Here is a 72,089-nt window from a genome sequence, read left to right as displayed (position 1 = left end):
AAGTCTTTGAGAGTTTAATTTTTGATTTAACAAATGTTTTCAGTCAAATTACCAGTGTAAAATTATATAACTGAGTCTGTAATTTACGTCATTTCTAGCTTGAATTCTAAAAAATTCAAAGAGAAAACCAACGGTCCAAGTTATTCTAAACAATAAACGAAAATTAAATAACTAAGTCTGTAATTTACGTCATTTCTAGCTTGAATTCGTCGGTTCTAGTTTTTTGGCAATTTTTGCCCAAAAACCTTATTGGTTATATTTCAATTTCAAATCTTTGGTTTTAGGCATTCCTACTAAAATAAAATTTTATATTCCTGAGAAGAAATGTACTATTGTGTTCATGTATGTCGGTTGAAACAACATGTCTACGCATTTTCCTCATCATGGTGATTTCAATAACAAAGAAATATCCTTTTTAGCTAATATCCTACATAAATTCCAATATGGTTATGGAGAATAACGACTAAAATCATTATCTAATATGATCGCCATTATGAATGTTTTGAAAAAGAAGATGCTGTATGATTGCAAGCAAGAGAACTATCCATGACATAAAGGATCAAAGGACGAGAATGTAAGCAACTATAGGGCACCATACAGTCTTCAACAGTGGGCAAAACCCGTACAGTATTGGAAGTAATATAGAAGGCCCCTGGATGACACAAGAGAAAACCAATGGTCCAAGTTATTCTAAACAATAAACGAAAAATGACTATCGCAGATAGTAACCAACGACACAAACAAAATGACTGGTTTCTGACTTTGGACAGATGCAAAAAGAATATGGCCGGTTTTAATGCGTTTACGTAAATACGCTTACTAAGGTCCATAACCTAGGACAGTGGTGTTTGAAAAAAATAGGATATGAAATGATTTGTCATTAGTAAAAAGGTTTTTACAAGTACAGCCAAACTCCATCACCAAATTATGTTCGTATCTATTCAATATTTACATTTAAAGTGCAACACGACAGGTTCCACATGTGGACCATGAACTGCTGACCCTTCCGAAGCACCTGGGTTCAACCCCAGTTTTTGGTTGGGTTCGTGTTGCCAGTCTTTAGATTACTATGTTGTGTTTTGCATACTGTTGTTACTTTTTGGTCTTTTTTTTTTTTGCCATGGCGTTGTCAGTTTATATTCGACTTATGAGTTTGAATGTCCTTTTGGTGTCTTTCGCCCCTCTTTTAGTTGAGGGTTAAGTGTTTTCTGGTAACGAAACCCCGGAATCTATCAGTTTTACACAGTTAATGACCACTGTCTTCTACAAAGTCATTTCAGACACGAAAAACGTGAACGAACTAGGATATTTAGACATCGTTAAAAAGCACAAGAAAAACATCGTCGTCCAAAAAGGAAAATTAACAATAGGGAACAAAAATAATTCTCATTTTTTTATAGGGTTTCTCGTGTGAAACTAAATATCAATATCAGCAAAAGGACAACTGTTGGTGACTATATTAGATATATTCAAAATCAGGTGTCTTGGAGAATTTTATGAAGTTTTTAATATAAAATCAGAGAATTCCAACCGTTTTTCCAAATTTTTACATCTTTACTTATTATATTAGTTTGTTTTGCTCACACATTGTTGTCAATATAATGACATTCTATGCAACTGTCATACAAGTTAGATTTTAAGTTACCTATGAAACCAGGTTTCATCTACCATTTCTTCATAAGGAAATGTCTGTACCAAGTCAGGAATATGACAGTTGTTTGCCATTCGTCTAATGTATTTAAGGGACTTTCCTTTTTAAATTTTCCTTGGAGTTCGGTTTTTTGTTATTTTACTTTAGTAAATATTAATAATTTCTCATTTGTTTTAATTTTTTCAGATGGCACCGTTGCACTATCTTATATTGGATGTTTTCAATGGAAAACTTCTATGAATAATCTGATAATTATATCGTTAAGGATATCATAAAGTCACTTATTAGGCAACCATTGATATGATGGTTTATAACTGAATTTGCTTTATAAAAAAAAGATGTTGTATGATTGCCTATGAGACAACTATCCACCAAAGTTCAAATTAAGTGGATATAAGGAATTATAGGCAACTGTACGGCCTTCAACAATGAGAAAAACCCATACCGTATAGTCAGCTATAAGAAGCCCCGACATGAAAAATATAAAACAATTAAATTGAGAAAAATAACGGCCTAATTTTTAACAAAAAAACAATTTACGAAAAACAAATATGACAGATATGAGACAACGGCAACCACTGAACTACAGGCTTCTGATTTGGGACAGGCACGTATAGAATGTGGCGGGCTTTATATAGTTTGCTGGAGCCAAACACTCCCCCTAACCTGCATATACATCCCACAACAAAAAGACACTTAGTAAAGATCTGAGAGTACTTGCAGTTACTGACAGCACGTTCAAAGCCAATGACAACTAATAAAAAAACTCATGTATCTAAGACTACGCTTACTAGTATCATATGTGTGTAGAGATTTTTAGTCATGAATTTATTACACCATATCTTTCTTTTTTTATTCTATTATAAATGCGGATACAAACTCATAATTCCACGTATGATGTAACAGAAAGTGATTTCAGACAAAATTATGTTTGGCAAATAAAAAAAAATTCAAAGAGATCAGAAACATTAATAATGTCCCCTTCTTTTTTTCCATTTGAGCATTGCAGTATCGAATTCATTTTTGTTCTTATCAAGTAACTCTTGAAGGAATAATATAGACAGGTCAACAATTCATCTAATAAGGAAATCATGCACCTGAGACAGACGATTACAATAATGAGACATTTTCACGGTAAATTATTGATTTTCATCTCTTTATAATAGTGTTAATATGTCATGTTATTGATATTAATCCCCATTGTGAAATTGGTTATCTTATGTTCTGTCAAGCATTCAGCTAAATACTTCCCTAACAATACCGTTTTTATGTGCAAATCAGAAATTTCAAACCACAATCCAGATTTAGAGTTCCTGTGATCCTGCCTACTAAGAGGCCCATGGGAACCAGATGTGGGTACTATAAATTCCGCAGATCTGTTTGACTACACCAATTCTCAAAGGTTCTTTATTATCAACTTAAATTTGATTAATAGAATAAATTTAACATTGTCTCATGAAAAAGAATGATCATCGTGGATACAAATACCTTAATACAGTAACAGTAGTTTACAGATATTTAAATCTCAACAAGGTTGCAAACAACCACTTACGACATCTCATTAGGCCATAAACAAGCGAGAAGTGATCGTCGACAGTTTAAGGATCTCTTGCTATGTTATATCCTACTGACAAATAGAACTGGTACACCATTTGACTTACATCTAGAATTCACAATGAGGGTCGGTAGAGAACAAAACTTTACAACAAAAGGAATGATTTAAGCTTCCCAATTGTGAACTTTCCATTTTTATGTAGCAAAATTTTAGCAGCGCCTGAATATGAAGTATATATCTTCCAGTTGATCGATATTTCAGAGCTTGCATTTCCTATCATGATTTTCTTGATAGAAGGTTGCTGATCACAAATCATCCCTTCGCAATTTTTATAGACGCCATTACGTATTGGTTGACCGTTATGGAATAACTGTTAAAAGAGGACGACGGATATGTTCCAATTGTCGTAACCACAATCCAGTCCTCTCTTCCTCGAATGTGACCTCCCAAATAAGACTTATCACCGGGTATGCACTTACATGAGCAACACGACAGGTGCCACTAGTGCAACAGGTTTCACCCCTGGCTTTTGTGGGGTTTGTGTTGCTCAGTTTTTAGGTTTTTATGTTGTGTAATGTGTACTGTTGTTTGTTTTTTTGTAGTTCTACTTTTGCCTAAATAAAACATTAAATCAATATTCTTCACATGAAAAGTCCGTTTCTATGTATGTTGGCGTTTGCTTTTGCTGTAGTTCGTTCAGTGATTTTGTTGTTCCGTTGTTTTCCTCTTATAATTGATGTGTTTCCTTCGGTTTTAGTTTGTTACCCGTATTTGTTTTTGATTAATAGAATTATGACTATTGAACAGCGGTATACTACTGTTGCCTTTATTTATCAAAATGGTCCTAGTATAGATTATATCGGTAAAGTATATATAAAGATTGCAAGCCTTTATAAAAATAGTTCTAGAATAAAATATATTCGGGAAAAACACTCTTTCACAAAATTTAAAAATGACAACGTTATTTTTGGGTACCTTAACAATGCACCATTTTCAAGAAAATTTGCTATCTTTGTGTATAAAATTGAGAATGGAAATGGGGAATATGTCAAAGAGACAACAACCCGACTAAAGAGCAGACAACAGCCGAAGGCCACCAATGGGTCTTCAATGCAGCGAGATCATCCCGCACTCGGAGGTGGTCCTCAGCTGGCCCCTAAATAAAATTGTGTGCTAGTTCAGTGAAAATGGACGTCACACTAAACTCCAAAACATATAAATGAACTAAAATTAAAAAACATACTAGACTAACAAAGGCCAGAGTCTCCTGACTCGGGACAGGCGCAAAAATGCGGCGGGGTTAAACATGTTTTGTGAGATCTCAGCCCTCCCCCTATACCTCTAGCCAATGTATGATAAAGAAACACATAGCAATACGCACAGTAAAGCTCAGTTTAAAAGAAGTCCGATTCCGATGTCAGAATAGGTAACAAAAGAAACTAAGCAAAATGACAATGATACATAAATTAACAAAGGACTACTAGCAGTTACTGACATGCCAGCTCCAGACCTCAATTAAACTGATTGAAAGATTATGTCTTCATCATATGAAAATCAAGTACAATCCCTCCCGTTAGGGGTTTAGTATTATACCATCATAAAATATATGAGAAGAACATAACCCGTATCATGCCAACAACTGGTTTTAGAATAAATGTGTTTATTTCCGATGCAAAGACCCTATGAGTGAATCAATATTAATACCAAAATATGCAATCCTTAATGACTTGACAACAGTATCGTAACTATATCCTTTCCGAATAAGTCTGTTTAAAGGTTTGGTTAGCTTTTGATGTGAATGCCGACATTTTTGTGCTTTGTAAAGGATATTACAATAAAATATTGGATGTATATCTGTATTATCTCTTTTCTTTTTTTTCTGTCTTGCTTTGTTAGATGATTTTCACGAGATTATTATCTGAAAATTGCAAAATGTTTTTAGACCACTAAAGACCTCAAACTACATTTGGCAGCTAGTCTGTAATTCGCATGTGTAATTTTTCTTAGATAAAGTTCTTTATGCATATTTTTTTAATACACATGTAGTTTTTTTTAAAGTAAATAGTGAACTGTCCTTGCTTTTCTTATTTTATTAAAATGAATGATAATTATGAATTTAATTAAAAAAGAGACAAGAAAAAAACAGTTACATGTCCAACATTTATTCGCAATCTTGTTTAAAAATCATGTTTAACTGTTCCTTTTCAATTTTATGTAGTGATGTATATCTTTCAGTGAATTAAGCACGGTATGAATAGTTCGTTCCCTAATTATTTTGCTTTTAATCTCTCAATCACAGACAGTTCTGATTGACGTGCATTGTACACGTTGCTGTGATTAAGACAAACATGACAGTAATACGAAGAGGTGATAATTGCAAAGATCAATTAAACGATACTGAATCATGGGTATTTTTTGACATCCGGCCGACCAAATCTATCAACACACAACGATCTTCCAATATCCAGATCATACTGACATGTTCTGTAACCAAGGTTAAAGTTCATTGTACAAACATGCCCCATTTTACACGCTGAGTTAAGGAAACACATTTTGTGTGGCATACATAATCCATTTTCACAGGAGCCATCTGGGCATCCTTGTTTACAGTTAAGCCTGGGATAGCAAATAGCTTTAAAGGCACAAAATTGATGTTCACAGCATCCGTCTGAACAATACTGATACTGAAAATAGAAAGATAATTGAATGTTATCATGAGGGAGGTTTGTCCTTTTAAGTTCTATTACATTCCAAAATAAATCATAAAGAAAATTTTTCACAAAGTAGTAGCTTATTTGCTCTTCAATATTTGTATTATGTCTTGGAATTTCATATAACTGCATCGTGCATCATTGAAGATGCATTAATGGTCGTAATACCCATCTGCTGCAGTAAAATCAGTACCGTTAATGTCATTGCACCCCAACTTTTTTTTAATTATACGAGCTCCGACAATTGGTTCCAGAATATTTTGTGAACTGTAAAAAAACAACTTTTTCGCAATCCAATCGGTAGAGCTGGAATTAAATTTTATGGTCAAAACATACATTCAATTGTTAAAGGTAAAATAACAAAACTACGGAACTCCAAGGAAAAATTCAAAACGGAAAGTTCTTTATTAAATGGCAAAATCAAAAGCTCAAACACACCAAACGAATGGAAAACAACTTTAACTGATTATACCTTTCACTTAAATACAAATTTTATGTCCTGGACCAAGATGAATGCTTTATGTCTTATCGTTTGCGGTTCAAATTCTGTATTTTTGGTACATTTCACATATGTCTTATTTGTCAGTATAGTCGAGTTACTCGTGGTTCGTCTACAGTGTTTTTGTTTCCTGTTGTTTGTTTCAAGTCTGTTTACTGTTTGTGTGGTCTTACATGATCTTGCCTTATATTACAGTTATTCTATTTTTATTTTCTATAATTATGTATGTAAAAGTTCAGATAATTCATTAGCTATTTCATTTATATGATTTTTAGTTTAAAGCAACTATATGCACAGGGTTTTTTTGCTTATACACAGTTTTGATTTAGAAGAAAAGCCGACATGGTTAGAAAATACAAATAATAACACCAATATTGGACAGCGGTATACTACTGTTGCCTTTATTTACCTATTCAAAATGCCATTATTATCACTTTATTTGCTTAGATTCCTTAAAAACACACCCGAACAGTTCCTTTCACTGTCCATTCATTTACCATTTCCCTACTATTAACCTTATTAATAATATTTCAGTATAAAATCTAACATACAATCTTTTCATTACCTGAGCTAAAATTCAGAAAGTAATTGACAGACAGAATGATATAATTCAAAATGAACAACTTGATTTTAAAATCAGACTTTTCACAATTAGTTTTATATTTTAGGCACCGTGTTCATTGAGGATAGGGTTAGAATCTCACTGTTAACAAGATTTGCTTACTAAATTCGATTTTTATCAGTTTTATGGCACCCAAACGGGCCATTAGGTTATAAGAATACAAGAATCTTTCATTGTAATGGTTCGTAACTATATTCTTTTCAATTAGTAATTATAAGTTTCTCATTTAAACACCCTATCAAAGTTATCTCGGAATCTTTTTGACATTTTCGTCTTCGAACATTAAACAATCACTCTCTACATATGATATAAGCAATACCGAAGTCCTAGTTTAGATACTTAAATTTGTATAGTAAAATGTCTGTATTCAGTTGTCCATCACGAAAGGTTTTAGCAATCTGTCACGTTTAAACTTTACAAGCAGTATCCGGATAATCCGATTTACTATGTATTTGTGTGCAAGGTTTTTGGTGGATATTTTTTGGGGGGACGGGGAGGATTCTTTGGTTTTTTTCATTATTTATTTATTTATTATTTCTTATTGTTATGATTTTAACTATCATTGTTTTCATTATAATTAAAAGTGTGCAAAGGTACTTGTCTCTTGAAATATATACATTTCTAGATGTAAACCACAAAATTGCTTGTACTTCAATTTTGCGATCTGTGTGCAGTCTAATAGTGTTTCTGTTTCAATTTAGTTATAATATTCATTTACACCTTTGTAGTAGTTTACATCAAGAATCAAGATGTGTCGTTTAAATCTACTTGTGTATTTTTTAAATTTAAGTTTTGTTTAAATACTTTTTATACGAGTTGACAGTAGTTTACCATTGTTTTAAATTTGAAATAAACCAAACCAAGAGATAAAAACCCTTAAGAAATAACATTAAGTCCAAACAAAAGCGTGACCGAATGCATCGGAAGGGTGAGCGTCTACTGCATGTATGCATTTAACGGCTATAAAATATAGTAGCCCACATTTTACATGAATTTGAAATTGAGAAATCATTATGGTTTGAATACAATCTTCATTCTATAGTATTTATGCAACCAGTTTTTAAAATTATATTAGATGAATTTTCAATTTGATGCAGTCAAAAGTTTATTCATGAATATTTTACAAGTGACATAAATATGATAGACGTTGATATCAACACAGTACATCGTAATGACGGTGAAACAAAAAAGATGAGCTAACTACAAAAATCCCTTTATAAGTTGTTTGTCACTTCCTTAAGATTTAAGATTAATTAAAAAAAAAGTTTGTACATTGTTATGATTCTTATAAGAATTCAATATCTTAGAAGAATTCAGAAGCCTTTGAAAGTCACCAATGTTGAATTTTTTTGTGCGGAGATATAATGCAATACACTAACATATTTCAAATCGGTTCTGTCTGGTAATGAGGGAAAAATAAGAAAAGAAATGATAAAATTTTGGAGAAAAATATACTCCAGTTACGTTTAAAAGGGAAACTATATATTAAAGAAGAGATGATAAGAAAAGTGCTCAATCGATGCAATTTAATTTTTATTTAGAGGGATTCTATTCATGGTATTAAGTGAACAGAATATACCTACTGTAAAACTATTCTTGGCCATGGTTGTACTTTCTCAAGAAACATGTATTTGACAAGAAGTAAGACATAAGGACATTGTTTTCTACATTGACAATTCATACGTTGGACCAAACATTAGAATTATAGCAGTGGGTATTTATTTTTTTTTTTTTTCGAGACTTAAATCAAATAATATGTTGTATTTACATAGATTAAGAATATAATTATAATAGTTTAGTATGAGTAGGAAACTCATCATAGACACACAGAATGTATGTAGATCAGTTTTATTAACAACGATCATAAGTGTATCAATAATTTCTAAACTTAATTTTCGTTTTAAACCCATGCATTTATTGGCAATATCAGACAATTCTGTGGAACACATTGTTTATTGTAAAAAATCTGAATCCAAAAATCATAAATTGTTAAATATAGATATTCACTAATGATCTCTCTATATCTGACATATTGATGTTTTATAAATGAAATCAATATTATCTACATTCTGTCATCATACATTTTCCTTGGAGATTATATATTCTGGAAAATACCCAACAGAATTAAAATTTGGCAACAAAATAAAAATTGTCTATTTCACTAAATTCTACCCTTTTATTCAAAATCCGATATGGAGATTATCTAAACATTCTCATTAGACTGTTATTCCTTAACAATATTAGTTCATGCGTTTAATACCAGTTTCTTTTTCTAAGTCGAAAAATCCTTACTAAGGAAACACGATGTTTTCAATTCAAAATACTTGATAGAAAAAAAATATGGATATTTCAATTGACAAAATATTGAACAGATATATCATGTTCAGGAGGGGTATTTGCGAAAAATACCAGTCGAGAGAATGTTAAATTTCGCGAGCCGTAAGGTGAGGGAAATTCATTCTCAAGACTGGTATTTTTCGCAAATACCCCTCAAGAACATGCTATATCTGTTTAATTACACCGAATGTTAACGTACAAAACGCATTGATGATCGTGACATTACAAGCGTCCAGTCGGATAGAGTATTTTTTGGCAAATACCACGGCAGAGAGGGTAAAAAAGGCATATCCTTTTTGCATATACCCCGGCGCTGTTTAAAAATGAACGATATTCATTTGATAAAAGTAAATTGGTGAAAAATACACTGGCTATCAACCAATCAAAACCCAGGATTCTTACATAAGGTGTAATTATGGTTAAAATGCTTTATGTGTGCTCCTTTCTTAGTCGACATGTTCTTGTACTTATATAAGCAGAACTGCATCATTCTTGTTCTCGTTTATTTCACTGAATTTGAAAATAAGGACACTGTATGCACACAGAGGTGTGGTTTATAACTCGTACAGTCTTGAGGAAGAACGACTGAAATCGTTACTACATCAGTTTGACGTTCACCATCACGAATTGGTTGACCGATACCATCTGTCTGCGTCCCAACTCACTAGCGACATAAAGTTGCAATGTTCTTACCAGAATAGTAGTCTAAACATTTAATTTGTTTTCTTAATCAATCAATATGATTTGAACAACAATAAAATACTTTTGTCTTAATTCATATTTTGAATTTTTCTATTGAATATTACCGTTATGGGTAATTCAATATCAGGATCAATGAAAAAGATGCAAAGATTTCCTATTGTAAACTTATCGACCACATTATTTAAATTGACGTAATTGCCTCGAAATAGAGTTTTCATTTGAGTCAATATTGCGCAATGTAGACGTTATGTAAGCTCTCTGACTACCCTTTTTATGTTATATATGTTCTTCTGTCTATCGTATTTACTACTGGTATATTGTGTTTCTCGAAATTATAACGAATTTAGATACGGCAATTTAAATGGCATGTTTTTACTTCTACTTTGCTTTAGCAGACCGCAAGAAGTAGTGTCAATCCCATCTTATCAAGAAAGCATTGAAGGAGATTTGAGACAATCAACAGATAATGACATAGACGATGCCTGTCATTCCGTATTCATTATACACGCTATGTCCGCACAGGATATTACAGAGCAATTTAAATCAAAACTAATGAAAGTAAAAGTAAGCACCGAACTTATTAGTCCTTCAGAAATTAAAACTGTATTATTGTCGAAATACGGATTTATATAAACTCACAGAGATTTTAATTTCAAAAATTCAGAAATGTCATTCTACAAGGAGTACACTGTATATAAATGAAATCATTATTCACTAAAGGCAACCAGACGTGATATCGAATATGTTCATTTTTTTTTACTACGGTATATTTTTAAAAGTTTTTCGTTATTCGTCATGTCATTATTAGTTTATTTTTCGAATCATGCGTTTAAATATCCCTTTGATCAGCTTAGATTTGTAAAGAAATACAACTTTTGACATATGTAATATAAATCAGTTGATTTATTTATACATTTTAAAATGAAATCACAAAATGAAACTTCAAAAATGCTGAAACCGCGCCTTTGTCTTTTCCTTTCTTTTCCGTGTTTTTTTTTTTTTTCTACTTGAACGTAAGGTATAGAGTTTACACTTGACAGTAAAAGGGTTAAATATCGTCGATGGATTATCATCTGAATGTGAACTACTTTCCTAAGTATATAAACTCAACATAGAGCAGTGAAAAGTACATCATATCAATTTCTCTTGGAAAATAAATTTGTAAATATTGCTATTATGAAATGATTACTAAAAAAACAACCATATTTTAAGGAAATAATGAAAAATTAATGTACAACCGTAAAAAAAATATCAAATTGTCCTAGTAGAATTATGGACATGGCTATTTTTACATAGGAAAATTTAAAACATGGACGTTTTCACGTAGTGAAATTAATCTGTTCACTCAAATATCCGACATCAGAATAAAAATACAAGTAAAACATGGCAACGCAACGGTACATAGATGTATAAATCCGTTAAATTGCGTCAAGAGTATTACTTTCTATACATGTGAGTAATTTCTGTAAGTCTTGCTAAGAATTTTATTTTGGACTCTATGTTTAATGTATTTAATTTGAATTATAAGGGATCAAAGTTATTTTACGGAGTTTACTGAGATTTTATTATATAATGAAAACACATTGCTTATTCTTATACATTTTCATTTAATAACTCAATGCAAAGATGGATGTTTCTAATTTCTTTCGAAGACAAATCATCAATCAATTTATAAGACGCTTAGAACGTTCAGTACATTTCCCGAATAGACAAATCCTGCCTTGAATATTGACGTGCTAATGAATATGAAATGTGCGTGACCGTTACATATTTATATTTATTCCTTGTAGCAAGATTTGGTAGAAAGATATTTGATAAAGATGTGCTAATAATTGAAAGTGTTCGTATGAATTGATTACTACACACTTGGGAATGGAAATCAAGTTTGTAGCGTCTCAAATTTTGTAACTTAAAGAGTTAACAACACTTAACGTGAGCTACGTTTTTATATTGGCATGATTTGAGTGATATTTCTATTGTAACTGCAATGTTTGAACTATATTTTTTAGATTAATAAATCTCCTTCAGGTAAAATTGACCTAAGACGGTTTTGACTATGCTTGTTTTTGGTTTCCCGTTTATATGATGGTTGCTATTACATAAAAAAAAGTTATGATAGTTTGCGTCATGAAATAAATATGTAAATGTTTAAACTTTTTATCTATAGAAATATTTTCATACATTTTTCTTTTCTCTATAGTTTCATCTTATTGATTTTTATAAACACAACGATTATTGCATACAGCTTATTGTCGTGAAATGCAAGTTACACGTAGTGTATAACAGCTGTTAAGGCCATGTTTGAATGGCAGACCTTTTGTGAATTTGACGTTAATAGATATAAGAAGATGTGGTATGAGTGCCAATGAGACAACTCTCCATCCAAGTCAGAATTTATAAAAGTAAACCATTATAGGTCAAAGTACGGTCTTCAACACGGAGCCTTGGCTCACACAGAACAGCAAGCTATAAAGGGCCCCAAAAATTACTAGTGTAAAACCATTCAAACGGGAAAACCAACGGCCTAATCCATATAAAAAACGAGAAACGAGAAACACTTATGAACCACATCAAAAAACGAACTACTGAACATCAGATTCATGACTTAGGAGAGGTGCAAACAAATGCAGTGGGTTTAAACGTTTTAGTGGTACCAAACCTTCACCCTTTTTCTGAAACAATAGTGTAACATCACAACATAGAAAGACACACTATAACATATCAACTGAAATAGCTTAACTCAATCAAAGGACATATTAACACCAGTGAACATACACTGAACAAATAAATTTGACCTATAAAACAATGTAAATACAAAATAAATAAACTAAGGGAAGAATTATAAAAGTAACATGTTATATCGGTATGAAATGTTAAACAATTTAAGAAAAACAATATGCTCGAACAAAAATATGAGCCATTTGCAATTACTTTAAACACAGGTAAATGAAAATAATTTTGTTGTTAGATTTTCCGAATAGATCATTCGGGAACAAAGAAACGGAAGATATCAAAGAAGGAATCAAAACTCATGAGCCGAAGAGAGACCACCAAAGAACAGTCTATAAAACACTGCACAAATAACTAAAGACTGAGCAACACAAATCCCACTAAAATCAGAGGTGATATCAGGTGCTCTGAAAGGATGTTATATCCTGATCTAGATGTTGCACCCGTCGTGTTGCTCATGGTTAATACAAATTTGGTGTTTAGTCTCATTCCATGAGTCCATACAGGAAGGAGAACTGCTACGACAATTTAAACAATTACGTGATCGACTGTAACACAGATATTCCATAACGGTCAACCGACTCATGTACAGACTCATGTTGGCACCCGTAAAGCATTTCGAAGAGAAATTAACCACTAAGAATCATTGGTTCAATAAATTCCTTGTATGCAACATCTCTATCAAGAAAATCACGATAATACCTACGTTGGCTTTCTTAAGAATTAAGAGAAGTTAGACTATTTCTTTCAATCTGTATTTAAGATTAGAATGAGGAATAAAAGTGCAAAGAGTAAATAAGTCAAATGTTTTATTTTGAAAGAGATAACATACGTTGTACTATTGCAAATGGAAAGAGACTTTGGTTGTAGGAATTCTAAAAGATTTTTGTTTTCTATGTGAATTCCAATTTTGAATGCCCTTTGTTTACCAAATATCCAGAAATCAAATAATTGTCAATTATATTTTATAAATAACAATTTGTCATTCGAAGATTAGTCTCATAAAAATCAAATACAAATATGTGTGAGAATATATATTCATTTTTGTTTTGATCATCTCTTCCAACGTTTTTATTAGGTTTTGGATTTTCAAATATTTCGACCTAGAGCATCACTAAAGAGACATTACTTGTCGAAATGCGCCTCGGGTGCATAAAAAAAATTAGTACCGTTGATTTAACTATTTTCTTATCTTGTGCCAAAGTTTTATAGATTTGTTATAACAAAAAATATTGAAAATAGCCAAAAGTCCTAAGGTTCAAATTCACAAACTAGAGTATCAAAAGCACATTAATTATCATATTGATATGTCATTTGATGGGAAATGAGTAGAGGAAGGTTTGAACTATATAGAACTTAACTTTGAAAAATCACTAGATATACGGCTTTCATGTATTATCCAACCACGGTTTTAAGCAAACAAAAATTATGATGTTGTATAAAATTCTCAACATGTTCATGTGCTACAGATAAAGAATGTGTTCTCATTTTTATCAATGTTTAGCTCAAGTTATACTACGTGCAAATGCTTACGAAAAAGGCTGAGAGCTTATAATATTTATCAGTTACCACGTTACTTTAATTAATATGACAATGCAATTGTATGGGAAAGTATGGCATAGTTAACAAACATGATGTTTTAAATGGCTATTAATGTAGTATGAACGGCTGCTAATTTTTAATGTAAAAGCCAAACAAATATGATGTAAAACCTTTATAAAAATAACACATATTGAAAGGCATCGAGTATATCATATATAAGTCGAAAAAAGGGTAAGTTTTAAAAAGACGATAACGCGAAGTGAAAGTCTTTTTCTTTAAGTATGCATGATCAACAGCTTCTCTCTTGTTTCTCTATAGTATCGCATTTACACATTTATCATTTAATGAATAAGAATGCTATGCAGATTTAAAATTAATGTATATTTTATCAATAATCTAATAATATTGATCAACACAATACAATCAATACACAATTTAACTTTAAAGAATATGTTTCTTAATTGCAATTAATTTACAAAAATGTGTAACTTATACCTTAGCCGAACATTTCTTTTAAGGTATATAGAAACATAATATCAGTGAATGCTGCAGTGTATAATGGTATAACTTACCCGTCCACCGTTCGTTGTTCTCAATATCAAAAATAGGCAAAAAGATAAAATAATATTTCTCATTTTAAAAACTTCCATCCCACTTGTAGCGAAGCCATTTCCGTCATTAATTCATCTCGGAGTAAAGTTACGGAAACCTTGCATGCGACAATACCTCGGCTTTTTATTGATGATCGAAGACGTCCAATTCCATAGAGTTTTACCGTATGCAACCTTCCGCTATCAGTTATTTATAAGCATATATAGATGCTTTATTAATATGTTTCACTGGGGGAGAAAATACGATATCAATAACATATAAATATGACAAAGAGCAAATTATCAAAGTTTTACGTCAACTCCAAACTTCATTAGAGACAATCTCTTCCTGGAAATTCAAATAAAAAAATGACATTACACGATGGTTGCTTTTCAATTGCTTTAATAAAATACCAACTTTATGTATCCTAGCAACACAAATTAAATTATGAAATATTTTACGTAAGTTTTATGGAATTTTAAAATTAAAAGACACATTATCTTTAAAATCACGACTGAATGCAGATCAATACAATTAATGATTTATAAAGGAAATTTAGATTGCCTTCTGTTAATATGCATACAAAATTCGATAACTCATTTAAGTTCAGTTAGAGACGTTTCTACTAGTTGACAGGCTTTACTGTTTTAAGGTAAAAACACATTATAAAACATTTAACGTGTTTGAAATATAATTCGTCAACAAAACGGCATTACCATCTTAATAAATATAACATCGCTGTAGATGTCGAAATATTCAGTGAACAAATTCGGAAAAATAAATCGAAGCGTAAAATGTACCTAAAAGTTAATAAATCTTGCTGTTTATACCTCATTTTGATTGATTCTTCAAAAAAATGTATGAGATTTTTGAGATACATTTGCTGTCACTAAAATATCATGAAAAAAATTAGTATAAATAGTACTTTGAGCAAATATGTGAGTCACATGCAAAGTTATATTTTGATTTCTTTTTGTTTTAATGAATACTATATTAATTATGTTATTTTGAAATAACATTCTAGAGGAGTTATGTCTTTCAGTTAAGTTTGATATAATTCACATCGGTACAAGTATTCTCATTAAAACTTATTTCACGTCTCTAAGAAAAAATAAGATCCTAATTATTTTTGCAATAACAATGATACTCCTATATCAACATCCGTTTAAATAGTATAACTCATAAAAAAATCAAAAATCATAGTTTAGTTTCAATCTTACAAACCGATCATTAAATCTCAGAGGACTTCTCGGCTTCAATTATACAATTCCTATTTGGAAAGCAATTAAATCCCGGTTGAGTACTTTTCGTGATTTTTTACCAAGCGGGAACATGTAGATGTCTGAAACCTTCAAGGATACCATTTAAAGATTACAATTCTCAGCACAATCCGCATTAATCAAGATTTCAAGACATCTGAATGATTTATCAAAACATTTGTGTTATTTTTGTACATAGCTGCAGTTTTATATGTCACTCTCATGACGAAGATATACCAAACATTACTTAAGCGATATAGTTATGATCAATCTAACAATATGGTACAAGTGAGATAGAATATTAAGACGAAGTTGTTTTTGAAATTATGATATTATAAATTCGCCCGATTAACAATTTTCCCATTTTTTTTTTTTTTTTTTTTTTTTTGCTGTTTTGGAAGATTAAGGCAATAGTACAATTAAAAAACATGATCTCATTATAAAATAATAATAATTTTTTATAATGCTTTTTGCTCGCTTTTATGGAATAACAAAGGACTACAGAGTACGGTCAGTTAGGTAAGAACGTTGTCAGGTATAATCAGAAACTAAGTCATATATATTTTTTTTCAATAGTATATTTTATAATTCATAAAATTGATAACAGGAATTACCTAAATATTGGATAAAATAAAAATGTATTAGTTACTATGCCTTTTGCGTTATTCATTCGATGTCATTCGATTCGACATTGAGGATCTCTTATATCTCCCACCGTTTTTACGTATTCATACCTCCCTGGATTTCAAATGTTAAAGTTTGAGCATTCCAGATGAAGGTAAATCCAGAAAAGTGCTTCGGACGCAACATTTAATAAAGAGTTATTTTGATTTAATAGCACGTGGAGCAGGAACTGATTACCGTTCTTGTGCACCACCGATCAACTCCGGGTTTCATGTTGCTCAGTAGAATGTAGTGTTTTGTTACTGTTGTTTGTCTTTTCATCATTCTTCGTTTTTGCCATGATTTTGTTGGTCACTCTTGGACATATGAGTCATGATTTCTCTTTTTGTCTTCCACCTCTTTTTATGACATAATGATGACAGACTTCATTTATTTTTTTTCTTCGTTGACCTTGAAAATATTTGAAAATATGAAACCTTCCTACGGATAGGCTATTTCATAACTCGATCAAGACTTTGAATGTCGAATTACTTATCTGAAATTTCAAGGTTTGATGTTGATTACAAATGTCGAATTTCAAACTCAAGATATTGAATCTCGAATCTCGAATTCTTGAATAACGACTGCACTTCTGGGTTTCATAACTTTATGAGTACAATGAACTTTTTGTACCTCTGTTGTAAAATGACAAACAACTGATAATATATGATTTTTTATTACTCTTAGAATTCGAAAATGCCTTTAATGTGATCCAATATTAGCATTTAGACTCGAAATAACAAATTTACCATGAGGAATATTTTTTCTTTTTATATCTTAGAGATCATACGAGTTAAAGGTCTTAATCGTTAACTATTTATCAATGACGTTTTTGTACATCAATCATAACATATACATACCATATTACTTACCGATCTGGAAAAAGCAAACACATTTTAATTAACGAAGACAAAGATTTATTTTTGAAATACTATTTTATCGATTTTGTCTTATCAATAACTCTGGATTCACAAAACTGTTGGATGCATGCAAAGAAGTTAACGTTACCCGGTCGTGATCCATATGGAGTTTACGCGATTCCAATTTCTGTTCTCTTTTTTGATGGATCAGATGATTTTTTTTATTACAAAATGATTCAATCGAACAGAAGAACAACCAAGTTTATGCAGATAAGGATGAATAACACTTCTCTGATTGTTTGATAAATTCTTTTGTATCTACAGTTAATAAATAATACTTCGAAATACTAAGGTTTTTCTACCACAGGAATGGATTACCTTCGCAATTTTTAACAAAACTTTTCAGAATTTTTGGTTCTCAATGCTCTTCAACTTTGAACTCTATTTGATTAGAGCGTCGCTGATGAGTCTTTTGTTAACGAAATACGCGTCTGAATACACAATTTTGATACTGATATCTATGATGAGTTTATTGACAACTACTGAGTCAATGACTCCACTGGTGGGGGAGTATCACCAGCTCAGTAGTCAGCGCTTTTGTCTTGACATTAGTTAAAACTTTTTAGAAATACTAAGGATTTACTACCTCCAGGAATAGATTACCTTAGTTGTTTATGTCAAAACCTTTTTGGAATTTTGGACCTCAATACTTTACTACTTCGTATACATAAACCTCATGATTGCACATGGGCTAGAGCCCTATTTATATTAAATCCTTCTGGCCATGTAATTACTGAAGACCTGAAAATTGTCAGCAACACTTTGCTTCGAAATGTGTTAACAAAAGAACCGCAATACCATGAGCCTTAATCCATAAATCGGAAACACCTACTTTGAAATAGTAATTGATTCAGTCAAGGACTTTGCTAGTGATAGGCTTAACGCGAAACACGTAGATACTCTTACGGAAAAGGTTATTAGCTTTTTCTATAAAAATGGGAATCGTAGATATAAATTTCTTGTTTCGGGTTATAATAATTCTTATTTTGTGAAGAACCACACTGATTCTACCACAATATATACTGAAGATGATATTATCAAAATGCTGGACTTTTTGGTCGACAATATATTTGTTGAGTTTGGAGGATTGATATTTCAACAGACAGTCGATATTCTAATGGGTACTAATTGTGCACCCCTACTGGCCGATTTGTTTTTGTACTCGTATGAAGCAGAATTCATTCAAAACTTTCTTAAAGACAAAAATAAGCACCTTGCGAAATTCTTTTATTTTACTTTCAGATATATTGACGATGTCCTATCACTGAATAACCCATATTTCAGCCAGTACTTACATCTCATATGTCCCAGTGAACTTGAAATTAAGGATACTACTGATACTAGAAGGACTGCTTCATACCTTGATCTTTTCCTCAATATTGACACAGATGGACGACTTCACACTAAAATCTATGACAAATGGGACGATTTCAACTTCCCAATTATCAATTTCCCATTGCTCAGCAGTAACATACCCTCTGCCCCATCGGATGGTGTTTACATATCTCAGTTGATACGTTATGCTCGTGCATGTTCACATTATGCAGATTTAATATACAGTGTACTCCTTACGCAAAAACTGCTCCAACAGAGTTATGAGGAGGAAAGATTAAAAATGACACTCCGTAAATTTTATGGACACCATCACGAATTGGTTGATCTATACGATGTTTCTGTGTCTAAACTAACTAACAACATCTTGTAATGGTTAAAAAATACATCAAATAACACCATTGCAAACTTAATCCCAATTTTATATTCTATTTTTAGAAATTTACATGTGACGTCACTTTTTGTGCCGTTGATACATTCGTGTGACGCACAGTTTATTATTCTATTGTGCTGTATTTGTGTTCTGTCGTAAATTAATTTTAGGTGTTCGTTGTTATTCTGTGGTTTTCATGTTGAATTGTACTATTATATTATTTATTTATGTATTTCTCTGTCCTGAATGTTCTCTCATTTATTTGTACTGTATTCCTGTTACGTAATGTTGTCATTGTAGAGATATTTTTAACATTTCCGTATAAGCGGGAGGTTTGGCTATCCATAAAACCAGGTTCAAAATAAAGGCAACAGTAGTATACCGCTGTTCGAAATTCATAAATCGATTGAGAAAAAAACAAATCCGGGTTACAAACTAAAACTGAGGGAAACACATCAAATATAAGAGGAGAACTACGACACAACAGAAACACAACATTAAAATGTAACACACACAGAAACGAACTATAACATAACAATGGCCATTTTCCTGACTTGGTATAGGACATGTTAAGAAAAACATGGTGGGTTGAACCTGGTTTTGTGGCAAGCCAAACCCACCATTTTTTCTTAAAATGTCCGGTACCAAGTCAGGATTATGGCAGTTGTTATCACATACTCCGTTTCTATGTATGTTGGCGTTTGTTTTTGTAGCAGTTCGGTGTTTCTCTTGTTCCGTTTTGTTTCCTCTTATAGTTGATGTGTTTCCCTCAGTTTTGGCTTGTGACCCGGATTTGTTTCAGTAAAATCGATTTGTCTATTGAACAGCGGTATACTACTATTGCCTTTATTTATGGCTGTGAGGTAGTATATATAATTAAGAAATAAAACAGTTGAATAACATTCATGCTACGTCTATCTCAAAGATCTGAATGTTGCAAAGCACATGCCCTACCTCCATTACAAATATAGTACTTTCAGAACAGATAAAAACACGAACAACATCGTTTTTGTGTATTAATAACATTACATACGCTACTTGATAATGAAATAATGTATTTACCATTCACTTGGAAACTTATCTGTTGTCTGTTCTATGGTCGGGTTGTTGTCTCTTTGACACATTCCCCATTTCCATTCTCAATTTTATTTTTATTATCATTAATATACAATGCAAAAGAGGAAATCCTGAACAACCATATGTTTGTTTTATGTTCCTTTGCACTTTCAATCAAAGATAAAGAGCTTTTGTTTGTTATCTATTTTAAACTTCTGGAGAAACAATATTTCCTTTTATATATTTAAAATGTATAGACTATCAAATTCATTTATAATCAAATAAAGATGCATTATATTCTAATAGTGTTTTCGGTAAATGCAGAAAATGTCTGCATTTGAAGACTGTTGTTTTTATCACTATCGCCTACATTTGAACGATCATTTGAATGCTGCTCTAGATTTATTTTATAAAGATAATTTCGAATTCCAAAACCTTTTACACCCAACAAATATTTTCCGTGCATACGTTTTTTTTTTTTTTTTTAAATTGACTCTAGGTCAGAGTTAACTGAGGTCGTTGTAGAGTTGGCATGGTGTAAAATGACGTATTTTTATTACTAACTGTTTTTTGCTAAATATTTAGGAACTTCTTATCATCTATACGTTCAAATATAATGCAAATTGCCTGCATTAGGTGATACTAAATTTATTTTTGCAGGATACTTAATCTTATTGTTATTTGGAAAGATTATTCTGTCTGATTTAAATTCTTCTCATTTTTGATAGATTTTCTTAACATAGAAAACTAATGATGGGGAGAAGCAGACAAATAATAGAGTACAATAGTTTTATATACGATACAATGTTAAAATTTTTAACCCGTGAAAATTACACGTTTGCAGTCTACAGAGAAGCCTTATAAATAAAGAACCAATTGGACGAGATAAATGTAATACTATCGGGAAGAGTGGAGTAATTCAAAACTGTTTGTTTTGTCTCGTTCAATAAGAAAACAATATTTGATATCAGTTTTCATTAATTATTTTACAAAAAGCCTTTTGGGAAATCAAAAGCCAGCTGACGAAAGCAGAATCAACCTTAAATACTTCAATCACAATGTTTTGTTGGTGCCATAGGAATACAATATCTAGTACAGTTCTTATGTAATCACTCTTAAGGCTCAAAATGTAGGCTGTATCTTAAACTTTCCCTTAAAATTAATGAATCAATCTCCAAAAATAACTTCACGAAGTTTTATTTTACCATTAATTTAGTTGAAAATGCTGACACATAATGATATTTTTTTTCATTTCAAATAGAGTTTTTGACAGTTATTCATTAGTGTGGGGTATGTGTGGTCATCAAATTACAAATTGAAGTTTGAAAATAAAATTCTTTAAAAGGTGTTTATATTGAAATAAAAGAAGATGTATACTATATGCAATAGAAACAGCAACACAATAACAGAAGTTGTCGCAAACCACGCGTAAATATTATTCAGTGTATATCATACCTGGACGCCTGTTGAAATCATATAGTCTGAGTGGTATGTTTCAAAATTTGTTTAAAAAAACATAAACAATTATCTGGAAATCTTTTAAAGGGCAATCAGTATCTAACTTGTCGCTGAAAGTTTTTTTGTGGGTTGAATAAGGACTATCCTTGGCATTACCCTAAGAAAGAAAATGATTAATACAATCTCTTTGGAGTCATCAGTTACTGTTCTTGTTTCAAGTGCGGTTGAATTCAATTTTGATTGTTTCCTTTGTCCGTAATATTCAAAACACATTTTTTTTTTGTTCCCTACAATTGTTTTTAGTTGCATTCACGTATATTCATTAAGAAGTGCTGTATTGATACTCCATCATATGAATTAAATTTATATATGAATATACCTATCATCCGAATTCAACATAGATATTAACTTATGGGCGTACAATACAGAAACGATCCATTATTGATTTTTCCTTACGATATTCACACAAAGTCAATTTTGATATGTACTATCGGAATATACAAAGACACATTCACCTGCATGACTGACTGATCAGGATAACTTAGCTTGAAATAGGCATGTTTGATGTAAAAACACAAAAGTTCTTTTTTCAATACTTTTCCGAAAACGAAAAGAGAGATTTTCAGACGTTTTTTTTTTTGGCAAAGCGTTCCTTTGTTCACTCGCTACATAATCTAAAATTAGGTGACTATGTTGAACGCATCTATCCCATCGAACTTGAGATAAAGATTACAACAGATACATTTAAGTCTGCCCCATATCTTGACTTACATCTAGGAATTGACAATGAGGATCGGTTGAAAACAAAACTTTACGACAAAAGAGATGATTTCAGCTTCCCCATTGTGAACTTGAAGCAACATTCCAGCAGCGCCTGTATATGGAGTATATATCTCCCAGTTGAAACGATATTCCAGGGCTTGTATTTCCTATGATGATTTCCTTATAGAAGGTTGATGCTCCCAGGGAAGCTATTAAACCAAGAGTTCAATTGGTGAAGTTGAAATCATCCATTCGTAAGTTTTACGGACGCCATTACGAGTTTGTTGACCGTTATGGAACACCCGTTTCACAGATGATAGCGGATATGTTCTACAATCCCGTCCCACTTTTCCCGATTATGACCTACTGAATTTGACTTATTACCGGGTTTGCACTAACATGAGCAACACGACGGGTGCCACATTTGGAGCAGGATCTGCTAACCCTTTCAGAGCACCTAAGATCATCCCCAGTTTTTGGTGTAGTTCGTGTTGCTCAATCTTTAGTTTTCTATGTTGTGTTTTGTGTATTACTGCTTGTCTGTCGGTTTTTCTTCTTTAGCCATGGCGTTGTCAGTTTATTTTCGACTTATGAGTTTGAATGTACCTCTGGTATCTTTCGCCTCTCTTTTAGCTGATATGCATTTGAGAAGGTCATCCATGGACGCTGAATGAAAATATGTTTTTTTTAAATCATACAATTATTCGTAATGAATTGTCGTAGACAATTTTCTTGCCAATATAAATGCATTCAGAGAAAATGTACCGTTGATTTTTTCCGTGCCATTTCGATAAAACATTCTTGAAGTTGTCAATAATCGATTGCAAAGGGGGGAAATTGGGGTCAATGTGCTCATTTTTTAGCTAGCTATAGAAAATCTTTTGTTTTTAATGATGACGATCCCATTTTCCTTTTTCGATGCTAAATTACGTCGGTGTATATTCTTTGTGCAACATTTTTTGTGCAATAATTCCCGTCTTACATCAAAACGTCATACGGATTACTGTCACATATTAATTTATTGATGATAGAAAAGTAAATAGTTTTTGCCTCTAATTTTAAAAGTATGACATGATGGTAAAGTGCATGTTGTGAGTTGATGTAAATTATTGTTTTTCTTCATATAACAATTTGACATAATGAGAATGGTAATAGTTTCAAAAACTGTGAACATAACACTTTTATTCTTTCATAAATGTTGTGGTTTTGTTTTAATTTAGCATATCAAAACTTTGTTCATTTATGCTTTGATGATCAATGCAGCTGTTCGCTTATTCATTCCAAAAGTAGAATTTTATGCAACCAGCCATATAATTGCCATTTAGACCTACAAAAACAGATATCAGACGAAACATCAGTCGGGAATAACAGCTTAATGGAATTAAAAATATCAAATTCAATCATTAGGTTCATTATAGTACCACAGGGAAATGTTCCGTATGGGTTCTAATGAATATCGCGTTATATATTTTAGGATTATAATCAATTCCTAATGGTAATAGATAAAATAAATAATTCATCGGCATTGTAGATTCTGATAGCAACAGTGGTGAAACTAAAGCGTTACATGAAATGGTTAATCTATAGAACTTTTTGAAAAGAGTTCAAAGAGCTAATCCAACGTTATAGTATTTCTTGCATATGTATTATTGGAGAATTTTCTAAATTTGAATATTCATTATCATTTTATTAAGATTTTATCAAATAATATATGCTATGTCCGTTGTTGAAGTTATTTTTCAGTATTTTGTCGTTCCAAATCAGGAATATGACGGTTGTTATCTATTCGTTTCGTTGGTTGATATAGGATCATATAGTCGAGCGTTTGATTTTATCAGGATTTATGGACCTTTGTCTCCGTTTTTTTATTTGAGTTAGGTATTTGTGTTGATACTTTGTTTACCATTACTAAATTTATCATAGTACTTAATATTCGGATTTTTTCTTATCCCTTTATACATCCCTTTAACTGTATACTCTGGTCAAGGTGTCATTGGTGACCTGAATGCACTAAAGCATTTAAGTCTTTAAGAATACGTAATTAATTCTATCATATTTAAACTACAGAAAATAATTTCTCCTACACAATATAATGATAATGTATTTCAATGAAAGCAGTAGTCCAAATGCTAATTAGATTGTTTCAGCGGATGAAGTTATATCAGAAATGTAACATAATTAATAACCTATTGTAATCAGGTAACACCTAATTGCTATATTGGGAAAATAATATGCAAATACTGAAGGTAACATACAGAATAAAAAGTGGAATTCTATAGTAAAATGTCAAGGAATTCAATTAAGATACAAGTAAATGTGATATGATTGTCAATGATATAACTATCCACCTGGAACACTAAGCCTTAAGATTAATATACGATAATTGCACGTGTCATTGCTGAACAGTTTCCCGTGGAATAATTTTTTTTTTTCTGCAGGTTGACTTGACCGTTCTTTTTTCAGGTCTTGAACCATATATTTTATGACTTGCTAAAATGCTCGAACCGGCATTTCCCATTATAGATAACAGGTTATGATTTTTTCGTAACATGATAGAATTTTTACCTGAATATACAATACATGTTTTATCTGCCAGATTTAATGTTCTCTATTACATAAAAAACATCTTATAAAAACCTTTGGGATTTTATGTTCAGTACATAAATGAGTTTTCTCAGCATGGACGTGGAAATTGATACAGGCAATTAAGTCACAGAAACATTAAAATCGCATTTTACAATGTTTTAATAACATTTCATATATAGAGTTTTTTTTAAATTGGATTAACAATGGACATTTTAACGAAAATTTCATAATGGGACATAAATGTTATACAAGAAATACATTAAAGTCATACTATGAAAATAGATGCACTGAGGCATCAAGGTCCATTATTAACAGCGTGATTTCTCAGCAGAAACTCTGATGTTCTAAGCAAGGCAAACGCCATGATTTAGGCAAATATTGGAATACTTGTCATCTTTACCAAAAGGTTGACTGTTAACATCAAGATATAAGTTGAAAACAAAATATCAACCCTTAACCATAAATTCTATATGAATAATTTACATGGTAGATGTATATATATATAATTGTGGTTTTTATCCAAAGCAATCATAAGTTTCAACGTTGTTTTCAATTTAGACTTGTATATATATTATATATATATATGTGTGTGTGTGAAAATAAGTTAAAGTCAATGAACCATAATTGAGAATACAGGTCATTATGCCAGGAAATGGGTTAAACGAGAGAGAGAATACATATATACTCCTTCCGAATTGTTTAAGACTATGAGGTCTTTGGTACAAATCAGGATTAAAAAACTGAATGGGTATATGAATGCACAAGCTACATCAATCTTTAGAAACTCAAATGTTGCAAAGCTCCTGTTCTACCTCCACGACAAATATGTTGTTGTCTCAGCATATAACGCCCCAAACAAATGTAATTTTTGTGTGTATATCATATTTCATTAACTGCTCGATAATTTACTAGGTAGTGTTAATGCATTTGGAAATTAAACATATACCCCAACGACACTTATCAAGGAGGAAATCATGAATAACCAGTCTTTTCTATAGAGACAACTCTCCATCCAAGTCACACTGTGTATATTCCTTTATAATTTCAATCAAAGATGAAGAAATGGATCTTCCTTCAATGCATTTTGATACCTAAATTACATAAGTGTCCTAACAAACAGTGTTATATTGCTGGGTCTTTCAATTGCTCTACGAAACTTCTTTCTATATTATTAACATGAATCGTAACAGCAATCAAAACCGGACTTCCAAGTTATTGTGTCGCTTACTATTCTAGAGGCGGTGTGCATCAGATGTGGATACTAAGCAATACCAAATATATGTTAGAATACATACAATCTACTGACGCCCGACTCCGGGTGTGGGATTTTCTCGGCGTGTGGAAGACCCAATGGTGGCCTTGGCCTGTTTTCTGCTCTTTTGTCTCTTTGACACATTCCCCGTTTCCATTCTCAATTTTAAGACTCTTTCATCTTGATATAGTATTAAAACATTCGACATGTCTACCCTTTACGCAATTTTTCCCCATTCCATGAAAAAATAATGTCCAACGTAGATACAAGTACCTTGTCATTGAGAGGAATACATCGTATTTTGTAAAAAAAAAACCACTCTTATTCAAACAAAATAATCTCTGAAACAGACATTTTCAAGATGCTTGATTTCTTGATTGACAACATATTTGTTACGTTTGCAGGAAGGGTTTTTCAACAAACAATTGACATTCTGATGGGATCCAATTGTGCTCTTCTTGTCGACTTGATATAAATAGTGTCCTCTAACTAAATGATTTAAAGTTTGGTGACTACGTTGAACGCATCTATCCCATCGAACTTGAAATAAAAGATACATGTCAATACATGTTGAAAGAAATCAACAATTTATTCTTTAACTTCATATGGGTTGGAAAAACAGAAAAAATCAAACGCGATATACTTATTGCAGATAAAAAAAAAAAGATGGAGGATTGAAAATGATTCATTTACAATCTTTCAACTTTTATTTAAAAATTGGTTGAGTGAGGCTAATTTTTGCAAATTTGAATGGGGAGTGGCAAAATATTCTTGAACTGATATTGAATACATTTGGAGGTACAAGATATTTTTCTTTTCATAACTTCAAACTTTTGGAGATTGGTAATCAACTCAGCAATCCTTTTTTGAAGGACGTTTTTTCAAGCTTTACACTCATCTAAACCACATGCTAAAACTGACGTCAAGGAATGCCTCTCTCTTAATATCTTGAATTTTGTACAAACAGAAGATTTCCCATTATATAATAGATGGGGAGTTGCTGGTGTGCAAAACCTCTGTCACATTGTTGATTATCAAAGGAGAGACTTTTTTACAATTGATCAGATTAAACAAAAGGTACAGACAAATAATGTTATGCACTATTACAGTTTGATATCAAATATCCCTATGGAGGTAAAAAAAAGTGTATTAGGGAAAACACTGATACTGATTTAGATAATTTTACTCCACATGATAATTTTTGGAGCAAATTACCAGCAGCAAAGATATTAAATTCATATATAATAATCTTATTGTAAAACATGCACATCCTCCAGTTGTAAAATATTCAAAATGGGAGGATGAGCTGCATACTATCATTGAAGACTGGCAAAAATATTTTTGTATACTTCAGAACGGTTGCAGAGATACATATTTGTATAATTTCCAACATAAATATTTGCATAGGATTACTCCTACAAATACATTTTTATTTAAAATTAAAATCAAAGACACAGAGTTATGTTCTTTTTGTAGATATGAAGATGAAACTATTGGACATTTATTTTATGATTGTCAAGTGACATCAAATTGTTTAGATTTGTTCTGTGCATGTCCGAAAAATGTCTATGTAAACTTTGAATTCAACAAAAAGAACTTTTTTTAGGTTTTGTAGAAGAAAGCTTATTTTTGAATTTTCTTGTAATTTTTGCCAAATAATACATATACAAATTCAAGCTAGAAGAAAAGCTTCTTAATGCACTTGAATTAAAAAATAGACTGAAAACCTTTTAAAGTTAGAATTATATACAGCAAGAAAATACAACAGAGTTTGTGCACTTGAAAAACTTTTGGCCCATATCTTATTATCTATTCTCAATGGTAGTCTTACAACCATATTGTATTAATATATATCTTTCTGACTTATTTATGAAAACAGAGCAAACAACATGCAATATATACACAACACATAAACCTTTTTTTCTATTTTATTATCTATTGATATTTCTGTGTAAAGAGATTGTGAAAAAGGAGAGAGAGAGAGAGAGAGAGAGTGAGAGAGAGAAGGAGAGAATCAAAGAGACAACAGGAGATTTTCAAATGATTTATATTTAAATTTTTTCATATCTTGGTAAAACAATAGTATTTTGTTGTTATATTCTTAAAACCCTGTAACACCTTAGTCAGGTGATGCTGAAAGGGTGATGTAAAACCCTGACTATTGAAAAAATAAAGAAAAAAGAAAAAGAAAAGAAAAAATAGAATTTTGTAATAACCAACAGGTTGACCACTAAATTGAACAAGGAAATAAAAAACGGTAGAAATTTCATGTGTCCGAAGCGCTTTTCTGGATTTACCTTCATCAGGAACGCTCAAAGCCGAATATTTGAAAGCCAGGATGTATAAGAACCGAAATAATTGAAGAGCTATATTACAAAAAAGGCAAATAAAATAGCCAAAACCATCTAAAGTCACATTTACCTGAGGGAGATGGAACCTTAGTTTCTTTATAATTTCAAAATATATAAACGGACAATTTAAGAAAGATTTGTTATAAATATCAGTATATAAATGTCAGTACCGAAGTAAATAATGAAATCCATTAGAATGGAAAGAAGGATCAAAGTCTTCCTATCGCTACAGCAAGTTGGCAAATGTTGTTACAGCTGGTGATTGGATATTCCCGCCCAAGAAAACGCATTAAATCAGAAATAACACCTAACAGTTTCACGAAGTCTCATCTGCAGTATTTGTTAGAGGCTATTGCGTACTTGTAATCGTCAGGCCAGAACAATCTGAAATGAATTAGCAAATCTACATTGCATGTAGCCCTTGCTTATGAAAGATTTTAGAAATTTTACAAGTTTAGATATATCTTAATACGGTGTTTTTGTACTATTAACATCAAAGTCGGTTTCGAAATGCCATCTATAATAGGTGTTTTTACAAGAAACATTATTATGACAGAAGTTGATATCGACTATCTAAAAACCTGTTGCATCTGTAACCCTCTTTGATTAACATTTGTGTTAATGCAAGGTTAAGTTTATTAAAGTCAGCTTTTCTAGAACAAGCTTCAGCATTGTCAATTAAGTAGGAGGTTAAGCTAGCTATAAAACCCATCTTCTGCGGAAATTACCACTATCAAGAAAATATTACAGTTGTTTCTCAAGTCGTTTTCGTTGGTTGATATAGTCGCGCGTTGGGTTTTGTCAGTTTTAATGAACTTCTATATGAATTTATCTTGGAGTCCGGTATTTTCATTATTGCATTTTTAAGTATATAGTCTAACAAACCTTACAAGTTGTCAAATGTACACTTCATGGGACAAGGAACATCGCCATTCAAGAAAATGAAGTTCGTGATGTCAAAGCTAAAATAGTATATTGTTAGGATTATTTAAGTTTGAATTCTTCCGTTTATTTTACTATTTTCTAATTTTCTGTTTAAAAATTAAATAAAAAATCACTATAAACACTAAGGTTTCCTACCCCAGGCGAAGATGGCCTTCCCCTTCATACCATATCTTCCTATTTTTATATTCAGACATTTCGACTTCGGTTAAAGAAGATATCATCCACAGAAATCAAGTGAATAAGCGACAACATTAGAATACCGATATTAAAACTCATAAAAACATTTTTGAAAAAAATAAATTGCAAGAAAAAAATCTGAAGAAATCGCATGAAATCCAAACGAATCTATATTGACAGGATGTACAGGGTTAGCGTCTCATGTCATGTCTGCATCACCTCTCATGCGAATCCCAACTCATTCAAAAAGTGACACTATAGAACAGGAAAAAATCAGTTAATATACAGAACAGACAAATATTTTGGTTTCTTAAGATGAAAGACCACGAAAACATATCTGAGACACGTCAATCTATTCGTGATGGAAAATTTATCGTAGAGCAAATTCAACTTAATTGAAATATTATAAATTTAGTCGAATGAACAAAATATGATTCCCTGGGTGAAAACTTATCATTTTTAACGGGGATTGTAGAGGGTAGTCAACTAATTTCTCGCCAGAATCAGCAAATTCTAGTAGGATTTTAGTTATTAAAATGAAACTGAATATTTTTAAAATCCCCTAAAACCAGTAAGAAATATCGGTAAAAAGAGTGTGAATAAGATTTGCACAATTAACACGTGCTTTTACACAGATTTTTAACATGAATAAGGGAAACCTTATCATCCTTCATGTTCTATATTCTTCTGTGTTAACCGATAGGAATAGCACGTTCATGAACTTTTATATCTATCCAAAAAATGTGATGAAACTGTCTGGCTTGCAAAGTCTCTTGAGACATGAACTAATTCAATCAACAATGGTTTAAAACATTACAAAATGATTTGGCTAGGTGTTTTCAAGTAGCTTTTGTACTGTCATAATGAATTACTAGTTGGCATTTTAAATAAAAGAATTAATTTGTTCAGCAGGGAGCAGTCCCACATTTTTAGCTAAATTAATAAGGTTAAATGAACCACATCAACATTGGTAAAATAACATCAATCACTCAGTTATTCATCGAAAATATCATAAAACATACATAAAGTAGTCATCCTCACTTTGGGAACAAGGTGATGTAGTTGACAATTCTATATCGCAAGAAAGGTTCTTTGGACAGGAGGTATAACTACTTTCGTGACATACTGATTTTTACAAAAACTAAGTTTTATACTCACAAAAAATATGATTAAAAGCCAAAAGATAAGTTTGCCCAACATGGGAATATCTTTTGTGAGTCCATACAGTTTAATTTATTATTCATTATTGAGGACGATAAATGTATCTAAGAGACAAATAAAATAGAAATATACAAAAATAATGTAAAAAAAAATACTTATGTAAATTCAAAAAGGGGAAGTCCATAAAAACTGACAAAATCTCAATCAACGGAACGAATGAAAAACAGCTGTCATATTCCTGACTTGGTATAGGTAATTTTCGAAGAAATTGGTGGATTAAACCACTTAATTCTTCCACTTGCATGACAGATATATATTGATTTTCCTCATAACATTACATATGCTCTGGTCATTTCTACAACTATTGTGTTGTTTAGGCAATTGTTTTTCCATTGAATAATTTAACAGAATACGCTAAACATAATCTCTCAGAAAGTTCTTTCTCAAAGCATATAATAATACCATTAATTGTTATGGACTTATGATATATGATATACATTTGAATTAAAGAAGATGTTGATATACGTGACAAAAATAACACCACAACAACAACAACAACACAAATAACCTAAACACATCTGGACATCACATTGTCTTCATCACAATCAACAAAAGTCTTCATACACCCCGAGTCTAAAATATTTTAATTATTTTATGATATTACCAAAGATCTGCCTGCCATCAACAATTATAAAGCAATATAACTAAAGGAAAACACGACAATATGACAGAAAACGACTACTGATGAAGTCCTTGACATTAAATATATCATCTTCCTATTATAATAAAGTCGAAAAAAACAATTTCATGCGAGATTACAAACATTCATTAGGTAGAAATTGAACATTTGATATTGCAAATATTATGAAAATAAGAAATCTCAGTACAGGAAAAGAACAGTGTTTACCATGCAAAAATTACTTACTAATATATTTTCAAATCGACGTTCGAAGATACACATACAGTGCATGTCCATAAGTAAGGCCAAACCTAAAATTTTGCTATATGTTTCATAGAAAACTACTTTTAAAAATATTTTTAAAGGCATTTTAGGTTAGATTTTTAAAACAAACGAAGTGATGTAAGACGAAGATTTATCCGAAGTATATTTGTTTATTCTAGTATTTAATTTTTTTCAGCTGTATTTTTTCTCTCCTGATGTGAACATGTATAAGAGAGGCGAAAGATACCAAAGGGACATTCAAACTCATAAGTCAAAAATAAACTGACAACGCCATGGCAAAAAAAGGAAAAGGACCAAATGAAAAACAATAATATACAAAAATAAAAAAAAATAGGAAACTAAAGACCGAGCAACACGAATCCCACCAAAAACCGGTGGTCTCAGGTGATCCGGACGGGTAAGCAGGTCCTGCTCTACATGTGGCACCCGTCGTGTTGCTCAAATCCGGTGATAAGTCTAATTTGATAGGTCACATTCGGGTAACAGAGGACGGGTTGTGGCTACGCACTGTATGTGATTTGTTTTCCTATCTGTTCATAGACACTATAAAGGCATTTAATCATTGTAGTATTGTGATATAGAACTTAATATTTTAGATAGATTTCTTTGGATATTGGAAACAATACCAAAAAGGTTGGGCATTTCCGAATCAACAAAAAATGTTGTTCACTTCTTTTGATGAACGTCCAATAAGTCAAAGAGGTTTAAACGTGTGATGCAATATCGCATTTGTAAATGATTGAATACAATATAGGAAGTTAAGACAACATTGCCGTTGATGGAAAGTAGTTTGGAAGAGAATACGTAGTAAAGTACATGATATTTTACTTAAAAATCACGAAACCTTTCTGAATTTTGGGTCTTCAATGCTCTTCAACTTCGCAATTATTTGACCTTTTAAGCTTTTTTTAATTCAAACGTCTATGATGAGTTTATTCACACATCACATAATGAAATGTCGTGTCCTATTTCATAATTTTTTTATTAAAAAAAAATAAAGGAACATGGCTGTAATATTATATATTATATCTTCTTGCGATATTTTATATTGCAACTTCATGTAATCTTATATACATCTCATCTTTATGTTATCTTATTTATTGCAACTTCATGTAGTCTTGTATATTGCAACTTCATGTAATCTTAAATATAGTCATTTTCATGTTATCTTATATATTGCAAATCGATGTAATACTTTATATTGCAACTTTGTGCAAATTATATTTTGCAAGGAAAACAAGTTCTTTGATAATAGCGCAGTATATTAAGTTTCAACATGAATATGAAATTAAATCGAATGATTCCATTTGACTTATTACAAATTGCTTTTTTTATATAAAATAGTGAGGATTAATAACTTCAAGGTTAACTAAGGTTTCAATTCCCTTGGGCAAAGTTGACCTTAGATGAATTAAGACTATTTGTTTATGTCCTTTGTGATCATATCATTCGTCAACTGTTTCGGTTCTTTTACATCCTCGGCTTTTAAATATTTGGCTTTGAGCGTTTCTGATGAAGGTAAATCAAGAAAAGCGCTTCAGACGTATACAATAAGTCACGTGTTGTTTTAATTTTTTTAACTGACCGTTTTATTCCTTTAAATGAAAATCATAACGTTTTGGTAAAGGACAATATGAAGGTCACATTGAACAACGTGGCCACAAGTACTCATATTTATACAAAACCCGCCGTTCTAATTTCATGATACTATAAGATGTTAACAATGAAAATAATAATATGGACTGTTTGATATTCTTCTTGAATTGTCTGAAAACACATGCATTTCTTAAGTGTACTTTTCTGATGTCTCAAATTTCTACAAGAAATTGTTTTTGGACAGACGAAGTTTCTTCAATCTTTTAAATAAACGAATAAATGAGACCAGAAATGTATCTTAAATCACCTTTTGTCCACTTTTAACGAAACAGAAAATAAGAAGAGTCTCTTAAAACAATTAAACCATTCCCTATTTCTTTTTTTTAACGTTTATTAAACTATGAAAAATATTTTATGCTCGGAGATACTCCCATTTGAACTACTAACATCTGAATCGTTATTCACTATTAGTATGTGAATAGATTTGATGTCTTAGAGGGTTACATTTTCACAGAAATTACAAATATATGATTGTAGTTTTCAAGGGATGTGGCGTGTTAATTCATTATATGAAGGAGACTGCAACTTTAAAAAATGTGCTACCTTTCATGTAGCAACTTCAAATATCTGTTATTAAGTATCCAGCCTATCATTTTAAACAGCAAAACATGTATTTTGGAAACTTTTTTTTTTGTATCGTAGATTTTGAAATGTTGAGTCATGCATCATCGTCTTGGAAATATAAAGAAAAACAGATTTTAATTTATCCTGGTATGAATGCAAAAAACTTAATTCAATTCATATATTGTAGTTTTTGTTTTCCGGTAGCCTTATAAATGTCAGAACTAATATCTGCAATTGTCAGCAACAAAATTAAATAGTTCATCAGAGAATTAGGAAATAGTTATTACTTAATTAACGGTGTCAAATCGGTATTTAAAAATCAACAATAAAACAAATTGAGCTGTCGTTTGACCGGCACACAACATATAATATACAGCATAAGAAAATAGTCTAACAATTAAGCATAAAGCATAATTTAAAGAGATTGTTATTTTCATTTTGTTTATACTTTGTTTATTCTTCTTTGTCCTACGATAAAACTTTTTTTTTGTTGACGTCATTGTCAAATTCAAACTTTACTATCTACTACACCTTTTTTGCTATATTAATTTGTTTGAATTTTTCAGTCATACTGTGTTGTATGTATATGATGTCTATTTACTGAGTTTTGGCTGCTGGATCCCAAATGTTGTCACATTGGCCTATAGTGGCTGTTAGGATTGCTCACCCAATTTGGCAATATAACGGATCTATAAACAATTGTCATACTAGTAGGAGGTTTAGCTAGCTTTAAAACCTGGTTTTACTCCCCATTTTGTTCGGAAAATGCCTGTACCAAGTCAGGATTATGGTAGTCGCTCTTTCAGTTCTCATAGACATCCCCTTTTTGAATTGGTCTTGGAACTCGGTATTTGTGTTATACTTTTTTTAATACTTATATAAATAAATCAGAAAACAGTAAAACTTTTCAATATAGAGTCTCTACTCGCGCAATAGAACAATTTTTTAATGCAGTCTCGTTGATACTGATTTCAAATTCTTCCAGACAATTGATAATTAAGGCATTATTTACCCCGAATTGAGACAGTTTGTTTTACCGAGTTGTTATGCCAAATGAATCAGACTGTTTTACGCTTTTGTTTTTTAATTTGATAATTTGATAATTTGAGACGTTGTTTCTGAATCTATTGCAGACAATTCTATGGGAAAAATTCAAAATCAATTAGTTATAATATATAAACTAAATCTTCACTATCAAGTTAAATTGTGTTTCATTTAATAATGTACATTGACTTTTTTGATATCTCAGGCTACAGAATTGATTGAACCTATACCCTACCACGGGGGGGGGGGGGGGGGGGGGGGGGGGTCTCAACATGGGATTTTAGGTACAGCTGTGCACCTGGGATTTAAAAAACACCCCCAATTCATATATTGAATAATTGTGAAATCCCTACCTATACAAATATTTTACAACGAAATCATAACCCATTCATATATTTATTAAGTTTCAGCAGATGTGGTAATTTTAATGGCAAAAAGTTTGGGAAATTCAGTGAAGATCGTTGCACAACAAACTGAAAAATTATGTCCCATTGATATATCACAATTGGTCAATTACTACCTGTTGATATATTTCCTCGGTAAAATTGCACCCCATTGATATATTTGACGTATCAAAAAAGGGACCCATTCCAGCCCCACATATGTATATACCTTCATATAGGAAGAGACCCCTCGTGTACCCTACCTTCCTGAGCAGCTGTATTCTACCAACAGCTTTATCTACCTTAGTTAGATTCCTGTAGTAGCGAATTTATGTTATCTTCCAAACTATGCACCAATTCATATTTGTTTTCTTGTTGTTAGCTGGAATGTGCATGTTTTGTTTTGTTGTGTGTGTTACCTCTTCAACATATGGTCTAGATCAGCAAATAAGGCATTTTTATCGGAAGTTAACCTTGTTTAACCTCACCTCATGGTGTGCCTCTACCAGGCTATCCGTACCATGTATTGTTCGTTTAATAACAAACAAATTATCATTAAATGTTGCAAAATCCTATGTTGTCTCCTTAAGGATTTCAGCGAGCAGAAAATATGAAAATATCAATCTAAAAAGAATAAAAAGTTTTCCCTCATAGCAATTGTGGACAACTTTTATATAGTTATTGTATGGAAATACAATAAAGTCTATAAAAAATTTCACTAAAAGATCAGAATATTTTCTGCAGAGCCTGAAAAGTGAAAGGCATAACCTAAGTTCATAGTTGGAAGGTAATTTTATGAAACAGAATTTAAAGTATTTTCACTGCAGCACAATCTAAAGGGGATATTAAGACCAACGACTCAGATAATTGACGACTAAGCAACAACAAATTGTGTGCATTGCTTTTTATACATGTCTTTTCAAACTCCATTTGCTTTGACTAATTTCTGTTCCATCGAGTTATTTGCATCTTTTGATGACTTTAAAATTTACAATTTGTACAAGGATTATGAAACAGGAACAAATCAATGCAGAAAACTTTTCTAGTGATAGAAAAGATTAATTCTTTTAAATAAGGGTAACTCAAGAAATGCATATAAAACGCAGAGCATTCCGATACGTTTAATTATAACCTATCTCTATTCAAAGAACATTGGTGTCAATATAATGAAATTCTATATGACTGTCATACAAGTGAGAGTTTTAGCTAGCTATAAAACCAGGTTTAATTTACCATTTTCTGCATAAGGAAATGCATGTACCAAGTCAGGAATATGACATTTGTTTTCCATTCGTTTGATGTGTTTGAGCTTTTGATTTTGCCATTTGATAAAGGACTTTCAATTTTGAATTTTCCTTGGAGTTCGGTATTTTTGTTATTTTACTTTTTGACAAAAATCTACAAAATATTTTAAACAACGAAATCTTTTGAACATAGTTACAACAACATATAGCGTTTCTTACGTAAAAAATAGTTTCGTCAACTTTTATATGTTATATTTTATTCCTTGTGACATAAAATACAGTATATATAAATATTCATAATTGGTGTCATAGAATGAAGTATTGATCATATGACTTCTGTTTTGCGTGTAGGAATGAAATACGATTTTACAGAATGATGGATTGAGACAAAACGAAGTGTCATCTGAAACAACTGAAGTTAAAACAGGGAATTTATCAACGTTAGAATAGTATGTGTTGCAGCAAGTTTACTGCAGAATGGTGTACAGTAAAAGTTCATGTCAAGACAAAATGATGAAAGAGATAGGAAACTCTAGCATCTGCCATATAAACATATGAAAATTAACATGATTACGATAATCAAATCTGATATGTTACCGAAGAACAATATTTAAAAAGTTCTATATGTGTAAATGAATACTCTAATCGATGCTATTATCTAATAGGCAGGCATTGCTATTATTTCAATAGCTATAAATATCAAAACACCTAGCCCTAACAGCCATAAACTAATATGTTAACTTCCAACTTCTTTACATTTGGTTGTCGTACACTTTTTGTTTGTTTGGGTTTTTTAATGGGGGGTTGTTTTTCGTGGTATTTTTTGTCTTTCATTTACTTAGGCTTTACGATTTTTGCACATTGGTAGTTTTTCCAATTTGTAACACAAGTTTTGAATGCTATAAAACCAGGTTTAATCCACCATTTTCTACATAAGGAAATGCCTGTACCAAGTTATTCGTTTGATGTGTTTGAACTTTCGATTTTTAAGGGACTTTCCTTTTTGAATTTTCCTTGGAGTTCGGTATTTTTGTTATTTTACTTTTTATTTGTTCCTTGTATTACCTGAAATATTAAATTAAATAAAATTGACCAGGCGCAAATGTTTACATACCTGGTAAGGGATATGTTCTCCTTCGGAAACAAGTTACCGTTAACAAATGTTCAGTAAGGATAAGTAATACGACTGTATTGACATTGCTTAATAGAAGTTATGGAACATCCATCAGTTCAATACATATTAATTAAGCAATGAGATAAAATTATCAGAATTCAAGATTGAAAAACAATTTTAGGGTTGATGAATTGAACTTCCAATGAAAAGTCGGTTTTCCAATGATTTTGTGATTCTCTTAACAAGCTTATTTCGATTGATGATGGTTGTAGAAATATATATAGAGTGATATTTTGTAGCTTGATTTTTTTCATATTTCAAAACAAAAATCATCTACCGAAATGTACTTTTTAGTTTATATTTACGATATCCCATCTTCCAATAATTCAAATTTAAGTAAGCAAAGGACATTAAAACTAAAATGGACTTGACTTAGCAAACAGGTCCTTCGAGAACTAAATCTTAAAACTTGTGAAAGTATCTGAGTTACTGAGTTGTTTATCATAATCAATATAATGAACTCAGTTTTCCTTTACTAGACTATAATTTCTATTACAAATTACATTCAAAAACAACAAAGTTATACTATGTGATACTATGTGCAACTTAAAACGGGACACATGGCATAATTATTAATATTCTAAAAATTTCTAATATTGACAATAGACATTATTGATATTATGTGAAATATGTATACAACCATAGAAGAAATAGGGTATGATCAGGCCATTTTCAGGCTTTGACTTTGAAATTGATTACAAATCTTTCAAAAAACATCCTTCAGATTGTAAAATACAGTCAGATAACAGTATCTATATATTTTATTGTGTCCTACAAATTCGGTGTAGGGCCTCAGTGGAATATTAGATTTGAACATCGGTACTCTGCTGTTGCCTTTAATTCAAATTCCTAGTTTTATTAAATGCAGTTCGATAATCTGCCAAAATTGTCGCATTTGGATTCCATATTTTTATTTATACCTGGGCCAAGGACTCATACAAAAAGATTTACAATTTTGAAAGAATAAATAGTTTTGATATGTTTTGAAAGGGTCTGAAGGGAAGATCTGAAACCGTATGTCACCATTGCCACAAGGAGATGCAACCTTATCTCATGCAAAATGCCATAATATAATGTTATAACCTTCAAATAGATAAATAATACAATATCTTAAGTGTTAGAATTATGATGCTAACACCGAAGCACTTGCTTCTAGTCGAATGAAACTTTTGTTTTAAAAAGTAAAATAACAAAAATACCGCTCCAAGGAAAATTCTAAACGGAAAGTCCCTAAGCAAATGGCAAAATCAAAAGCTCAAAAACATCGAATGAATGGATGACAACTGTCATATTCCTAACTTGGTACAGGCAATTTCTTATGTAGAAAATGGTGGATTAAACCTGGTTTTATAGCAAGCTAAACCTCTCACTTGTATGACAGTCGCATATAATTCCATTATATTGACAACGATGTGTGAACAAAACAAACAGACATAATAGGTAAGAATGTCAAAAATAGGCGTACAGCAGTCAACATTGTGTTTTAATCATAATCACAACAAAAACCAGCAAATATGCTCTGTAGTTTCAGAGAAAATGATGTAAATATAATTTCTTATAGGGCTCGATGGAACTGATGGAAATAAATTATTGCTGGCATGTATGTCACCTGGTTGTTGTGAAACGACTGTTCTTTGTCTAGGGTCTCCACATTGTCATTCAATTGACGACTAAAATAGTTTGGTCATGAAGTCCTCCTAAGAAAACTTATGAATCAGTCATGAACGAGCTTAGTCGCCAACGTTTTTAATTGGTCAAGGTGAAATGAAAATCATTACAAAAAATTTAATCGTTATGTATGGCAAGATAATAGTAGATCATTCAGGTAATTCTGAGAAAAAACTTTAAAATGTCTGAATACGGTGATAAACTATGTGGAATCAATGCCGCCATGAAATCCAATCAACTAGCGGCTTTTATCAATCTGTGTTCAATAGAATATATTAGTCTCAAAATCCATATTCCAACAAAGGTTCAAATCCTTTAGCATTGTACCCTCAGAGAAAAGGAAATTTGAAAATTTCATCAATTAGAATAAACTTGGGCCTGTTGTTCTTGTTTTCTTACCGAACTGCAACGACATGATCCATGAAATAAGGTGAAAGTCAGGTGAACCCTGTCTGACGGACATGTCGACTTGCAAGGATCCTTTAAACCAAATAAAGTGATCATATTACTCCATAAAAAGTGAGAAATTCGCTTGACAAAAAAAAAGTCGCTGAACAATGAAAAAAAGGCCAATGACAATGGTTATATGGCAGACGGACGTTTCGTAACATAACACCTCTGTAAACGAGATTTGTATCATCCAGGTATTCGAGCCCTCAAATATAAAGTTCTACTTAAAAGGTTAAGATGTCGCCGTTGTTGCCAGATTGTCATCCCTATGTCTTGCATTTTGCGACTTTCTTTGCAGGCAGGACAAGAACAAAAGACGGATCAACATGGAACCCCATCAACAATAATACGATTTTCAAGTGCTTTGGTTTCATATTTAATTACCTTAACAGATGTGTGCTTCTGAAAAGGAAGCTCTATCTTGTAAAGTCTTAAAGGACTTTATGATAGCATGATTTGATAGCCGTTATGGCGAACAGATGACAACGGATATAGTCTTATTGTTGTAATCACAATTACATCAAATCATACTTATGACTTCTCCTTCTGAAGATAATCAGGATTCCTTGGTTTATATTTGAACGCAACCGATGAGTCTTATGAAGACAAAAACGCGTCTGGTGTACCAAACTATAAGCCTGGTATCTTTGATGAGGTTTTATATATTACATCTTATTTACTGTAGACCTTATTTCCCTTCTATCAAGTATTAGCTAAAAAAAAAAGAATATCAGTATTCAAGCTTGTTTGCTGTTCGCTGTAGACAATGGATTTTCCATGTAACAATTTACTGAATCAACTAATATGCAAATTATCACAGAATTGAACTAAACAAATGTCTAGACATGGAGGTGTTATTGTGTTTATATCATTTCTGAAACTAGGCGATTCGGTAAAACAGTCTGATTTAAAGCATGAAAATATTTTATTTCATTTATAACATTCTGAAATAGATTGAATGATTAGGGTATAAGATATGAAAACATTTCAATATTTGTTATTATGTTATCAACAAATAATTTCCCTGTGGCGCTATAACGTTCATAATCTGTTTAATGGATTGTGTAATAATATCTACAACTGACAATATTATGTCACATTTTGTAGCACTGCGTTATCAATGTTTAAAAAGCCAAAGCAATAAAATATTTTGCAATGGGCTTTTTCAGACTAGTTTCTAAAGTTTATCAAAATAAGGAAGGCTAAAAAGGATAGAATCCTTCCCTTCAAGCCCCATAACGATCCTACAGGTATTTCAAGCCCAAACCTCATAGCTTAAAAATTGTGCAATGATATGAACTTCATGAAGTCATAAGACTCATTTCGGAAAAGTAATATATCTGCAATAAGATTTCACCTATCTACATTCGTTATAAAAGCAAGTGCTTCTGCTTCTCTATATACATCTCTATTGTTTCTTCAGAAGGACATGATCTATAAATTAGTCATCATGGTCGAATTGTCTGTCGACTCCCTATAACCGAGAAAAGGCAGGGTTTGCCAATTTATTGCGTATTTAGTGGAAACTATAGTAGATAGTAAAATAACAGAAATACCGAACACCCAGGAAACTTCAAAGCGGAAAGTCCTTTATCAAATGGCAAAATCAAATGTTCAAACACATCAATGAATGGAAAACAACTGTCATATTCCTGACTTGGTACAGGCATTTCCTTATGTAGAAAATGGTGGATGAAACCTGGTTTTATAGCTAGCTAAACCTCTTACTTGTATGACAGTCATATTGAATTCCATTATATTTAAAACAATGTGTGAGCAAAACAAACAGACATACATTCCCCATTTCCATTCTAAATTTTATAATTGGTAAAAATGTCAAAAATTGGCATCAATATACGTCAGCCGGCACGCGCACAGAACCATGCAAATGCAGCACCGGAATACTTCTCCAGAAATTCAAAAGTCATGCGCAGCACTTGTTAGCTTATTACCGACAAACTTTTGCCAGAGCCGACCTGAATGTACACCAATAATAACGACAGGTACATTGATCTAATCAGAGACATATATACACATACACATGTGTATATATGTCGCTGATTTAATGATAAAATATAAAACTTTAAAGACTTCATTAATTGCATGTTAGTCGGTGTTTTGGGGTCAGTATGTAAATGTTTCGAGATGCGTCCTTAATTATATAACTTTTTAATTATATTTTATTATCTTTGTCAGTTATATATAAGAACACTTAATTCATGATCTATTGGTCCCAAGAGACATATTAGAATTTGATTGTATGTGCTAGATAATGTTTCCTACAATAAAATATGAAAATAATTGGTTTCTTAATCTTTGGTTTCTTTTCTTTCTAAATATTTTTTTCCGAATTTACATGTACAATGCATTTTTCTTCTAATACACTTGTTTTCTTAAATATGGAATATATATATAGGGAGTCGGTAAGGTTTATGACTAGAATATTATTTCTTTTAAGTCCAAGTTTATTCACAACAGTTATAATTTCATCGCCGGTCTTCAAGTCGAATACACTACCCATAAAACACATATTCTATCTATTATTCTCACTGGGCACTCCGGCTTCCTCAACAAACAAACAAAAATAACTGCCACAAATAGCGCAATAGTGCTGAAAGAGGTGTTAAACAATATATTAAAATGTTATGAAAACTACATAATCATGCAGTTCTTATTAATATATGTTAAACATGATAGAAAAACAAAGGATATGGGATATCCATCCATGACACAAAATCAGTATATGCACAGCAAAATCACACAAAGAGCAAAGGAACAGCGCTTTCATTGCTGTTCTTCATTTCAAAGTCACGAGGCCTTCAACGCGGAGCAAAAAATGATTACACAATGAAGTTCAATAAGTGAAGTGGTATTTTTCAACTTACACAACCCGTCATCCTTACGTCTCATGAGATTTTTTTTTAACTACACCTTGTCACATGATACACTGTCACGTGTCTCTATACTTTTTACCTGTGTTATATAAAGGTATACAGGTTTTTTTTTTAAATCAGAGACAAGTGCTTGAATTCATGTAGGTATCCTGGATTTTAATTGGTTGATAGCTAATGTAGTTTTCATGTATTTTTCTTTAAAAGATAAATATATATTGTTAATTTTTATCATAGTCGGATTAAATGCACACGAATACATATATGCCCTTTTAATGGGGACCCTTATTCAGTAGTGCATATATATTAAATGCAGTTGTTTTTGTTGACTTCTTGAAGCGCGAAAGAATAATGGTATACATTTCGAATGTTTAAATAAACCATCGCTATTGAAATTCGTTGTACTTAACAGATTTCTACTCGAGGAGAGACATTTATGACAGTTTAAATCTATAGCTATTATTTCTGTTAAGGAGTTTTTCGAATTTGTTTATGGACGAAAGGTTTGAGAAGTCACAGTCATGTAAGGCTTAGAGTTGCAAAGGAGCTCGTAACGGATGTAGTTGTTACGTGGAGCACATCTTCTGAACATCGTCACTGTCACACATTTTACATTTTCTTTGTTTCACGGGAGTGATTCTAAAACTTCCCTTTTTTAAGTTCTAACAGAAACGTTCCATGTTGCATTCTCGACAATACTGCTGGTTGATTTCTGGAGAAACATTTTTTTCGATATTAAAATATTCTTCCGCTTGAAATTATGTAATTTTGATAATCAAAGTATTCGAAAAGGTTGGGGGTACTAGAAGTCTCAGCTGCTCATCCCCACCACAAAATAATGGAAGTGCCCCAGGATTATAAAACTCTTTCAAAGGGGTTTTAAACGGTGTTCCGGACATGAGGAATTGAAAAAAAAACTAAACGTGTTATCGGGTTGGAATATATAGTCTAGTCCAAAAGATGAAAGAAGTGCTATTAAATCTCTAGGTCACATGCAGCGAAATACTTTGTGGCACACGAGAGTCCGATAGTCTCAGGTCAATCTGCACTATAATAGAATAACATTACATTGTGTGTTGTGAAAAATAAGATACCGTCCCATTTCGATCTCCTTATATGGCGGATATGGGAGAAGCAAGCCCGTCATACAAACACCCAATAAAGGACAAGGTACGATAAGCCCCCGTTTTGCCCCCCCCCCCCCCCCCCCCCCCCCACCCCCCCCCCTATTTTCTCATTTTTCAAATTTTGGTTTGGAAAGCTACTTATTATGTTGGAATATTCCCTTAGGTTTAAAGTTTGTTTGGATGAACTTCGAAACCATTAATTTAAGCAACTAGGTGACGTAAGGGGGAGAAAGGGCATCAAAAACGCCAAAAGTAGGAAAAATTACGATTTTTGGCCTGTGTTTCTTAAAATTTAATAGCGGGCGCCTACGTGACCCGGAGAAAAATATAGCGATCTAGACAGCAAAAACAGTGATAATGACATTGTAATAAAAAAATTCCTGAGTCACGTTGGCGCAGGCACTTAAAAACTAAAAAATCCTTGTACGGAAACCTCCAAAGTGAATAATAATTACAATATCTGAATAATAACGGAAAGTTTACCCCCCTCACCTCACCCAGTTGCTGAAATTAATGGTTTTGAAGTTCATCCAAACAAACTTCAAACCTCAGGGAATATTTTAACATGATAAGTAGCTTTCCAAAACAAAATTTGAAAAATAAGAAAATAGGGGGGCCAAAACGGGGGTTATCGTACCTTGTCCTTTCTTATCGGTTGGTATTAAAGCCCCTCCAATGAATTGTATCGTTGGCAACCCCATACACCGGATGTGTAGTCTAATATTATCGACGAAATGATATATCGAAATATCTTTGTATATATGAAGCATACTCTTTAGTATGATATATTGTCAATTTTATATATCTATAGTATTTCAGATAAGCGAACTAAGTGAACACAGGTACTTGGGGGCAGAACATTTGTTTTCCCTCCTCCTTTTTTCCCAAATCCATTATTTTTTAATTTCAATGAATTTCGTGTTTTTCTGTGTTGGACTTTATTAAATATACTAACAATAACATTTGTTACTATCAATTGCTATATAGATATAGGAAGATGTGGTATGAGTGCCAATGAGACAACTCTCCATCAAAGTTACAATTTATAAAAGTAAATCATTATAGGTCAAGGTACGGCCTTCAACACGGAGCATTGGCTCACACCGAACAGCAAGCTATAAAGGGCCCCAAAAAATTACTAGTGTAAAACCATTCAAACGGAAAAACCAACGGTCTAATCTATATAAAAACGAGAAACGAGAAACACGTATGACTACATAAACAGACGACAACTACTGTAATCAGATTCCTGACTTAGGACAGGTGCAAACATTTGCAGCGGGATTAAACGTTTTAATGGTACCAAACCTTCTCCCTTTTCTGAAACAATAGTATAACATCACAACATAGAAAAACACACTATAAAATATCAATTGGAAGGCTTAACTCAATCAAAAAACGTAAATTAACACACAATAGTTTACTATCCATCGCGTGTACTGATAATGTATATAATAGAACTCTTACTATCAAAGTAATGTTCAAATTACTCGTAATAATCGTTGGTTCTTAGGAGGTCACGACTAAATGTGAAATAAAAACATTTATCCTGAGAAAATATTGCTTGGTTCTGTCCTATATTCTTTTAAATACAACAGTTGGTTCTGATAAGGTATAATTGAATTCTAAATACTATAAATATTTAAATTACAATGTGTAAAAAGTAAACAATTATATGTTTTGATTAAAGAGGTCCAAAATTTGGGTCTGACACCTTACCCGGCCTTAACCTTAAAGCTAATAAAAAATTAGGTGCAAACGAAAGCTGGGGACCAGAGGTCTGCTTGAGCAAAAAATCAGGGTGTTGTTCAGCTTAGTTTTTTTTTTTTTAAGCTTTAAGGTAAAGGTGGGGTAGGGTGTCATACCCCTACTTTGGACCTCTTTAAAAAAAACAACACCCTGGAGTTTTACTCAAGTAGACCTCAGATCCCCAGCTTTATTTTGCACCTAGTACAGACAAAAGTTTTGTCGTAGGGAATTTTTTATTCGCTTTAAGGTACAGGTGGGGTAGAGTGTCAGACCCCTAACTATGGACCTCTTTTAAAAAAAACTAAGCTGAACAGCACCCTGGATTTTTGCTCAAGTGGACCACAGGTCCCAATATTTCGTTTGCACCTATTGCGGCGGACAAAGGTAATGCCGTAGGGAATGTTTTATTAGCTTTAAGGTAAAGGTTGGGTATGGTGTCAGACCCCAAATTTGGACCTCTTTAAAAAAAAACTACGCTGAACAACACCCAGGATTTTTGGTTCAAGTAGACCTCAGGTTCCCAGCTTTTGTTTGCACCTAGTGCGGACAAAAGTATTGCCGTAGGGAATTTTTTATTAGCTTTAAGGTTAAGGTGGGATAGGGTGTCAGACCCCAATTTTGGACCTCTTTAAAATAAAAACTAAGCTGAACGACACACAGGATTTTTTCTCAAGTAGACCTCAGGTCCCCAGCTTTCGTTTGCACCTAGTGCGGACAAAAATAATGTCATAGGGATTTTTTTAATTAGCTTTAAGGTAAAGGTGGGGTAGGGTGTCAGACCCCAACTTTGGACCTCTTTAAAAAATACTGAGCTGAACAATATCCTGATTTTTTTCTCAAGTAGACCTCAGGTCCCCAGATTTCGTTTGCACCTAGTGCGGACAAAAATAATGCCATAGGGATTTTTTTTAATTAGTTTTAAGGTAAAGGTGGGGTAGGGTGTCAGACCCCTAACTATGGACCTCTTTAAAAAATACTGAACTGAACAATATCCTGATTTTTTTCTCAAGTAGACCTCAGGTCCCCAGATTTCGTTTGCACCTAGTGCGGACAAAAATAATGCCATAGGGATTTTTTTTAATTAGCTTTAAGGTAAAGGTGGGGTAGGGTGTCAGACCCCTAACTATGGACCTCTTTAAAAAATACTGAGCTGAACAATATCCTGATTTTTTTCTCAAGTAGACCTCAGGTTCCCAGCTTTCGTTTGCACCTAGTGCGGACAAAAGTATTGCCGTAGGGAATTTTTATTAGCTTTAAGGTAAAGGTGGGGTACGGTGTCAGACCCCAACTTTGAACCTCTTTAAAAAAAACTACGCTGAACAGCACCCTGGATTTTTGTTCAAGTTGACCTCAGGTTCCCAGCTTTCGTTTGCACCTAGTGCGGACAAAAGTTATGCCGTAGGGTTTTTTTTTTAGCTTTAAGATTAAGGTGGGGTAGGGTGTCAGACACCTACTTTAGACCTCTTTCAAAAAAAAAACAAAACTATGCTGTACAACACCCTGGAATTTTGCTCAAGTAGACCTCAGGTCCCCAGCTTTCGTCTGCACCTAGTGCGGACAAAAGTATTGCCGTAGGCAATTTTTATTAGCTTTAAGGTAAAGGTAGGGTACGGTGTCAGACCCCAACTTTGGACCTCTTTAAAAAAAACTACGCTAAACAGCACCCTGGATTTTTGTTCAAGTTGACCTCAGGTTCCCAGCTTTCGTTTGCACCTAGTGCGGACAAAAGTTATGCCGTAGGGTTTTTTTTTTAGCTTTAAGATTAAGGTGGGGAAGGGTGTCAGACCCCTACTTTGGACCTCTTTCAAAAATAATTAGCTGAACAACACCCTGGATTTTTGCTCAAGTAGACCTCAGGTCCCCAGCTTTCGTTTGCACCTAGTGCGGACAAAAGTCTTGCCGTAGGAAATTTTTGATTGGCTTTAAGGTAAAGGTGGGGTAGGGTGTCAGACCCCTTCTTTGGACCTCTTTAAAAAATAATAAGCTGAACAACACCCTGGAGTTTTGCTCAAGTAGACCTCAAGTCCCCAGCTTTCGTTTGCACCTAGTGCGGACAAAAGTATTGCCGTATGGAATTTTCTTAGCTCTCAAATTTAGGATGGGGTAGGGGGTCATATCAAAACTTTGGATCTATTCAAACAAATCTAAAAGATACTTTACCTCGGATCTTTTTATCAAGCATTCCTTTTTTTCCCATATTACGTTTGTACCTGGTATGGAACAAAGGACTTTTATGTCAGTAACCACTATTTTGTCATCTTCGGTTGTAAGTGATCACTTAAATTTAGTAGCCATATGTTTCAATTGAACAATCACCCTGTCGAGGTATTCCCTGGTTTCTTCGCCTATCGATAACATGCTTTCAACAAGCTCATAAATCTTCTTTTCTTGTTTGCGACCAATTCGTGAAAACTCTTTGAAACCAGCCGTACGTCATGGGTTCATCTATTGACTTTGCTCAGGTAGATTTTGGATTGAGTGGTTCTGTATATTTAGATCTGTTTTCATTTAACCATCGTTGGTTGACACACATTCAGACTTGTCCACTTTTATCGTTGTTTTCCGTTTGTAAGTTCCCTTAAACTATGTTGATGTTTGGTCGTATTTTTCTCAAAGTTTTTTTATCCCACAGTTTGGGGATACCCGGGTCTCGGATAAAGGATACGATGATCATTCACGTCAAAGTTCACAAAAAGGGTAACAATGCTTGCTCCTCTTTAACCAAAACAAATTTGTCTACAAGCTTTCTTGTTTATAATGTTAATCAAAAACGTCAATTTATCAAAAGATGATGACATTTTTAAAATATACAAAAAAAAGAAGACATGTTTACACAGAAAGTGTCTGGAGAAAGTTCCATTGACCTGGAATTATTTAAAGTAAAACACGATTCGGAGAAATGGTAGGAACATAACCATAAGAGAGATAGTGGATAAGCGATTGTAAGAGTACATTGTGAATCATCCGGATGATTTCCAATTAAGGGCTTGCTACATCAAAGGAGTTAAAATAGAAACGACTACCAAGCTGACGTGAATACGCGAATATTTAGCATATCCATGTACACATTCATATAGTGTGTAAAAACTTTGCACAGCCATATAATCTAGGAGTTTCAAACTTGTATAAGTTTGTTGAATGACAAATGTAAATAACACTTTATAAACGTTGATGATTTATTAATTTTGTGCTTTCTTAGGGTTAGATAAAAGTCAAATACCAATCCGCTATTGCGTGATGCTGAATTAATTGATATAGCTAATGAATATATTTTATAGGAGAAACACGACGGGTGTCACATGTGGATCTGTGGACACAGGATCTGCCTACTCTTCCGAAGTACATGAGATCGCCCCCCCCCCCCCCCGGGTTTCGATGGGTTCGTTTTGCTCAGTCTTTGATTTTCTATGTTGTGTTTTGTGTACTGGTGTTTGTGTTTTTGTCATGGTTTGTCTTTTGCCGTGTCATAGTCATTTTTTGTTTTCGACTTGTGAGGTAACATATCACTTTGGTATCTTTTGCTTCTCTTTTAATCACTTCCAAAGTGATCAGACACTAACCTAGCAAAGAGAATACTTCAACAAAACGATGACTTCAAATGAAAATACGAAATAATGGAACATTCGTTGCTCTCATATGGTTTTTTAAATCTTCTTAGGCCCCATGATTTGGCATCTTAACATTCGCAGTTATCGTGTTATTACCTTGTGATGTTGTTACCCTTGGATGTGTTTTAGTTGATTTTAGTCTCTGATGCATGATGTTTATTATTAATTGTTTTTGGCTTTTAACACTAGCTTTCAGTAACTGCGAGTACTCTCAAATCGTCCGTTCGTGTTAATTTGACCTGTTGATACAATTTGTAATGTATTTTTGTTATTTAATGTTTACTTATTCAGTGTTATATCTAGTCTCACTATTTCTAATATATACCACCTTTGATAAATGTTTAGTATGACGATAAATTTTCACTTTTGTTCTTGTACTAGGAACAACAAAATTATTTATTTTTTTAAAAGTATTTCCGTTCTCCATGTCTACCTTACAACAAAATTATTTTTATTTACCTGTGAACGTTATTTTATTTGGCGGCATTTTGTTCAAGGTTATGGTTGTCTTTCTAATATTGTTTTACATCTAACATCCTTTTTTTATTAATTTTGTATTTCCATTGTGTCATAGATCAAATTTATTCGTTCAGTGTATGTTCACTTGTTTTTGTTAATATGTCTTTTGATTGAGTTAAGCCATTTCAATTGATATTTTATAGTGTGTCTTTCTATTTTGTGATGTTACACTATTGTTTCAGGTAGGGTAAAGGTTGGGGCCTATTAAAACGTTTAAACCCGCTGCATTTGTTTGCACCTGTCCTAAGTCAGGAGCCTGTTGTTCAGTGGTTGTCGTTTGTTGATGCCGTTTATATGTGTTTCTCGTTTCTCGTTTTTTATATAGACAATTTTGATTTATCTGTTTTATAAAAAAATCTGTTATTTTAAATGAGACATACATGTATAAGAAATTGAAAATATGTGAGTCCATATAGTTCAACTATTTGTTTCAGGAACTAATGGCAGCAACCCTGTCGTTTTGCTTCAACATGGACTGTTGTCATGTTCTGCGTGCTGGGTGGAAAATCTTGCCAGTCAGAGCCTCGGTTTTATGTTGGCTGACAGAGGCATCGATGTCTGGATGGGAAACAGTAGAGGAAACACATACTCAAAACGACATAAAACATTAAAACCTACAGATGAAAAATTCTGGAACTTTACGTAAGATAAAACTCTTACAGTATATCAACTGTGTATTTTTTCCCGAAGTAATGTGAAATCAGTCCTGTCTTTTTAGTAAATATCAATTACATAAGTCACGTAGCCATCTAGCAATTGGTAATTTTAGTAATAATGATTTGTGCATATTGTTCGTGTTCCTCAGTCTTCAATATTTGGCTTAAACTGTTTTTGATGAAAGTTTATCCAGAAAAGCGCTAAGGACTCATATAATTTATACAGTGTTATTTCCTTCGTTTGGTATCTTCCGCCTCTTTTTTTAAAATCAATTAAAGTTGCAATGTCAAAAAAATCAGTTTTCTGCGCCTACATACATTGTCTCTCTGAAGTAATCATCTGCATGTTAAATGCTTATCCGTATCATACGTTAAAGAACAGAACAATTTATTAATATCAATAGCCAAAATGTTAGAATGATGATTTTTATAATTTGTGTCCCCATCTCCTTCTCTGACTATCGCCAAAATTTGAATTAAGTCTAATTTTCGACGTTTAAATCTAGCAAATTTTAATTATAAAAAGTTGAAATTTCGAGATTTAAAAAGTCAAATTTCAAGATTTACAATGTCAAATTTTAGATTTAAAATGTCAAATTTTAAGATATAAAATGTCAAATTCTAAGATTAAAAATGTCAAATTTTAAGATTTAAAATGTCAAATTTTAAGTTTCAAAATGTCGAAATTTATAGTTTAAAATTTCGAGTTTGAAAAAATGAAATTTTTTTAGCTTTTAAAGCAGAAATTTCGAAATTTGAAAGTCAAGACTTCGAAGTCATGACTTTTAAGATGTTGAAAATGAAATATCGAGTAAAGTCGAATTTATAGATTTTAAAATATCATCGTGAAAAGGTTACTTTCTAATTTTAATTTCGTAAAGTCCTTAAATCTCTTCTGTTATATTAATGAAAGTATCTCCAACAAAACTTGAACGCTTGAAGCCGAAAATCTGGTCATCTAACAATGTGTTAGTATAAACACGCTGGGGTCTCAAACCAAAATGTACCTCACGATGCCACAAACCTCTAATGAAGTCAATACTGCTAGAAAGAGTTGGATTCCATTTGAATCTGATAATTTTGTAGATGGGACGAAATGGCAAAATACGATCTTCCTGCCACAGTAGACTACATAGTGAATACAACCAATAGCAGTCAGATATATTATGCAGGTCATTCTCAAGGCACAATGATTATATTCGCTGAATTAGGACGAAATCCAACACTAGCTTCTAAAATAAAACATTTCTTTGCTCTTGCACCTGTGGCTACTCTTGGGACCTTTTAAGGCAGTGGCTCCGTTGGCAAAAGACCTTGATGTAAGTTTCTTGTCCAGTCGAAAGTTAATTTGCTATGATACAAAATGCAAAAAAGGTGTGTGTTGTGTCTCTAAATATTTTATGTTTGCATGTCATAAATATAAAGTAAAATTTTTTTATTATAAATAATTGTTATTATTAGCATGAAAAAGAGTTATGACAAATTTCCCCTGTTCTTGTTTTACTCAGAGCATTATAATTAGATGAAACCATGCAAGGGTTGACTAGAGTATAGAGATGAAGTCATTCCTGGACCTCTCCCTTTCTGGTAGTAAAACCCTTGCTTAAAAAGGCGTCCGTTTTTGTGCTTGATGATAAGTACGCGCCCATGTCCAGTCATAATAAAGACGTTTAGTCCGACGCCTCATGTAGAGAGAGTATCATCGTTTAACAAAATGTAATTATTCATATCTGAAAGACAATACATGACTTTATACCCGACATATATGTTTGTTTAGTTTCTGAGTGATCTTGTAAATTTATTTGAGAAAAAAAAATGAAAATTTGTCCTAATCAATCACGATTGCAGTATTGAGCCATCTTAAGAGTTTAGTGAATGGGAAAGTGTTCATAAAATACTCTGTTATGTTGTTTAAAGCCCTTAAGTATTTGATAATGTGAATTTTAGTAAAGATTAGAATACTTTTAAAAATGTCCCTGCTGTAATATAAACTCAGGGTAATTAGACATACTTCTTCCAAAAATAAAAACAGGTACATGCTAAACACTATGTATATATTTTTCTTACCACATAACGAAATTTTGCAATTACTTACCATTTTAGAATATGAATAAACCTGTTTATTATTTCATTCTGCAAAAAAAAAAAAAAAATTACAAAAATACCGAACTGCATGATAATTTCAAAACGGGGGAAATCCATAAAACCTGACAAAATCATACACACGATTGTATCAACCAACAGAACGAATGGAAAACAACTGTCAGATTCCTGACTTGGTACCGGCATAAGGGCTAATTGCTTGCCTCTTGTTTTGGTTTCAGGCTTGATGATTATCTCTCTATTGTTAACCGTTTTTTACAAATTTATCGAAATTGCTTTATAGTAGCACCAACACGAAAACAGTTGCAATGTTATACAATGCTAACCATGTATGGCAAGTTGTGGGTTTCATTTTTATTCTTTTTTTTGGTAAAGGCACTTGACAATAATAACCTTGTAATACACTGTTTCAGATATTATTTAATCTGCTCGGGAAAGGAGAATTGTTACCAACATCTGACTTCATTCGTTTAATTGGACATGATTTCTGTGGAAACAACCTCGGAAGTATTGTTTGTGAAAATTTTCTTTTCTTTCTTGCTGGCTATGACTCAAAACAGATGAATCGGGTGAGTCAAGATAGAAAATAACCATGGAAGCTGTCACCGACTTAAAAGATGTAAATAGAAATAAATGGAAGACATAATTAGTTACTAAATAACATGTTTTATTCAAAACAATTCTGATATATTGCATTTTTCATATCATAACATTCTGATATTTGGATTTAGAAGTAACACAATAAAAAAAAAACAATGAAGCATTAACTGGAACAAAGAATTCAGAACATCAAACCGACATATACTCACGATATAAATTTTCCATAATTTCAATATAAATATACAGTATTTAATGTCTAATATCTAGCAATTCACTTTTTTGTCAGACAAGGATACCAGTCTATGTCGAAGAACATCCAGCAGGAACATCGGTTAAAAATCTTCTTCACTATGGCCAGGTAAACTTTCTTCATTATGCTCACGTTAACCCTCTTAACTATGCTCAGATTAACCTTTGTCACTATGCTCAGGTAAAAAAAAATCACTATGCACAGGTAAACATTTTCCACTAAACTTAGGTAAACCTTCTTTACTTTGCTCAGATCAATGTTCGTCACTACGCTCAGGTTAATCTTCTTCACGATGCACAGGTAAATCTTTATCACAATACTTAAATAACCTTCTTCACTATGATCAGGTACTGCTTCTTCAGTCAACCCTTTTCACTATTAGCAGGTAAACCTTCCTCACTATGCTCAAGTAAATCTTATTCACTATGCTTAGGTAAACATTTTTAACTATGCTCATGTAAACCTTCTTCATTATGCTCAGGTTAACCTTCTTCACTTTGTCCAATTAACCTTCTTCACTATTCTCGAGTAACTCTTCTTCATTATGCGCAGGGGGCCTCGGTGGTTTCATTGGTTGTTCCTTGTCTGTCCTATTATATTCATCTATAGTATTTGAAATAAAAATGAGTACGAATTCAGTCATTTTGCCGATTAAGATTATATCAAGGAAACTTTTTAAGGTGTCTATATCAGAGAGAAACTCAACATTCGAACAATAAGCATACAAGACAAAATAAAAGGGCAGTACAAATGTAAAGAAACCATTTTAAAGAAAATAGTGCTCGTACAAAAATAAATAAATGAAAAGGTGAGTAGGTGCTCTGGAAGGGTAATCATATTTTGTAGTTCACCAGTGGCGGATCCAGAACTTTTCATAAGGGGGGGGGGGACGCTGACTTACCTAAGGGGGGGGGGGGGGGGGGGGGGGGCGCTCCAGTCATGCTTCAGTGATTCCCTATATAATCAACCAAATTTTTCCCACAAAAGGGGGAGCCCGGGCCCCCCCCCCCCCCCCCCAGCCCCCCTGGATCCGCCTATGTTCACTTAATTTATTAATCCCAACAGTTTAAAAAATAATATATACGTATATTAACAATACAACAAAGAATGTTTCATCAGAGGGATATTCTAACTTGATAAATGCATTCGAATGTGGAATGGTGGTAGCTTTTCGCGGAACAAAGAAAATACACGTATATGGCAATGAACATAAAATAAAAATAAGAAGATGTGGTATAATTGCCAATAAGATATTCTGTTTAATACAAAAAAAAAGTAAAATCACAAAAATACTGAAATCCGAAGAAAATTCAAAACGGAAAGTTCCTAATCAAATGGCAAAACGAGTCAAAAGCTCAAATACATCAAACGAATGGACAACAACTGTCATATTCCTGACTTCGTACAGGCATTTTCCTATGTAGAAAATGGTGGATTAAACCTATCTTTGCTACTGGTGGTATAAAGCTCTCTTAATAAAATGTATCAAGGATAAGGGGTGTGAGTTGTTATCTAAAAGACAAATAAAACACAAAATCCTTATATTTTATGAATTTCTTCTTAATAGTAAGCAGTATCATCCTCCATTAACTTTTTAATATTCCTAACTATAACATCCGACGAACAATTAAATATCAAAAACTGACGGCCTAATTTATAACAACCCCCCCCCCCAAAAAAGACAGACATGAACCAACGACAACCACTGAACTACAGGCTCCTGACTTGGGACAGGCACATAAAGATAGTGGCGGGTTAAATATTTTTGTGTGCGCTCAGTCCTCCCCAAAACTGGTGTTACAGCACACAAGACCAAACTATAAAAAAATCAATTGAATGATCATTTCATCACGTAAAACTATCATTGACGATAGCATACGAGACGTGGATCCATCCTTTCTGAACAAAGGGTGATCCAAACCATGGAACATCATGAAACTTTCACAAAATAAATAAAATCGAAAAAATTGGGGTTTCAACCACCAGAACACCCTCCCCCGCACACCGGATCCGCTAATGCAGACTGCATCCATTAATTGAAAATAAAACCTTCACACATTAGTGAGACTTTCGAATGTGTTATTGAGGCTTAAATAAAAAAAATTGATAACAATACCAAATAACTGTTATTAAATCATTACAGAACAAGGAAAACAAACTCATGCCAGACATATATATTATGTTGCATTGGATTGCAGTAGTTTTTAATGAACATTTATATGACATAAATCTCATTGAAAGAAAAAACTGTTCATGAATGTTGCAGAATAGATAACAGTAAGCATTTCCTACTTGAGTGTCATAATTATTCATATGCCCAAAACGTAAACACTAGAAACTATTATGTTCCATTAAAATATCAATTTACTTTTTGGCCTATAATGAATTCCTCTTTAATAGACTTTATCTCCGATTTGGAAGAGCATTGAAACACATATCCTAATGTCACGTTTTAACCATTTAAAAAGCAGTCATTTCCTTTTATCTTTTAACAGGGAGATTGATATAAGAGCAACATTGTTCTCAATCTCTTTGTGTATAACTGCAATCATATTTTGTGTTTCATATATTTCAAATAAAATATGTTTTTAAAGCTATGTATCACGAAAATATGATGATACAAAATAATTGTAATGACATTTGCGCTTTAATTTAACCTGCAATCGAAAATATCAGTGCTAAGCCAGTTTTTATATAGAACATTTAATTACAAGTCAAACAAATCAAGCCAATTAAGATATTTCTACTTCCTTTCAATTTTTGTTAACCAAAGTTGGCCAAGCGATTGTACAGGATAGCTCCAAGTGATTGTACAGTAAACTTGCAAGCGATTGTACAGTCAATTAAATATCCGACATTTAGAAAATGAATATATTTGGATTTCTACTGGGACAATGGCTTTTAAACTTTCAGACAGGTAAGACTATATACCAGAAAAGGTACATGTGAAAATTCTGGTAGTAACGATGGGTTTTTCGATGTTTATTTAACATTTTTGATTGCTGCTCCGTGACAGTTTTGATCGACTTACTGGGAGCTCCACCATTCTAAGGAAAACGTTTGGATGCATATGTCATTTTCATTATTTTATTGGTTCATATTTACATATAGAATGTTTTGATTACCAAAACTTGCAGCAGAAACGTTATATAGTAACATTTGAGTTCATCAAACTTTCCATCAAGCAACTTGTTATTGTTTCGAATAACGGAGCCCCGCTTGACAGTCTCCCGAATGACCAAAACATTACAAAACCGCACAGTTCCATTCCCACACTGTGTATTCTAATTAAAGAAATCTGTTGATTTTTATAGAATATATATTTTTATATTGCGGAGATATAACGTTGTACTCTGTTTACACAAGGTTAAAAACATAATATATGACATAAACAATTTATGGAGTAATGTTCTTATCTAAACAATTGTCATTTCTGTGTTTTTACTTACCACCTTTATTAGTTGGCTTTTTTTCTGTTTTTGTGTTGATATATATCTTGCCTTACTTGATATTTTGAATTTGCGTGAACGGGTTGCTGGTTTGTGTTGTCTGTATCGTGCCTAGTTCATTTATCATGTTCTGAAGCATGCCTTATTCTTGTAAATGATCTGTGTTCTATACCTGAGATGCTGGTTTTCGTTATCTGTATCAAGCTTTATTGATGATAAACTATGATGTTTTGTGTTTGTGTTGCGGCTTTGTGATGTCTTGATCTTGCTTATTTATTGCACTGAGTCATCTTTCCCGATGCTAGTTTGTGTTATGGGTCTTACTTTCGTCTTTAGAATAGGTATACTCCGATTTTCTTAAAATGTGTCGCTCGCTTGTTTTGCCTGGATCTTGTACGTTTTTTCTGTGTAGAATCCTAATTTTTCTTTTAAAATATTTGGATCTTACTTTACTAATATATAGCATGTGTCGTAGCATTTGGTTTTTGGATCTCAACTTGCTCCGGGATAATATTTTCTGACTTTTGTACAATATATCCTTGTTGCTGCTATCGTATGATTTCTCCTCAGGACTTAGTCATCCCTTCCTCAATAATGCGCCATTTTGAGCGATTTGAATTCCTTAGCTCAATTTTAAGAACCAAGGCAGAAGCTGGTCGTATGTTAATTAGGAATAGCACTAAAAACGAACAAAGATCACATGTGACCACACATGGACACATCATTCCGACTAGGAGAAAATCACATCTTCTTCGGCATTCTTGCTATCAATGACCTTTTCACTTGAAGCAAACAAGATACCTCGAGACCTCATGTTGTATTTCATAATTAAAGTACAGGTTTAATGATGGGATAGCAAAGGCATATATAGACTCCAACGTATGTGTGTGTACTATACATAGTAGTATGTATTTCTTTAGTTTTTTGGAAGATGTTGTGACGTCTTATATTTTTTAAACTTTTTTTAATGTTTGCTTTTTGCGTTTTTGCTACTCGAAGCCATTCGCTTTATTAAATATTCCCTAATATTTATTGACAGTTTCATACGATATTCCCGCCATCTTTAAATTATTACGTAACAAACATCAGTTCTCATTGGTTGCCTAATGATGTGGGAAAGATTCTATTGGCTGGAATGAGATATAGAATTGGGAACATGTCCTGGAGAGGAGAAGATATTAAATACGGACAAAATTACAGTATGAGTACCCGACCAATGATTAATTTTGCCTTTACTGGTTTACCTTGCTATATAATGTCGAGTCAATTCGTGTTGATAAATTAGAAGAGGGGCAAAGATAAACAAGTTTCTGAGTGCTCATCTGATTATGTATTAGATACACCATAAGGGCATAATCCCGAATGGGTGTATCTAATTGATATTAAGACATTATTGTCAATGCAGAATGATAGTTTTCAATAATTTAGGAGGGGTGTCTTTCAGCGATTTGACCATATGTTATTGAAAAGCATGATAAATGCAGTGTATCTAATTTCATTTAACGACATCTTGGTGTAAATATGCATATACACCAACACTTAAAATACACATAACTGCCAGTGATCTTCAAGAAAATTGTCAGAATACGTGTATTCCATGTTATAAAACAAAACAAAAATTGATATAAAAACACAGCTACGTCAAGACCATATGATACACTCGAATTGTGCATTAGAATTATCGTGAGAAGATCTGAAATAGTTATGCATCTAATAACAACTTAGTAACATTGCTGTGTAAGAAAACATGCATTAGGATATCCATATGCAAATAGATATTGCGACAAAATTGACTGTTGAAAGTCCCATAACTTTATGGAACGACGAACTATAAAATGTTTAAATCCAAAGTGAGGTTAGATTCGCCAATATTAACAACAGCGTAAAGTAAATAGTTAATCCAAACATGAGGGTGTGGATGGGGGTTTACAGAATAGAAAATAATAGGCAAAAAATATAAAAAATAGAAAAAAATGGATAAAAAAAATAATGAATAGAGAATAATGCGGTGCAAAAAAGAAAAGAGACTGATGGGCAAAAAGTATAAAGAATAGAGAAAAATGGCATAAAAAGTTAAAGAATACAGAAATGAAGGACCTCCCCCGCCCCCCCCCCCCCCCCCCCCCCCCCCATCAGACCCTCAAACATTTTAGATCTAGAGTATGCCATGTAGAATATTACCATAAGTCCGATAACTGTGGAATGACAAATAATAAATTTTCAAAAATCAAACTGTATCTTATGTACTGTATGACGACACATAAGAATTTTAAAATCAAAAGAAAGTTTTCGTCTTTCAATCCTAATGTTCCGTTTTAGTTTCGTGTGAATTGGTAAAAGCAAATTTAAGTTATGTAGGAAGTATTCATGAACGAACTACAGTATACCACAATGCACCCATCTAAGACGGGCTGATAAGACCACACTTGTGAGTATATGGAGGTATGGATGGGGTTTACAGAATAGCGAACAATGAGCAAAACGCGCAGAATAAAAGACCAGAAAAATAAAGAATTAGAGAAAAATAGGCAAAAAAATTAAAGCATAGAGAATTATGGAGGGTTAAAATATAAAGAATGGAGATTAATGGACAAAATTTATAAAGAATAGAGAAAAATGGCCTAAAAAAATAAAGAAAACAAAAATGAAGGACCCCCATCCAGACCCTCGAATATGCACATAGGGGATAAATAAACTTTTCTCGTACTTAAACAACCACATAAACCACACCTTACTTTATTATGATACAGCGAAGCACTCCAAAGCTTTTTAGAAAGCTGAAACTTGTAAAGACTTAGGTTAAACTGTTTTTGATATGCATAACTCAAGATTTATAAATCCAAAGGCACTGTTATTGCGAGGTAGAATGATTATTTTCACACCGGTGATGATGTCTATGACGATGTTGTAGTTTCCAGATGTTCAGTGCTATATTAGGTTGGTTTTATTAGAGGTGTATCAATTTATATCTGATATGTATCATTGGTAATTTTTATATTTTAAATGACGGATATCAATTTGCTTATCAATAGCTTGAAACTAGACTAAAATGTTGCAGATCGTTGATAATATCATTATTTTTTCACAATCATTTTGATCAGAGGCGATTTAGGACTTAAAATTTTGTAAAAAAAAAATACCCACTGTTCGTCATAAACAAATTCTATTTTCTTATATCAGTATAAAAAGAAATACATGCACAAAAATTTGTTTGGGGTTCTTAATGCTTCATCTGACTGGACCTATAGGAAAGAGCTTTTGTTCGTAAGGATCAGCATTATATCATAGGATTCATCAGATTTGCCTTATGAGAAAATTGATAAGCATCTGAACTTAACAACTTTAAGTTGAATGATCTCTGCGGTCGACAAGTAGTTTTATCTTGTATATAGATAAGATTAAATAATTTTCTACTTTAATATGAATGATACCATGATTTTGTTTTTAATTAGTCATTGGCTCTATATTTGATGTCATCAACTTCAAATTCTTTAATTTTCCATTAATAATTTGATAAATTATTGGAAATATATAGGTTTCAACTACAAAAACATATCTTAGATAGTTTTGGCTATTTTCTTTAGATCCCTTTCGGGGATATAGCTCCTAAAATATTTATATATCTTTGCCTTTCAAATGTTTGATTTGAGCCTTCCTGATAAAGGTAAATCCAGAAAAGTGCTTCACACGCACCAAATTGTTGTTTTAATACTTATTTGTCAAACATTTTTTAAATCTTAACATTTTCATGTACTTCGATTTATTTTCATGTCATTTTCTTCGTTTTGCAAAAAAAAATCATTGAATAGTCCATACAGGCCGATATTGAAATACAACCGCTGATTAAGTGTATTCAGTCTTGTGTAAGACAAGATAAGTTCACTCTTTGATAGTTAGAGGTCATTGTTATTATGTAAGATTATGGTAACTGTCATCCAATAAAAATCTACTATTGGTTATTCTCAAATTAAAATGGTAAAAGTTGCAGCATAAGAGATTTTAAAACTTCTTTTATCATTTTGACTCCTCAAAATAATGTCTGTGCATATTAGAAACATTTTAGCTTGTACTTTTTTTTTTACTATTGCAACACCGCTTTTCACAAATGGAATAATCTCGGGACAGAAGATAGACCCAGATGCATATAAAAACGTGGTAAGTGCTTCGCATTTTAGAAAAAACCAGTGAGATATAGAAAATGCTAAGTACATGACATTACTTCCAAATATTAACGAAGGAGGTGAATTTCTGATATACTTTTAGGACGAATGTTTCTCAAGAAAAATGATACCATATCAATGTGCACAAGTTGTGTTACTGGAATGGCATTTATCATGTACCCTCGTGACAAAATGATAAAATCTACTGAAAACATGCACACTCTCGATCTTGTGGAGAGTGGTCTCATTGGCAATCATACCACATCTTCTTTTTCATATTATACATGCATCTCTTTCAGTTATAATTAATAAATGATAAAAAATACGGCGTCTATTAAAATGTTAAAATAATTTGTAATATTCACGTATTTTTATTTTCTTGAGTGTCATTAATATTCTTTGTATATTAGACTCTCAATTCGTTTTCTGTCTGTTCCACTTCAAGGTTCTCATTTGATGATGTCTTATTTTAGTCACAGTTGATAAACAGCAAAGGATATCCTTTCGAAGAACATTTAGTCGAGACAGCAGATGGATACATACTTGGTTTACACAGGATACCTCCAATACATAAACAAGGTATATCGTTGCAGCTCGGGTAGATTCCTAAGCATGCATGTCATACATATATGTTCATATCTCTCTCTCTCTCTCTTTCTCTTATTTGTATGCATACTAGTATTTTACAATTTAGTTTAAATTAATATTAGAAAAAAAGCATGTAAGGGCTAAAGTAACGTATATCTATAATTTATAATAACAGCCGGCATCGATTTTCGTTATTTCAGGTACTGGTATACCATACCGACTTCGTACGGTATATACTTGTCTGCTCTTGTTTGTGATTTTACACACAAAACAAATTAATTCATAGACTGTATATGATAACATTGGAATTCGATCGTTGAAGGAAGTAACCAGAGTAGACCTGTAGTTTTACTCCAACATGGATTGTTGTCATGTTCATCATGCTGGGTAGAAAATCTAGCCAACCAGAGTCTCGGTTTCATCTTGGCTGACAGAGGGATGGATGTCTGGATGGGAAACAGTAGAGGAAACACATACTCAAAACGACATAAAACATTAAAACCTACAGATGAAAAATTCTGGGATTTTACGTAAGTTTAGGAAAAAATCAACACACAAATGTATTTGACAAAGATTAGTTTTGAGACTAATTGGACCTATCAGCCCTGGTTGATTCTTTTTTTAAAAGTTCAAACAGTGCACGGTGAAAATTCCATTAAAATGTCCTTATAGAACATATTCAAATGATTCTTTTCCTCACTATTAATCCTGTTGTTTTTAAAATGATGTCTTACAGTTTAATATTGTTCGAGAGCCCATTTTATGGAAATAAAACGTCTTCTTCTTCTATACAGTCTAGATTTTCATCGGACAATGCATGGTTTTCTTTTTCTTTATGAAATTTTAAACTAAAATTTTGATAACAAATTCCACTAATGTTCCGATAAGGGTTACAAAATCAAGAATTTGAAGAAAAAAATATTCTAACTTCATTTATGTTTTCATTTTCATACAAATTATATGATTGAAATTTTGTAGATGGGACGAAATGGCAAAATACGACCTTCCTTCCACAGTAGACTACATAGTGAAAACAACCAATGTCAGTCAGATATATTATGCCGGTCATTCCCAAGGGACGGAGATTATATTTGCTGAATTAGGACGAAATCAAACACTGGCTGTTAAAATAAAACATTTCTTTGCTCTTGCACCGGTAGCTACAATGGGAAATGCTACTGGGCCCTTCAAGGCAGTGGCTCCATATGCTCAAGATATAGATGCAAGTTTCTTGTAAACAATCATCATGAATTGCAAACCCTGGAGAAAAGATTGACAATTAAACATTTTTGTATACTTAAATCACAATTGACAAGCAACATCACATAACTCAAAAAAATCACCTAAGTCAGCTCAGACATGAACATGATTTCAAGAAAAACAAACATAAAACAGTTACTCTTGAGACCATGTATACTATCTGTATAAATGACTGCTTGCTTCTGTATTCAATACAATTATACGGAGACTTTCTATAATAATTTTGCAATGTACATTCTCATTTTGACGACTGACTTTTAGCAAAGTATTAATTTCTACTAAGGAATTGTTTATTATGAATAAAAAGAAGATTCATGGTATTCGCCAGTGACTCAGGAATCGATCGACAGATATAAAAAACATTGAAAGGAAAATTTCTCAATGACTCAGGAATTGTTCGAGAGATATAACAAACATTAAAAGGAACATTTCTCAATGACACAGGAATTGATCGACAGATATAACAAACATTAAAAGGAACATTTCTCAATGACACAGGAATTGATCGACAGATATAACAAACATTAAAAGGAACAGTTCTCAATGACACAGGAATTGATCGACAGATATAACAAACATTAAAAGGAACATTTCTCAATGACTCAGGAATTGATCGTCAGATATAACAAACATTAAGAGGAACATTTTTCAATGACACAGGAGTTGATCGAAAGATATAACAAACATTAAAAGGAACATTTTTCATTTTTTCTTAATCCTTGAAATACTGTTTTAAAGTTTATACAGAGCTTATGATATATGTTTATTATGCACCAACTTTGTGAATAAAACTTTTATCTTTTATACACTTTTGTAGACACTTTTCCAGCTGCTAGGCAAAGGTGAATTTCTGCCATCCTCCGACTTTATTAGCTCGAATGCGCGTGAGTTCTGTGGAAATGATTATGGCAGTATTGTTTGTGAAAACTTAATTTTCTTACTTGCTGGGTATGACTCAAAAGAAATTAATCGGGTAAGCCAGATATACGGCATTTTTGTATTTCTCCCTATTTTTAGTATGAATAAAGGAGATGTTTATTTTTTTCATTGAAATAACACAAGTTTTATAACAAAATGATGTATCTTAATTGATTCTTGACTTATAATTATTATCGTTTTTTATATAGATTAGACCGTTGGTTTTCCTGTTTGAATGGTTTTACACTAGTCATTTTTGGGGCCCTTTATAGCTTGCTGTTTGGTGTGAGCCAAGGCTCCGTGTTGAAGGCCATACTTTGACCTATAATGGTTTACTTTTACAAATTGTGACTTGGATAGAGAGTTGTCTCATTTGCACTCATACCACATCTTCTTATATCTAACTAATCTTTTTGCTTGGATAGGGTCACTTTGGAAGTGATTTAAAAAGAGGCAATAGATTCTAAAGGGATATTTAAACTCACAAGTCGAAAACAAACTGACCATGCCATGGCAAAAACAATGCACGACAAAAAATATTGGCTGTATTAATTGCCGGCCAATTATGTAAGATCAAGTATTGAGATCCGGCAATTGATCTATATTTTCCGTTATCAAATTTTATACTTATCACCTCTTTCAGTGCCTTTTCACTTTTATACTATGTCCTACTTGCAAATTTCTCTCCAAGGCTATTTTACATCATTTTCAACACATCTTCAAAGTTGGTCGCCTTTGTGAATATTTTGTCCAACAATGCAACTAAGTGTCTTTTTCCTTCCTTCACCAACCATCTTTTCAATCGTACAATGTAAAATCACATTTACTTTTGCGCACCCGTACACTTTGCAAGCATATGATGGAAAAAAGGGGGGGTTACTTGTTATATATTACAAAGGCCAAATTAACTATTGCCGGCTTGTCAAACTAAGAGATTCCCCACGTTGGCAATGGTACGAGAGGTATAGGTAGACATTGCCTCTAAAATGGCCCTTAGCGCTTATGCCCTAGACCTGTACGAGTGTGTTAGCATCGCATTGGGGGGGACTTGGTATGTCAAGTAGTCCGACTAAACTTTTGCCGGATGGCCAAACTAAAAGATTATCCATGCCATACAATACTTTATTCTCTAAAATCAATACTACCAAAGGTAGAAGATGACACTGCCTCTAAGATGGTCTATAACACTTATGCTCTATACCTATAAAAGTTTGTCAGTATAGGGTTTAGGGTATCTTGTATGTCACATAATCTGACTTTACTATTGCAGGATGGCCAAACTAAAAGATTATCAATGTTGGCTATGAAACAAAAGGTAGAGGAAGCCAAAAAATGGCATTTATAATGTATGCCCTTGACCCAAACGAGCTTGTCAGCATTGGGTGAACAGGGGGCGGAGGGGTACCTAGTATGTCACATAGTGTGACTAAACTATTGCCAAAACTAAGAGATTCTCCACGTAAGCCATGGTATTAGAGGTACACATTGCCTCTAAAATGGCTACGAGTTTGTCAGAACCAGGTAAGGGGGTGGAGGGATGGGGACACTTGTTATGTCACAAAGTCCGACTTAACTATTGCCGAATTGCCAAATTGAAAGATTCTCCACGTTAGCCATGGTCCCATGCAATACTTTATTCTCTTTAATCCAGTACTACCAAAGGAAAGGGAGACATTGCCTTTAAGATGGTCTATAGTACTTATGTCATACACCCGTATGAGTTTGTCAGCATAGGGTTTGGGATCATGGAATGTCACATAGTCCGACATAACTATTGCTGGCTGGCCATACTAAGAGATTCTCCACGTTGGCCATGATACAAGAGGTAGACGATATTGCCCCTAAATAGGCCTTAGTACTTATGCCCTTGACCCATACGAGCTTGTCACTATTGGATGAAGGGTAGAGGTACCTGGTTTGTCATATAGTCTGACTTAACGAGTGCCGCCTGGCCAAACTAAGAGATTCTCCACGTTGACCATGGTACCAGAGGTAGAGATAGAGATTACCTCTAAAATGGCCTAGACCTATACCTATACGATTTTTTCAGCTTAGGGCGAGGAAGTATATTGTGAAAAAAGTGTGTGTGGGGGGATGGGGGGTGTACCTGTTTTATATCACATAGTCCAATTTAACTATTACCGGCTAGCCAAACTAAGAGATTATTTACGTTAACCATGATACCAGGGGTAGAAGTATACTTGCCTCTGAAATGGCTCACAGCACTGATGCTCTAGACCCGTACGAGTTTTAAGCATAAGGTTGGGGGTACCTGGTATGTCACATAGTCCGACTATTGCAGGCTGGCCAAACTACGAGATTCTCCACGTTGGCTTTGGTTCCAGATGTAGAGGTAGATATTGCCTCTGAAATGGATCATTTCACTTATGACCTAGACTCGTACAAGTTAGTCAGCATTGGATAAAAAGGGGGCATGTGGTATGCCACATAGCCCAAATTTAACTATAACTGGCTGGCCAAACTAAAAGATTTTCACGTTGACAATGATACGAGAGGTAGAGGTATGCATTGCCTCTAAAACGACCTATAAAACTTATGGCCTAGGCCCGTACAAGTTTTCACAATAGGGTTAGGGGGGCCTAGTTTGTCTCATTGTCCAACTATTGCTGGCTGATCAAACTAAGAGATTCACCACGTTGGCCATAATATCTGCAGTAGAAGACATTGCCTCTAAAATACCAATAGAATTTATGACTAGACCCGTACGAATTTGTCAGCAGGTTTGGGGAAGAGGAGTCTAAACTGTTACATATGGTCGAAAACGATTGTATATAATATGAGTACTGTATAATTCTGAAAGTGATTTAAAACCAGTAAAAAATGACACGTCGGCATGTAAGAGAATTTAATAAGAACCATTTTGTAATTTTATATGGAATGTGTCTTTACTTAGAAGCAGCTGTAGATCGTATTTCTGGTTCAGTTTAATTTTTAGATATAAAAGCTATTCATTGATGTTTCAAGTGGCATTTTTTATAATTTACCGAAAAATATTTGTAATTATTGGTTTACGTAATCGTTCCCTTTTTATGAATGATTACGTAAATGCAGACCTCGAAGAAGACACCCGTTGAGTTATGAATTTATTTTTATTTATAGCAATATCAAATATAATCAGCAAACATCCTTTTATCTTTATAATCAATATTTTCTTACAACACTTCATCGAGCCCAGGTAATCTCATGAATATTACCGCAGACTCAAAAATATTAATGCAAGTTGGCCTCATGAATAGTAAGCGGCCGATTGTAATCGCCGGTTAGCTTCAAAATAGTCATTCATGTTTACCGGTTTCTATGCAAGCCCATTTTTGGAGGCCGGTAAAGCCGCGCGAAAATTTACCTTCGATTTCGTACACAATAATTTCTTATTTTGGGTAGATTATTCATTTCATCCTGTTTTCGACAAGATAGGTTATGTTCAGTTCTAACTTCGTCTACGCAAGCTTATTCATTCCATTACTTATTATCAGTTCTAACTAGCTAAAATTCCCCAACCGAATTCGAAATTGATAGAAGTCCCTTCCTTTTTTCTGATAATATTTGTCAGTGTGATAGCAATGAAAGCATAATGGGATATATTTTTCCATTTTTCTCTAAGATTAATTTATATTTCTCTTTGAAGACTAGTTTTTTGTTATTTTTTTTTTTTTGCTCATTAGAAAGATTTTTTCTATCTCTTAAATGATTATTATATTTTTTTTCATTCCAATGAATGACGATAGAGATTCCTGAACTTAAAAATGAGTTTTTCGAAGTTCATAAATATTCATAATAAATATCATGAAATTGGCATAAAATGAAACTGAAAATAGCTTGATTATATATAATTACTGCAACTGTTTGTTACATGATCATTAATAGTCAAAAAATAAATGCTTGACACCTTATGATACAAGAAATTGTTGTTTTACGCATCAAAGAAGACTTAATATTTCAATTATTCTAAAGTAGTTAGTTTTAAAGGGAGGTAAATCATATTTTTTAAAGATTTTCTAACAAAAATTTTATTCCACATTTCCATGCTTTTTAGGGTTAAATTGTTAAAGAAAAATGCTGCTTAACATTGTGTTTTAAAAAAGAAATTCCTTATTCCTCCACTCCTTCAGTGTTCTTTTTTTTTATCTATTTCTCACCCTTTCAGCGTGCAGCACGGTGTGCTAATAAAATATACAAATGTCTTTTAATTCTTGATGAAGAAATGAAAATTTTAGATTGATCAGAAATTTGGTTTCCTTGGTTATCAATGAGTTCAGCCATGGTTTTTATTTAAGAAGGCTTTCTTTTCTTACTTACAAAATAGTTGGTGCATCTTTCTCCATTCCCATGCTAATTTGCACAAGAACGGAGAATGAGACCCTCAACTAAGGTCTGTCGTCTCTTCTCTAATTCACACTTTTTCTTATTGAGTGACGTGACATTTATTTCGCAAGGGTCTACATTTACAATGTTGTCCAAATCCAGTCTTTTGAAAATCTCTTTTTCTTCCCTTGATTTTTTAATACAGTAGGAGATAGTAAGACTACGAATCTTCATTTTTAGAAACTCTAAAAATAGCTGCTCACTACATGATAACTGAACGTGAAGATCATTTTCGAAATCACACCCAGAGATATACTCAGAAACAGTGTCTCTGATGCAAATTTTAACTAATTCTCCTTATTCAGAATCTCTTAAAAGCTGAGAATAAAATTTCCAGTATCTTTTGTCCCGCTTAGCAAAGGATGATGTAAAAGTAAACATAATGGCAGAGTGATCTGTCCTGTATCTAGGAATACTTTTTTTTGATTCCATCAATGTAAAAAGGTCCTCAGATACAAGATAATAATCAAGACGGCTTTGTTTAATGGGAGGTGTCTGACGCCATGTAAATTTTCTCACACTAGGATTACAAGTCCTCCAAGGGTCTAACAATAAAAGTGTTTCGTTTATTTCATCAATCTTTTTCCTGGAGTTGGGGTTTCTGTCATGTATAACATTATAAGTATCATCATTCTTATTCTGCACTACATTCCAGTCACCCAAGGAAATGAAACTTGTATTTGAAAATCTCATAGTTTTCTGTAGGATATCACAGAAAAATTCTGGTTTATCTGTGTAATATATAACCATATAAACATACCAGAGTTAATCTTTGGTCCTATAAAGTCACCACGTCTAATATGATGTATCGTATATACTGGTCTAGAAGAGAGTCATGAACTTCATAATCATAACCACCCCTGAACATGACACAAACTTTAGCACTTCTGCTATCACCATGACTAAAATAACACTGATGACCCCATTTTCTATTTCTCTAGTACTGTGTGTCACTTGAAAACACGTAATTAAACTATTTTTTTGCCCAGTTGAAGACATCAGATCTTTTCTTGGCACTAGAGAAAAGACTCCTAACATTTATTGACAAATTTTAATATGATTTTCCATTATGTTATATTGACTTGAGATACAATGTTTTTATCTATACACAAGAGCAAGCAAAATAATCTAATACAATGAAATAAACTTAAATAAACTGCATTTGTACAATCATTCTCTCTCACATTTACACTGTTAAGATAACCCACATCCATATACATGTTCTATTTTATGTGTTGCAGCTTGAATGGCATTAAATACTACAGTTTCCGAAATGCATGTTATTCATACTAACAATTTTTTTTTCTATTTTAATCGATTTTAAAGAAAAAACAATTATATAGAAGTGATATACAAAAAGCTCAACTAAGCAAATATGTCAAAACAAGGAATTGAATCTTTACCAAAGGATAAGAAATGAGAGGTCACTATTAATCATAAATGTTTCACATTGCAAAATACTTAATAATGATAATTTTAAGTAGAAAAAAAATAATAAAAATAAAAAATAATAATATTAATCATAAAAATAATGAAAATTATAGTGTACAATTCCCATAAATACTATTATTTTTTGTGTGTTAGTGAAATATTATATATCAAGACAATATAGAATTTCAGGTGAATCTTTATCTGTCAGCACAGTTAAAGTACCAAGCACTATCAAGTTTACCACTATCACGGAGTCTAGTAATCAGTTCCATGTTGCATTTTGTAACATCATCAACTAATCTAAAAGTACATTGTTGAGACATGTTTTTCTTTTCTTTCATAATGCGGTATTTTACTTCAGATTTGAGGAGTTTTACAATAACTGGTCTATGTCCTCCTTGTTTACCTGGTATCCTATGAATAGCTTGGATGTCCTCAGGTCGAATGGTAACCTTCAATTTGTCTTCAACGATTTTATTTTTAAAGATCTCTCAGAGATTGTCATCCTTGTTTTCTGGGAAGTGCATCACTTTTTTTGTTGAACTTTCTGCTATACTGCCGGTTATAGTTAGACATTTGTAAGCTTGTGTGGCTATAATTACATTATCTCTTTTACATTTGTCTGAAGTTTATGGAGCATTTTTCTTTGGCTAGCAATCAACTCTTTTAAGCCTTCATTCTCTTTGGACAGCTCTTCAACAGCTTTTGTCTGCTTATTTGTCTGATCTTTTAAGTTACCTTCACTTTCTTTTTTCATGCTGTCAACCAATTTAGTAACAATTTAGGTCACTATTGTTTCCAAATCATCTTTTCTTCCTCTTGTTGTTGTTCAGTGCTTTGTCAGGTCTGTTCGTTTAACAACACTCTCCAGACTTTCCTTTATACTATATAAATCATGGTAGAGATTTGACAATTCAATTGTCATATCTGCACTACTATCCATTGAAACATCTGCATGAGTTCTTTTACCTGTATTTTCCTTTGTCACTACCTTTTTTAGCTGCCAGCAATGTTTGTACAGTTTGTACATTTTTTGTCACCTTTTTCATTACTGTTGTAAGAATTTTCACCTGGCATTGCTTAAGTAAAGAAGTATTTACAAATCAACTCCCAAAAATACTTCAGACAAGTAAAATAGAAGACTACAAACTGTGAACAGTGTTATTGAAATGTTCTCACTACACTTTTGAAAATTTTTTTTTTCAAAATTTCCAAAGTTCAAAATCCAAATTTTCTCAATAAAAGTTACATCACTGTGTAGAGATAATCACACTGAACATCCAGTTCTGTTAAAAATCACATAAAATTACCAAAATACTGCAGAGCCCAAAACTCAGTTCACTACCTGAGCGGCCATCTTAATTAATAGCTCATGTCAGTGCACCAGTGAGAGTATTTTTAGAAGAAAAGAATATGTGGTGCTGGGAAAAAAAACAAGACACTAGTTTTAATAAACTCAAAGACATGGCCACAAATGCGACTATTCTATCCTACTATGATCCAAAACAGCCACTAACATTGAGTGTCGATACAACCTCAAAAGACTTAGGTTCCGTGTTACTCCAAAATGACAAGCCTATTGCCTATGCATCAAGAGCACTAACTCCAACTCAACAAAGATATGTCAAGAATGTACTTACAAGAAACAGTAGAAAAACTGGTACTAGATATAGAAATTAATGAGATTCAGTTAAATGCTCATCTTCCTATATCACCTACAAAATATGAACAGTTAAGAAAACAAACAGAAATTGATGAAATTATGCAACGGTTGAAGAAAACGACCGAAGATGGATGGCCACAGAAAAAAAGAAGATCTACCAGACGAAGTGAAACCGTATTGGCAGTTTAGAAATGAAATAAAATGCATTGATAATTTTATGTACAAATGACTAAAGCTTATAATTCCAGAAAACTTACGCAAAGAAATGTTACACCTTATCCATGAAACACATCTGAGAATCGTTAAATACAAAATCAGAGCCAGAGAGTTAATGCATTGGCCTAGAATGGTG

At 32.6% G+C, this 72,089-nt stretch overlaps 1 protein-coding gene and 1 long non-coding RNA gene across 2 annotated transcripts; one reads left to right on the top strand and one right to left on the bottom strand.

Moving 5' to 3' along the window:
- Positions 1-5,304: 5,304 nt before the first annotated feature.
- Positions 5,305-15,254, bottom strand: LOC127708023 (uncharacterized). The gene is made up of 2 exons (XR_007985122.1): positions 14,922-15,254; positions 5,305-5,890 (listed from the first exon to the last, which is right to left on the bottom strand). It is a non-coding gene; the product is annotated as an uncharacterized LOC127708023 (long non-coding RNA).
- Positions 15,255-40,058: 24,804 nt separating this feature from the next.
- On the top strand, positions 40,059-63,395 carry LOC127709636 (lysosomal acid lipase/cholesteryl ester hydrolase-like). Its single transcript, XM_052215242.1, is given in 10 exon segments — positions 40,059-40,089; positions 50,711-50,918; positions 52,019-52,210; positions 52,212-52,251; positions 53,449-53,604; positions 53,922-53,993; positions 61,460-61,489; positions 61,968-62,073; positions 62,405-62,612; positions 63,061-63,395. Coding segments are annotated over 10 exon segments (1,302 nt in total). The 3' UTR covers positions 63,320-63,395.
- Positions 63,396-72,089: the final 8,694 nt, after the last annotated feature.

This window comes from Mytilus californianus, unplaced genomic scaffold (assembly GCF_021869535.1).
Source record: "Mytilus californianus isolate M0D057914Y unplaced genomic scaffold, xbMytCali1.0.p SCAF_7, whole genome shotgun sequence".
Lineage (NCBI taxonomy): Eukaryota > Metazoa > Mollusca > Bivalvia > Mytilida > Mytilidae > Mytilus > Mytilus californianus.
The sequence above is the reverse complement of the archived record's forward strand: the minus strand, read 5'-3'. Positions and strand labels throughout refer to the sequence as shown.